At 36.1% G+C, this 59,641-nt stretch overlaps 2 protein-coding genes across 2 annotated transcripts; both read right to left on the reverse strand.

Moving 5' to 3' along the window:
- Positions 1 to 937: 937 nt before the first annotated feature.
- LOC140160025 (neuronal acetylcholine receptor subunit alpha-7-like) lies at positions 938 to 4,258 on the reverse strand. Its single transcript, XM_072183294.1, has 4 exons — positions 4,109 to 4,258; positions 2,673 to 2,717; positions 2,383 to 2,489; positions 938 to 1,234 (listed from the first exon to the last, which is right to left on the reverse strand). Exons 1-4 carry the CDS (start codon positions 4,256 to 4,258, stop codon positions 943 to 945), a joined length of 594 nt encoding a protein of 197 aa, XP_072039395.1. The 3' UTR covers positions 938 to 942.
- Positions 4,259 to 13,776: 9,518 nt separating this feature from the next.
- LOC140160794 (guanylate cyclase soluble subunit beta-1-like) lies at positions 13,777 to 57,173 on the reverse strand. The gene is made up of 8 exons (XM_072184100.1): positions 57,045 to 57,173; positions 56,761 to 56,834; positions 42,115 to 42,215; positions 26,686 to 27,682; positions 25,993 to 26,218; positions 20,239 to 20,379; positions 18,056 to 18,210; positions 13,777 to 17,152 (listed from the first exon to the last, which is right to left on the reverse strand). The coding sequence occupies exons 1-8, from the start codon at positions 57,045 to 57,047 to the stop codon at positions 17,008 to 17,010; spliced, it is 1,842 nt and encodes a 613-aa protein (XP_072040201.1). The 5' UTR covers positions 57,048 to 57,173; the 3' UTR covers positions 13,777 to 17,007.
- Between the last annotated feature and the right edge of the window lie 2,468 nt (positions 57,174 to 59,641).

Here is a 59,641-nt window from a genome sequence, read left to right on the forward strand (position 1 = left end):
CATCACATATGAGAACCTTCATCTAGCCAATATTTTCAGATTGTTATCCATTAGAAATGTGGTAACGTATCTGTGAACAATATTGGCGACATAGTCTCAAAGACCTGTTGGAAAAATTTAATAACCTGTGTTGTGATGTTTTATACTTTATAATTTAGGGCATGATACCAGCTGATGAAAAGTACCTACAATCCATTATATTATATGCGCGCATGTTTAGCGAGCAGGGACACATTATACGGAACGCACCTTGGCTGGCGACATGGAGGAAAACAATGGATATGCATAATCAGCTTCATTGTTTTATACTTTCTAGGCACGTTACAACTTCAAACCCCACACATTTTAGAAAGCAACTCCTAAGTATAAGTTATATTAATAAAAGCCATTTCTTTCTGACGAAACAAGTCTGAATACGACTTGAAACTATATGGGCGACACAGATTTAGCATTTTGAACACTTTATCGGAGAATGTGCATGGGATGTTCCCGCGCTCGTCGCGATTGATTAAGCGGAATAAACAGCATATTTAAAGTTGTTTTCTTTAAACTTCCGTGGTCGTGCCTGTGCGTATCGCGTACACGAGCGTAAACACAAAAGCAATAAGCAATCACGCTGATTGGCTAATCAATGCACTTGACAACAAGCCGGCTGACCCATTGGTCTTCGGCGCGGCGCGTAGTAGGCGACCTTGTCACTTCTACGCGATCGCAATTCACCAGCGCGTACCCGGACCACGGAAGTTTAAAGAAAACAACTTTATATATTTAGATTTATTCTGTTGTCATTACAAACTCCACTAAAATTAATGGTTCATATGATTATCTAAACTGATTTATACTTTATTGAACTTTATTCCGTTAAAAATCGCCAATGAGTAACCCTACTCTAACTTCATGTGGGTATTGTTCTGCCAAACAAAACATCGCCCTTTTCTGTACTTACCCTAGATAAGCATAATCAAGAACCTCACGAAGACTGACCACGGCTTCCAATTCCCATATTCCAGTTCCTATAAAATCTGTCTCAATATGCGAGGGAAAAAGATTCACCTGCTTCAAATTATAAGACCAGGATCTAAATTTTAAATGGCAACGTTGAGTATCAAAAGGAAGGAGTCGAGCATCAATAACGCAATATGTTTTCAGTATGTTCGATGTAGCCCACTCCACCCTACCATCGGGAAATATAAGCGCATCATTGTCTCGAAAGTCTTCAAATTTTCCATCAACACTGTGAATAGTATCAAATATTATACTTGTAAATAAATAATATGTGATGTGATCAAGCAAAATAAGTCTGAAGTCGGAAATATTGCTTTTGAGATATAACCAAAAAAAGGAAATAATTTCTTCTCTTTCCTATTGTTTTGGAAACACTACAACTGCTCATATCGTTGGAACAATGTGTCCAATGGGGTTTATGCAAAATGTAGCTTTGCAAATGCTATATACAACCTCACGTTGACTGACCACGCTGTGACAGATAGTACTATCATGGCACTAAACTAATTCATATGATCTTTTGAAGACCACTTGTAGAATGATTAATATAATCATTTTAGTGGGGATACTGGGTTGTATTTTAGGCCTGTTCCTTTAGATGATATGAACAAAAACGTGACAGCCTCATCCCTAAAGGTCGTATGGTATACCACCTGTTCTATTCTGTGGTCCGTTTTGATACACGTTTTTACTTCTAACATCCAACCGCTGCTCTACATATGGAAAGGTTTTTATACAAAAACGATTCTCTTATAAACCATCATGCGCACAGTTTCCACCTCGATACACCTGAGCACACAATTTCGTCCCAAGAGCTTCCAAGCAGAGACCAAGAAGCAGTGTATGTCTCCACCACAGTCTTTGATTACACTACACGGTTGAGTGCATAGCAATGTAAAAGCTGTGAAGCTTCTAGCTAAAAATGGGCCTCTTTGATTGTTTTTTGTCGAAACCTCAAGTGTTCCCTTCATCCAATAAGAATTTTTTTTAAATATCAAACGAAAGCTAACACTTCCCCTAAAACACTGGAAAATCTGTTGAAAACTACCACTCCAAGCACATTTTTGACCAAAATGTAGGTTTTAAAAGTCAAAACCCCAAGTGTTCCTTACAATATTTTTCAAATTTTATGTCATTAAATGAAAAAGCACACTTATATTGTCCATATACTAGAGTTACTATTTTTGCCTGTTTTGTCATACGGTTGTAAATTCAATGAACTATGACTTTTTAAAAAGAACGCTTACGAATTGATATGAGTAAATTCAAAACTTCCTCAGATTGTTATAGGGTTAGAGTCAATGTAAGGTAGAGATCTGCATTTGTAAAAAGGAAGAGAACTACACATGACCACCCACCTGTAAGAGTAATACTAACTTGTCATATATGCGAAGATCTGGACGCCAAATCGACGAGGGTGGAACACCTAAGTATGGAATGGGATATTTACTTGTATTCCAAGTTAGAAACTCATCATGCCACACCTTTGCGAGATAAAAGCAAACAAATAAAACTATTAAATAAATTATTAATCAATATTGATTAATTAATTGAATTAATTTATACTAATTAGTGCTGCAGAAGAGTTTGAAGTTGTTATTGAGAAATTTGAGGAAGTCGAAGTCATTGCAGAATATTCATTTAGAATACACGTATAATTAGCTTACCATTGTGATAAGTGCACTTACTGTCAACGTTTGCATTTTTTCATTCTGTAACAGAGTATATAATGGCAGTTGTAATAAAGCAATATTTTAAGGTTTTTGAAAACAAAATTGAAGGACACAAAGGGTTTATCTATAGATGAGTTGACTTCTGACATCAATGCCTGGCAGTATGCGCACGCATCATCACAATTTCCATTGTTTTTTGCCATGCGCGCGCGCATGGGTTCACTCAAGCATATCGATATACCAGTCCCCTGCCTTTGTTGATAAACATTGAGGTCAACTCATCTATAAACATGATAAAATTCATCACAATTTAGATTGTTGCATTTTGGAATCTGTAATTTCCCTACTTAAGGGATCTGGAATAAGCGTTTTGAGCGTTTCGACAGTATTTTTTGTGGAACATGAGAGCACATCAGACATATCGAATTGCATTCTGAATACGAAGAATGTCTTTCTGATATCAAATAATTTTCATTTTTGAAATTCACGATATAATACAAATTTTATGACAAATTATTAAAATTTATATTTTTCACATTTTTGATATATAACAGTCCCCGAAGTAAATTTCATAAATCTAATGATATATTCTTAAAGTGTATGTAGCTGGGAGGAAAAGCCGACGATCAATTGAAAATTTTGACCTTTCATATTGACGATATGGATTTTTTTCCCAAAAAGTGGTGTTTTTGGGGAAAAAATCCATATCTTCAATACGAAAGGTCAAAATTTTCAATTGATCGTCGGCTTTTCATCCCAGCTACATACACTTTAAGTACATATCATCAGATTTATAAAATTTACTTCGAGTACTGTTAAATATCAAAAATATAAATTTTTAATAATTTGCCATAAAATGTGTATTATTGCGAATTTCAAAAAATCAAAATTATTTGATATCAGAAGGACATTCTTCGTATTCAGAATGCAATTCGATATGTCCGATGTGCTCTAATGTCCCACAATAAATACTCTCCAAACGTTCATACCCCATCTCTTAAGTAGAGAAGTTAGCTACATGTATTTTAATGAGGCTGTTTTCTTCGTTTTTTGTCAAAATTATCATTTCAAAAATACCTAATGACAATTTGTATGACTCACCCTTCACTTGCAGGCATTTTATTAACAATTTTAATTTTGTTACACTTACGCCGGGATCACTGAGGATCACAAAATATTCCATTTAGTGGCCTTAAACATATTGATACAAAATCCAAACAACACATTTTCAGCCCTACTATTTCACATGTTAAATTAGCAAAATACACATGCATTCCATTAATAGGGCTACTAAATAGTGAGAAGTAGGGATATAACATGATAAATATTATTGAGAATACTAGTATTCACAAATTTTGAAGTAGGCATAATTTGGGCATAAACTTGGTGAAATGTTTATATATGTATTATGTTCATTATGTTTTCCTTACCAATTCAATGAGTCTGTAAATATCCAGGGTGATAACAACTTCTATTTGAGTGCTGGAATTTACTACAGGTCGTGGTAATGTTGAACCATAATTTGACAAAAGCTCCGTGGTTAGATTATAATGGTGTCCTCTTGGGTGACTGGCGTCCATTGCTTTAGGGAACAAACAAATTGAATTTATTTATTTGAAATTTATTGGCTATCTAAAAGTTTTTCATATAGTCATGGTCACGTGATGCCGGATAATGAGTAATTGTTGAAAAATTATTATATATATTAAATGTCATGGTATAAGAAAGTTTGACTTAATATCTCACAACTATTATTGTTCAGAGTTGTGGCAGCCTGCGTCTTGCATAAATATGGCGTACATGTATATAGACATATCTATACAAAAATAGCGAATCGACAATCTATCGAACAGTTGTTTATTTATTTTTTCACTGTTACTTTATTTTAAGGTAACTAACTGTTAAATTAAAAGCCTAGATTATCTCGACAAATACAAAAGGATAATAAGTTTAATGAATGTAAATGAAGATTTGAGGTCATACGCTGACAAAAATCTGCCAAAATGGCCATGGGCTGAAACAATCTGGAATTGTTTTTGCGCGCGTTTTGCGTGAAAATATCCATCTACAAGAGGCACACAATTATGCCTCGCCCCCATAAAGTTTAATGCTGATAAAATAATTTTCTCGAATGCATGTCATAATGATGTTCTTTTTCCTATCACTTTAAGTACAACCATTGTCAGTGCGTAATTCTATTCAATAAACTGTAGATTATATTGTAGAGATTCATCAGGTTTGTTATTGTTCAAATAATTACTTTTGTAATTAGATTGTTTTTACAAAACCAAAATATTTGTGGTGAAATGATGGTAAAACCTCACTAAACTGTAGTGCAATGATGGTAAAAACGCACCAAAAGCCGGTAGTGAAAGTACTAAAACAAAATATCGGCAAATCAAGAAGTTTGAAATACTTCAAGAAAAAAGGCTTACTAAATCGGTCTTAGTGCAGAACCACACCGGAGCCGATTTAAGCGGCAGCCAATTAAAGAAGTGGGTTGTGAATCTATCAAAGTATAAACTGGATAAAAATCAGGAGCGTGTTTTGGCAAAAGGTTTAAACTTCGTGGTTAGCCCAAATAAAATACCCCATGATGATTTCATACTCATAGTAGCCACGGAAAGAGCGTGCTGGGATTTACCATCGGACAAAGCGGAGCAATTGCGGGCTGAAATTGCAGGGACGCTGCGTAGTGCCAAGCCTCCCAGTTCAAATTTAACGCGTGATGAGAGAAATGCACTCAGAAATTTACAGAAAGAAAAATCTATTTTGATTCTGCCAGCAGACAAGGGCAAGGCAACTGTTGTGGTTGACACGGATGATTACGAATCAAGAGTTAATCATCTGTTGCAAGATGAAAAGACTTATGAAAAACTGGAATCAGATCCAACACCTAAATACAAAAGACAGCTCATTGGTATACTATCAAGACTGAAGAAAGAAAAGAAAATCGCAATACAAAAAGCTATACACCAATCCGAGAAGCGTTTACTGTATTTGGCCCTCTATTGACGGCAACACAGATGTACCAGAGCGGGAGATTTAATTCGTAATTCAATACTCATGATTGTGTATTGAATATCACTATTGTGTACAATTCCCGGGTACAATTCTGTATAGCACACAATAAATAATGGATGGAACCCCCGACCTCGGGACACCGCAGTTTTACATCGGGGACACCGCAGTAATGGCGAAGTCGGATAGGTGTATACCTAACTGCTAATAATGTTCCGCGATTGTATCGTATATACGAACAAAATACACAAAGAGGGCAATCCCGTTCGCCCAATTGTAGATTATACCGGTATAATCGGCTATGAAACATCTAGAGAGTTGGCCGATATCCTTGGTCCGCTGGTTGGAAATAGCGTCCATCATGTAAAGAATTCTAAACAGCTCGCGGAGGATATGGCACATGATGCAGTCATGTCTACAGTAGAATTCATCTCGACCTTTGCAGGACTTAACCCCATTAAAAGCTATTAAACCAAGATAACACTCATTGAAACAGCTCAACTGATTAAATCGGATCTTCTCTGGCTGTGCACATGTGATTGTTTTCATGTGCGATATCGCACATGAAAGTTTGTATTATAGCTTCAGTTGGGTAACCGATTATAAAGGAAACGAAAGGAAACAATGGTATGTGTACTTTTGTTCACGAAATGAGACAATGGCGTGCTTTTTGTAAACCAGCATTCTTGAAAATGAGCAACATAATGATTGTTGACTTAACACTGTTTGGAAATAATTTCTTCATATTTTGGTGTTATCTGTCGTTTACATATCCTTCCTAAAACACAAAAGTACGACCCTCTCCAAACACCTAAATTAGCTAAAAATTTAGGACATGTTACAAAACTATATTGTCTAGAATTTTAGAAGAGTACTTTTAATATTGGCCGGTTATTTTTCACACAGCGACGTTAACTAGGCAATGTACTATTACCTATAACATTAACTAAAACACCAAAGTACGAATATTTCCAAACATCTAAATTAGCTAAAAATTTAGGACATGTTACAAAACTATATTTTCTAGAACTTTAGAAGAGTACTTTTAATATTGGCCGGTTATTTTTCACACAGCGACGTTAACTAGTCATATCCCCATACTTTTAACGTAGGGCTATTTGTAGAGGTCACGCGTCAATGGGAAAGAGCACTGTGTATTGTGTATAGGAAAACGGACAGTAACTGCAGTATGAAGTGTATTTATTGAGGAGGATGAAATCTTTAATAGCCACGACGTTGTGAGTCTGTTTACCAACACACCCATTGATCAAACCATCGGCATCATTGAGGACAGACTCAAATAAGACACGGAATTAAAGAACAGGACAAACTTAGATGTGACAGACATTGTTGAATTACTCAAGTTCATTCTCACAACTACTTATTTCTTATTCCGAGGTGACGTGTACCGGCAAAAATTCGGGGCTGCTATGGGTTCTCCAGTGTCAAGTCCACTGACGGCAAATCTGTTCATGGAATGGCTTGAAGAGAAAGCAATTGCATCGGCCCCCCTTAATTGCAAGCCGCGCCTATGGAAAAGGTATGTTGATGACGTTTTAGAGATAATCAACAAAGATGGTGTTGAAGACTTGACAAATCATCTCAACCAGATCGACCCAACAAAAAGTATAAAATTCACCTATGACCAAGAAGAGCAAGGTCAGATCTAGACTGCGGAACTCAGTCTTCAATGATAGTCAGTAATTAAACTTTTGGTCGTTACATGACTATCATTTGAAGACTGAGTTCTTATGATACATCTTCCGAGGAGCAGTTTCAGACAATAGCTCGAGATTATAGGGGCAGAGGTTATCTTTTGAATTCTTTCATGACCACTGAAGCATAGTCATGCCTGTCAAGGACACTCGGCGTGAATTGAAAGACCATGTCACTCGCCACAAAAGAATGTCAAAGGTCATAAGACACCAATTTGGTGTACTTCCGCGCCTCGGAATATGATGCTTAAAGTCTATGACTGGGTCAGATCCCCTTTCTTGATACCCTAATTGTGCGTAAGGAGGATGGCTCAGTTAAGTTATTAGTATACAGGAAAAAATCACATACGGACCAATATCTCAATTTCACTTCACATCACCCTGTCCACCAAAAGCTGGTGGTGGTTCGCACTCTACTGGACAGAAAGGATAAGATAGTAACAGAAGAGAAAGACAGAGAACAGGAAGAAAATAAAATTAAGACAGTTCTGAACAATTGTGGTTATCCGGATTGGGCAATCGAAAAGGTCAAAGATCAGATGGAAAAGAAACCAACAATCAAGAAACCAACTAAGGGAACAAACCAAAAGATCGATGACGTCCTATAAACGTAATTAGTTTCGTTTCTCAGCCGACCCCCTCCCTCCCTGCCAGAAACGTAATAATGAAATGTTGAAAATTTTGACATAATAATAATAATGACACATTTTTCAGACCGATGTTTTTCTACAAACGTAATCGAATATTTGTACCCCTTCCCCCTAAACGAAACTAGTTTCGTTTATAGACGAATCCAAATACACGCATTCCTACACCTGACTAGCAGCCTTTAGTTGGGTCCCCGTCGGCTACAATGCATCCAAAATGTGAAATGATTCGGCCTTGGCGGAAATTTTAAACTGCATTCCATCACCCGTTTTACACCTTCCGCGAAAACACAGGTAGACAAAAGAATGATTTAAGTTTACAACACAATACAGTTCCAACAGTTGTGCAAATAAAAGCCGCCTTACACCAAGGTCGAAGAGGGTTAATAGAATAATACAATACAGATAATTCCGCAGGTAATCCCGTCGCATATATTCATAGATGTACAAATGGATGAACAAAAGGACTATGTATGAATAGATGCGACAGGATTACCTCTATTGTATATATTATTCTATTATGGATTAGTAGAGAACAATATACAGTGCATTGATTAGACTGACGTCATAGCAATAGTTTAATTGCTGTGTCCGTTTCACTCAATAATGTTTAGGTTTGCAAAAATTAAGAATATTTACGAAAGGATACTTACCAAGCAGTAATGGCAATATAAGCCAAATGACCAAGACATTGCAAATGCATTTTCTCATTGCAACACAGATAGGTTTGTGGTGTGAATGTTGCACTTAGATATTTACTCCTACACTGATACTGAGCTAACATCATGATGAATTACATCAAGCATAAAGTGAAGTCCGCATGCCCCACTTGGTCTACGTGACTCTAAAGCGCCACTAAACATTGATTTTTATCTCTACATAAGACGTAATTATGAGTTTATTTGATTATTGGATCTTAGACATGGCACATTAACATTGAGCGTAATTTACTCAAATATCACGTCTTGTACTTTTCAAAGATCATAAAAATAATGTGAATATCAAGGCCTATAAATGGAAATATTTTGTCGATAATTTAAGGTAACGCAGGTTTAAAAAAAAATTATAACCAAAGATTACATACATTTTTTTTAAAGGACATCAGTGATAGGTAAGGCTACGCCTTGCTTTCTTATCAGGCGGGGCCATTATATCTATCTATTAATTGCAAGTCATATCAATTTGTAAGCGCTCTTTAGCAAAGTCACAGTTCATTGAATTTACAACCGTATGACTAAAACAACCTTTTTGCACAAGATTTGCAATTTAGAGAGAATTGTCAATTGCTGATTGCTCATTCTAATGACGCTAGTATATGGACACTATGAGTGTGCCTTTTCATTTAATGACATAAAATTTGAACAATATTGTAAGGAACACTTGAGGTTTTGACTTTTAAAACCTACATTTTGGTCAAAAAATGTGCTTGGATAGGTAGTTTTCAACATATTTACGCCTTGCTATAACATTGAATTGCGTTATCTGTAGACCCAATGACGAAAAGTGTTTTTAGGGGGAAGTATTAGCTTTCGTTTGATATAACAAAAATCTGAGTGGATGAAGGGAACACTTAAGGTTTCGACAAAAACCAATCACAGAGGACCAATTTCCAGCTAGAAGCTCCATAGCTCTTACGATGCTATGCACTCAATCGTGTAGTGTAATCAAAGACTGTGTGGAGACAATTCACTGCTTGCTTGATAGCTCTTGGACGAAAACGTGTGCTCAGGTGTATCGAGTTGGAAACTGTGCGTAGATGGTTTATAAGAGAATCGTTTTTGTATAGAAACCTTTCCATATGCTTCAATATGGGAGTTTTCTGGCCATCAGTGCTTAACAACATCAAGGCCGCAAGCCCAGCAGGGCTGAGGCCGGAAACTACCATAGTGAGGACTTGCAACTAATGAAGTTCTAATATATAATGACCCCGCCGGCAAGCAATGCATGAGCGCTAATTGTTTCTTTGTAGCCCTGCGGGGCAACCTTGAACAATATTGTTTTGAGCGCTTTTGTTTTTTACGGCCGATACCTCACGACGACAGATGGCGGTATAACTGCACTAAAATGATTCATATGATCATTTCAAGACCAGTTGTAGAATGATTAATATGATAATTTTAATATGGAGACTAGGTTCACGTGAATACCACATGATTCTCAAAATGGATGCCTAAATTTAGCCTCAGAAATGTGAGCTATAACCTGACCTATAACCTTAGAAGTCTCTTTTCCAAACACATGCTAGAACCTATAATTTTGTAGTAACAGTAAACCAAAAATGCATAGGGCAAAACTTTTATTATATACTAAAATGGTTTAAAAGCACTTTGTAGGTAGAAATATTATATATTTTGAATATAGGAGTGACGAACATATATGTACTTTTTAAATTTGCAAGAAATAAAAGAAGAGAATTGTTAATGAAAATCATGTCATCGTAACCTCAATAATTATTATAAAAGATTACTAAAAAATATGAAATCGTCTCAAGGTCCTGTCAAATCTATTCAATGAATTGTGTACCATAATATTCAGAGGTCATGTTATGCTTGATCTGATAGTGACGGAGGATTTTAATTAATTGGTGTGCTTTTGTTTTATTGATGAAAGTAGCTAATGACAAATAAATTGACATTTGTTTTGCTTTGAAGATGACGACATTATTGTAGAAACTCCTTTTGTATACTATGTTTTTGAGACAAGTATTGAAATTGAAAAATAGTGTATTAAAATGCATAGATTTGAATGTGTGCTCTGTGTGGTAGCATGTAGGGACAGTAGGGTGGTGTAACATAACATGGTAATGGGTGTGTGTGGTGGGGTTCAACCCACCCGTGGTCTCTGTCTAAGACCTGACCTGGTCTAAAAGGCTGTGCAATAATTATGAGCCCCCCCCTCGGGAATAAAATTTCAAACGGCTCGGCAAAAATCGCTTGCCCCCCCCCCCTCTCGGCCCGCCAAAAATGGCTTGCACATGCCAAATGTTTTTGATCCCAATTTGAAAACTTTAAATGGTCTATGTACCTGATGCGAGCGCAGCGAGCACGAAAATTTGCATAAGCATTTCCGTGCGGTTTTACTAAGCCTTTTTAGAGCGTTTTATTTAAAAGGCGCCCCAAGAATGTGCCAAAAATCGCTTGCCCCCCCCCCTCGGCTTGCCAAAATTGCTTGCCCCCCCCCTTCGGCTGGCCAAATATTTCTTGCCCCCCCCCCCTAATTTTACCTTCCCCCAGGGCTCATAATTATTGCACATTATGGTGACAGGGACTAGTAATGTTTAATTTGTCTGGCTTGTCCTTTGGACACACAAGAATTGATCGGGGTGTGCGTGTTGGCCTAAATTGCACACTCCTTACACACGTAATACACTCCGTATGTGCTACAGAGGGAGCTGTTTGGGGTTTTTTAGGTGGCTGTGTTGCTTTTGCTATCGCCCCTGGGGATAGCCACAATTAGCGAGGGCGCTGTTCACTTCGAATGTTAATTTCAACTGTGAGTTTTGTTAATTTGAGCAATACCCCAAGATTTTGTATAATGCACTCACATTTACATTTGCTCGTATTTTCCAACATTTTAGTGACAATTTTGTTGTAAAAATAACAAAAATCACAGGATTTTTTTCTCGTGTATGAAATAGGTTAATAAATGCGTATCATTTTTGTCCCAAAATAAGAGAACCCTCATTGCGCCCTCTTTTCGCCTATTTCTGAAATGCTGATCAAATATATAATGGTAGGTAAAGAAACCTTTAATCGGTAGCTTTAATAAACCAACCATTATTTCAATCGGCTCACAACTTTTGAAGATATGCTTTTAAAAGAAAAGTACCCGTTTTTTACTCTGTCCACGGATAGCAAACAGAGTGGTTGGGATGGGTCATGCTGTGGAGTGGCCAGCAAGATCACCAGACCTCACACCACTTGATTTCTTCCTTTGGGGGCAAAATCCAAGATCTTCTCAAACGTATTACTGCTGCATTCGCAAGTATTCGGCGCACAAGGATGTTACGCAACGCAGTTGATGCAACTGAAACCTGTATTCGCCAAGGAGGCTAGGTAGAGAACAGAACAGCATTGTAAACTTACTTCAGAAGAACCAAAGACAAAGCAAGCAGCCCTTTTCAGGGCTACCTTCTATCCCAATAAAAACAAATGACTTTGTTGTAAATAAAAAGAAAGCAAGAAACAACAAAGTAAGAAACATAATAAAACAAAAAGGCAAAATAACCAAGAAAAAATAGTAATTGCAAGTATAGCAAAAGAAGTCCCATCCCACACCCCTTTTACTCACAAATTAATAACAATTAGCAAAATCCATAGCCCATAAGCCCACCGGTATAAAGGCCCATCCAAGTAAGCATTTAAGAATATTTGATATTCATGCATGGTACGTGTACTCCTTTTCAATTTTGAAGTAGCCAAACCTCCTCCCGTGGACAGAGTGAAAAATTGGTACTTTTCTTAAAAAGTACATATCTCCAAAAATTATGTGCCGATCGAAATAATTGTTTTGGTTTATTAAAGCTAACCATTAAAGGTTTCTTTACATACCAAAATATATTTGATCACTTTTTCAGAAATAGGAGAAAAAGAAGGCGCAATGAGGGTTCTCTTTTTTGGGGGACACCCTGTACAAAATAATGCACTTGTACCGTGATGTTGATGCGTCTAATGCACTCCCCCTGCGGAGCTTGACATCTCAAAACGCGTGCATTATTCTGTACAACTTCACTCCCAACAAGTGACGCACTTATATTAACCTATTTCAGTGACGTTGCATCATTACACTAGTGGTTTCATTACACCAGTGGTTTCATCAGACTAGCAACCCATCACATCTGACAGTTTCTTTTTATAGGCAACAAGAACCGCCGTAGAGGGCATGATTATATAAAAGTGTCGTGTCCTTTTCTGCGAATCCAAATGGCTTCTATGTTTCACTGATCCGTCAGGCTTTCTGGTTATGAAGGTATTGAGGAAGTAATGTAATTCAAGTGTTCCGTTAGGCAGTCAACAACATCTTTGACCAACTCATCGCGCCCTCTACGGTGCTTCCTGTTTTCCACCACAAAGGACGCGGTCAGATGTTTTGGATTGCCAGTCTGATAGTGGAAATGTAGTTGTGAAACGTTACTGAAATGTGAGTTAAACATCTTAATTTTTTTTTAATTGTTCAAAATGATCAAATTCACACCAAACCTTTATATAAATAATGACCTACATTCCTCAGTCTGTTTTTTGTTGTGTTGAGTTCCTAGGCTCTCTCGTCCTTTTTTCTGTGTATCCAAATGGCTTCTTTGAGCCGTCTTGTAGTTTATTATGATTCATTCACAGTGGCGGCGCCAGGAATTCTTTTCGGGGAGGAGGGCATTGGGGGTAAAGTGAATTTCAGGGGGCAAAATCAACAAATTTTGCCCATAATTGCCCCCCAAAAGCGAAATTTTCGTAATTTTGGGTTTTTACTGAGGCAACGGGGGGCGGGGGCGGGGGCAAGAGTTATAACTGGAGCATGCCCCCGTTGCGCCGCCACTATTCATTTAGTTTCAACTACAGCATGCTTCAACTGCAGTATTATTATATCCATTACCCGAGGACCGTCAACAATTCTATGCAGTTCAGTTCAAGTTTACGTCCGTTTCTACTGGTCTTGTGTGCAATAAAACCACTGGGCATGGTTGAGGGCACTCAGTTGTAAATTACACAATTTGAAACAAAATAAAAATATATGTGCTAACTGTTTATTAATTCCGTTATATTTGCAGTAAAAACATCACTTTAATTCTGCTGAATTTACAGAAAGTATTGCACAACATCATACAGGGTGTCCCAAAACTCGTGATACCATTTTGAATTCTTATAACTTTCGTATTTCGCATCAGAAATAATTAACCCTGTCTAACTGAGGCATAATGGAAGTAAAGGTAGTTGCCCCTATCCCTGGATTTTCGCTCTAAAATGGAGCTGTTTGGCGGCGGCTTGCTTGAGCATTTTACGGCGACAGCTAAAAATCTGGAGGAGGTAGCATCAACCCCCTCCTTTTGTTAGACTAGGGTTACAGTATTTGTAGACAGAAAATATTTGACACCAAATTTGACATATAAAACCTACATAATTAGGGACCGTTCATAAACACTTGTTTGGGGGGGGGGACTGATGCAAAAAAAATTCATCGCGAACATTTTGTGGCATTAGATCTCAAAAATTTCAGCCCCCCCCCTTTTTTTGACATGAGGTCAATTATGGGTCAACCCCATAGAAAAGCATATAAACTCAATTTTCCCGGGAAAAATTGTGGTCATTTTGTTTCAAGGTTCCCTTAGGAGGGTCAAAACTTTGTAAACGGTCCCGTAATAAATAAAGTACAGTGAAAGATTTGTACATATTATGCACAAACCCATATCTTCATTTTGCATCGCCATGACCCGATCCCAAGTATCCACTACCTCCACTCATATAGATTTTGGACCAATTACCCACACTCAATTTAATTCAATTTCAATATTAAACAGTGGTCATAATTTACTTGAGTCAAAGCATTGAAAATAATATAGCGTTACTTTTTGGGACACTCTGTACATGTATAATCAATAATAAAGCATGTAACAAATTGTTTATTGTTAAATAAACACAATAATTTTCTTGACCCTGAGTCTTTTCGAGATGTTTGGCCAATTGACGATTAAACTTTCTTTGGTCGCATTAATGATTGAAAAAGAGTTTGTCATCGTCGAGAAGTTAGAGTTTGCATTTGAACCGAAGGCAATAGTCTACATAAAAGCTATTCACTGTCGTAGACCGACGTCATTTCCTGCCGAGGTCACAACTGCTTACGTAGTGATGGGTCACACTGTACACGTCGATGTTCTCCTGTTTGAAAATCAAGTTTTAGCCATTTCTTATGGGTCACTGCCTAGTAAGCTTTTGCAAGATGTTTTCCTTCTGAAATCATGAGGTTGCAGGTTTTAAATATGACTGGTAATTTAAAAATTTGATCTATAAATTATTTACATTGATACCGCCATTGTGATTCTCATGAAAGTGTGATCCAGTCGCTATATGGTAATGCTCCGGGGTCACAGGTGTGACGTCACGTCTAAGACAGCGAATACCATTAGTCCCATTGTTATCCAAGGTTTTTCTTAAATTACAATTATTGCCATGTCAGATTACGGACTGAAGACAATGTTGCAATTTCATATGATTTTTTTAATAGAAAAATGGACTCATTTACTTTGGTGTTAGCATTTTGAATCGTAACAAAAATACACTTGCTGACGGAAATCACTGAAAGTCATCGATGATGTGTATCCGCCCATTTCGACGTATTTTCGTCGTGTCCCAGATTAGCATCTTTCTACCCACAAACTATGGAAAAACAACAGGACAACTATAATGAAAGAAAAAAATAAAAATACTAGTTCTCGTCTGAAATTCCGACAACTAGACAGAAAATGCCATACTGCACAGGGCGGCAACCAATCACGGCGCACCTTTGCCCTGACGTCAGATGCGATCTAGTATTTTTATATCTGTCTAGTGCACACAAGATTGTCACATGTTTAGCATGTTTGGTGCTCATGGAAGCTTAGCTTGTGTACTAATGCTTTAATGGAAAAGAGAGAAAAAAAGGTTTAAAAAATGAACATTTTGTACTGTTGCATATGAATCTGATAATACAAGTATTTACAATAATTTAATCAATATAAATAGAATCTATATTTTTTATATCGTACCTGTACAATTCATATATACATTACGTCACATCACACATTAATTTGCGAGTCCATAATATTATCTGGACATAATACTTTATATGTTTCAAAATGTTCATCCTAAATATTTCAATTATATACTTGCTTCTCTAATTTAAACGTTTTTATTTTACAAACCAGAAACGTTTGGTGTATGATGAACAAAATAATAAGTGGGTTTTTTCTTACTGTTATTCTGTTAAATAACCTTGAATTGTGTGACACACATCTTCATCAGAAGAAGTCCTGATGTTTTGACGGACCCGCCCTTTTGGTTGAGCATCAAGAAGAAATCGCTTGAATTAAATCGCGACCAAGGACTGGAATTGCCAACCTTATACAACGCTCTCATTCGACCAAAAAATCGCCAATGGTCAACAAAAGGGCAAGTCCATTATAACATCATAAAACTTCTTCTGATGAAGATGTGTGACAGTGTCATACATCGAAATTACAAGGTAAGTTAAATTTGTTGTGCAGAAATTCAGTTTAAACTTTTAGAAATTGTTTATCACCAGCACGTATGAACTTACATTCGAGATGTAAGGAATTGTTTCAAAATTCTTGGTGCGCTATAAATTCAACACAGACGAAAGGTTATATTTTACTGTATCGGCCAAGATATCGTTATAATTTTTACAAAATGTCGAATAAAAGTTAACTACAAACCGTCTGTATGATTATGTAACGCGTGAAGTGCATGATGACATGCGATTCGCCGAGCGCGAGTAATGAACGAGGCAAACACGTCACCATAATTCAATACAGACGGTTCATACGTTGATGCTATTCGTCAATATGCAAGATACCGATACGATTTTTGCAGAATGCCGAATAACATCAACCATCTGTATGAATATGTAACGAGTGACGTGCTTGATGTGCGATTCGCCGATCGCGAGTAATGAACGAGGCAAACACGTCACCATAAATCAATACAGACGGTTCATACGTTGATGCTATTCGTCAATATGTAAGATACCGATACGATTTTTGCAGAATGCCGAATAACAATAACAGATTACTATAAACCGTCTGTATGAGTATCGAACGCGTGACATGTTTGATAATTATGCGACTCGCCGAGCGCGAGTAGCGAACGAGGCAAACACGTTACCACAAATCAATACAGATGGTTCATACGTTGATGATATTCGACACTATGCAATATGCCGTGATGATTATCATGATACATTTCAGTTTATGTTAGCCGTTGCTCCTTGGACCATCTTGTCGGAGAGAAACCAGCACTGCATAGGTTCTTTCTTTCCCTTCATGGTAACAGGACCACGATGCTCAAAGTGGAAGGACTCATCTTCATTTTCTGCTTGCATTAAACACCTGTAGCAATTAATCAAACACAAAACATGGTGTAAACACATTATACTGTTTATGAAAATTATACTGATAACTGGTTACATGTCATTTGATAAGTCCAAAATCTTGAAACCATGCGATAGAATCTGTGGGTTCTAATCTGAATTTAATTTAAACCTTGGAGAATATACACGCAGGTATAAAATTGTGTGGCCTTAAAATTGCTTTGTTAGTAAAGCTAAATAATGCAATAAAAAGAGCAGAAAATTGAAATGCAGACAGATCCTTAACCAGCGTCTTGTTATTGTTATTAAAATATAATACCGTAAAACCTCGTCTACAAGCATATAGAGTACTTTTGATGAAAGCTAAATTAATCCAGATGCCACCCGTCGACAAAATTATAATATTATGGAATTTGAGCAAAGTACTCTTGTAAGGCCAATCTATTGTATTGCCATATTTACGGCTGTCTCGTTTTAATTTAGCTTTCATCAAAAACACACTTTATGCTTGTAGACATGGTTTTACGGTATGTCTAGAAAATGTTTGTAATCAGATAAAGCTACCTTTGATATTTTTAATAAATTATTTTACAGGATTACAGGGTTAAAGTTATATTTAGTAAGGGTGAGCGCCGTGTTTGGCTTATTTGCCATTGCACTGTGTTGGAGAATAGAGTTCATAATCCGGAACTTTATTGCAAAATCGTGAATTTTTACATAAAAGACGCTGGATTATTTCAGGTCCTGATTTGTATCGTACATGTTGAAAACTGGACTTTGACCAAAACTGAAGGCGCAATTTTTGTCAAATCTCACAATGCCCCTTTAAGGTTGTTTATATGTTCGCTATGTTTTCCTCATACTGGCAAACCATCCCATAGGTATTCGTCAGTATGTAGAGATCACAACATATCATAATTACCTGTGTGCATCTTGCGATACATTGATACGTCCTTGCTTCCCTGTGGTCATTGTTCGACTGGTCAAGTTGACAGTGTTACCGAACAAACAATAGCGGGGCATGCGATGTCCGACAACACCTGTCACTACTTCGCCACTGTGGATTCCAACTGTAGTCTGAAATAACGATTATTTTTGAAAAATTTGAAAATATGTAACGATAACCCAAAAAACAGTAATTTATTATAACTACATTATAATGTTCTTTAAATGCATTTTTATAACTTGAAAACACCATTTCTATTTTCCGTTGTATATAAACTTGTCTGATTTTGCCAATGTTAAGAATTTAAGTTGCTGAAATTCAACACTTAAGAGAATAACTTAGTGGGCGCAACTCACTAATAACATAGCGCCCACGTTGTTCCACGTTATTTGAAACCCAACTTAACATCTTTCGAACTATTTGATGATAGATTCGTACGCAGAGGGGGGACATACCCTATCAAAACATTTCCTCCGGTTTTTGCTATTTTTTCAATAAAACGTCCACTTTTTGGAAGTCCCACCCCCAATAAATCCTGCGTATGAGCATATTTGCTACAAGTAAACAATTCAACTAAGAACTGCTAATCAAATGAATATGATCTTGAGTTTATAGCATTACTTAAAGCAAAGGTTGATGCAGCGTGTCACCTCAAATCTCAAAGTAAATACCCAAAAAATAAACTCTACCCAGAAAGTATCGAAACGATTATAGATGGCCAGATATATCGGGAACTTAAATATATAGCAAAAACGTATTTAATGTATATCAAGCACAGCTTTCGCCTGCGCATTTTGATACCTCTTTTGTTGCTCTACGATATCATTTGGTCGAGTTATGGGCGCTTGAGTGGCTTCAAGTCGGATTTTGAAAGTTGCACTTAGCTCCTATTCAAGCCAAATGCGTTGAACTGTGACCAATAAATGACCATTGCTTTTGATAGACAGTTATGGTGGGCTTCATGAAGAGTTCATGAGATAAGTCGGAGATAAGTAAAGGGTAGCAAGTATTGAAGTTGGAAGTCGAAGGAGTAAAATAAAGTAAAGTTCATGGTTAAATAAACAGAGCACATCGGTGTCATTTGTATTGATTTGGGGTGGGGGTGGGGTGTGTGTGTACACGACGAACGCATTTGGCTTGAAGAGGAGCTAAGTGCAACTTTCAAAATCCGACTTGAAGCCACTCAAGCGCCCATAACTCGACCAAATGATATCGTAGAGCAACAAAAGAGGTATCAAAATGCGCAGGAGAAAGCTGCGCTTTACATACATTAAATAAGTTTTTGCTATATATTTCAGTTCCCGATATACCCAGCAAACACAAAACGTTTTCGACATCATTCGCAAAAGGTTATAAAAGGTTGTCAGAAAACGTTTAAATGTCGGGTTATATAAAGGGTATATTAAGAGTATAAAACGTTTTCATAACCTTAAAAAACATTTTTTTTTAATTTACTGCTCAGCAAACAAAAATGTTTTACAGAAAACGTTTACATGTCGGGTTATATAAAGGGTATAAAAACGTGTTAATAACATTCTAAAAACATTCTTGAAAACTTGATACAAAACATTCTAAACAGAATGTTATTTTGGGGTTGAAAAAATATTTTGCGAAAAATGTTTGCCCAAAATATTTTCAATAACATTTTAAAAACGTTTCCATGACCTTTATATAACCCGACATTTAAATGTTATTAAAAGGTTTTGAAAAAACATTTTAAGAACATTTCTGTGTTTGCTGGGTTCAAATATTTTAACATAATGTTATTTAAGTATTGACGCAATATTTGGCAAAAATGTTTGCAAAAATAGTTTACAATAACATTTCTTGAAAACATTTTAAAATATTGTTGTAGTGTGTTTTCATACAAAACGTTTTAAAACGTTATCATGACCTTTATATAACCCGACATTTAAATGTTATTAAAAGTTTTTACCTTTTAAGCCAAAATATAACTTATTTAAAACGTTTTAAAAACGTTTTTGTGTTTGCTGGGTATCTGACCATCTATAATCGTTTCGATACTTTCTGGGTTGAGTTTAGTTTATTTGTGTGCATATGCAATCGCTGTGGATGCTCATTCCCAACTCTAACAACAACTAATTATTTTAAAAAGCTGTTTGGGCGTGCGTTAAATAGAAAAATCTTGTCAACCTTACCACTATTGGAACATTTTCCACCTTGACAGTTTTGCTAAGTTTGATCATTTCCAATGCCATACGTGCGACACACCGCGCATGATCAGGACATTGGTCCGGCAGACCACTCACAGCCATGTAAGTGTCACCAACTGTTTCGACCTGTTCACAAAAGATGAATAAAGGAAATGTAAAAAATAAGAACATTAAGCAATTCCTAGTCGTTAATGAGTTTCACTTTTTTATCCACGCTGGCTCGACCAACTGATCGCGTACAATTTAATTACGCAGAAGCATAAATATGACAGAAAATACTTTTATTTTGTTAAAAATTATTAAAGCGACATTCAGAGATATTTTTAGTGTAACTGTTTCATGAATAATATTGATCAATAAAGCAACTAGCTCTTTCAATTATTAGATAACTGTTTCTAATGAAAAAAAGGTCAACGACGTATGCTAGGGTACACGTACACATGGTTTTAGTATTGGTCCAGACTACTCGCGATCGAGCGGCGTACCGAGAGAGGGCGAGCGGAGTGCCGAAGGCGCAACAGAGCGGCGACGCTGCGTCATCGAGCTGCGTAACCACTTTCGTTACTGTGTGTGTGGGTGTGTGTGGGGGTGTGTGGGGGGGGGTGGGTGTGGGGTGTGTGTGTGGTACCCAGTAATTTCTACCTCTATGGATAATATAGGTCATGGTCTGTAATCAATAATATAGGTCATGGTCGACTAACTACGCTCAACTACTGGAACCAAGTTTTGATATGTGTCTCTCTTGACACTTCATCTGACCATTTCATTTCGGGTTCGGTTAGTAATGGTTGTTAAGGAGATTGTGGTCCTGCCATCACTAGCATCTACAACATGCTCATCTATTAACCCCAATACATTTGTACATTCATTGAATGACCTTTGAAATTATGAGTACAAAAACTCATACTCTGCAACTTGAGGTCAAATGTTGCACTACGAGTGTTTAATGGAGGTTATTGAACTATGTCATTGGGATGAGGCCATTGTGGTCCCTAGTGCATGATGGATCGCTGAATGTATCTTTAAAGTACCTTGAAGTAATGGGCGCATCCAGATATTTTGGCTCTCCCCCTAAAGAAGACATGGGAAAATCTTAATCTTTTTTAAGATCTGACCTCGTAAACAATGAGGTCAGATCATAGCCAGCAGTAGTGCATAGAGTATCATGCCTACGGATTTCATCACAGTCTTACCTTAGCACGCTGGTAAGCAGCGTTTGAGATGGTGTTAATCGATAGTCGATAACCGATAATCAATGATCAATTAGCTATGAATATTTAATTGGATTCTAAAAATAATGATCACGGACTCTCATGTTCAAAGGTGTGTGTGTGTGGGGGGGGGGGGTGTATACCCCCCTCGCATGTTGGTGCTCGCAATTGCTGAGGACGGCTTTTTACCCCTAAAGAAGACATGGGAAAACTCAAACTTATTGGGAATCCCATGTCTTCTTTAGGGTAGGTGCCGTTAATTTCTGGAATAGCCCACGGTTTGCCCCCCCACTTCAAAATCAGAAGCTTTTCCCCACCACGCTAGTAGATGCAATTGTTCAGTAGTGCTTGAGTTGGTGAGGTGGGGGAGAAGATATAATTACAGATAGTCGATAACCGATAATCAATGATCAAGCAGTTATAAACGTTCAGTTAAACCCAAACACGCAAATGATGATCAAGGAATCGCTAAGGATGATCTCCTTCTGTGCAGGGGGGGGGGTTGGTTGAAGGGGAATTGATAATCGATAATTGATTATTGATATTCAATGATCGATAATCAATTATCATTTATCGATAATCAATCATTAATTTATCCATATTCATTGTTGAAAAATGTATAGGCCTCCGCAACCGACAAAACTAGGAATCGCCAAGGATGATCTCCTTCTGTGCATGGGGGGGGGTTGAAGGAATTGATAATCGATAATTGATTATTGATTATCAATGATCGATAATCAATTATCATTTATCGATAATCAATCATTAATTTATCCATATTCATTGTTGAAAAATGTACAGGCCTCCGCAACCGACAAAACTAGGAATCGCCAAGGATGATCTCCTTCTGTGCATGGGGGGGTTGAAGGGGAATTGATAATCGATAATTGATTATTGATTATCAATGATCGATAATCAATTATCATTTATCGATAATCAATCATTAATTTATCCATATTCATTGTTGAAAAATTTATAGGCCTCCGCAACCGACAAAACTAGGAATCGCTAAGGATGATCTCCTTCTGGGTATTGGGGGGTGTTGGGTGATGGGGAATTGATAATCGATAATTGATTATTGATTATCGATTATCGATAATCAATTATCGATTATTGATAATCAATCATTAGTTTATCCATATTCAATGTTTGAATATGTATAGGCCTACACAACCGCCAAAACGGGATATCTGAATTAATTTGAAAAAATGATTTTCTCCAAAGTGCTAGAAAAGCACACTCTTTGATCATTTCTATGCACATCGTATCTCTTGCAACCTGAATGAACGAAATTTGTTTCCGTTTTGAATTCAAAAGGCTTAAAATTGACATTTTTCGTAAATTGAGGCTCAAATATTTTGTTCTGAATTGAAAAATCTCTCTTGGTATAAAATGAAAAATATTACGGATTTTGATGGTAAATTTCAAACTTTTTTATATCGATCATCATATCCATGGGCACGTGGTACTGTATTTTGAAAGCCATCCGAGTTTCCATTTTGACAAACGGATAGCAGCAAAAATAGTTTTAACATTGTCATCTATGGAAGAAAAATCACAAAACTGCCTTTTTCTCAAGAAAAAAAAAATGGGACTCGAAAATAAATTTTCTTCAAAATCGTTTTTTAAAATCTTTATATATGCTTAATAACTTAAAAAACAAAAAAAAATTCTAAGCTAATACTCCATGTAAATGATTTCCCCAAACCCAAACCCTAACCCTAACCCTAATGCTACTCATAACCCTAATCCTAACCCTGACCCTAATTTCGTGTACAAGTAGGCCTACATGATAAAGAAATAAACAAACTATGTTGCAATATCGGAAACTTAGACAATAATAGCCTCATACACCTAAGTCCGCCTGCTGCTTTCACTTCACTCTTTAATCCCTGTTATGGAACTGTGACAGAAGATTGATATGCAGCCTCATACACCTAACTCCGCCTGCTGCTTTCACTTCACTCTTTAATCCCTGTTATGGAACTGTGACAGAAGATTGATATGCAGCCTGTCAGAGCGTCCGAACTTTTGTGTCACGTGACCCTGCCTTATATGGGCGCATCCAGATATTTTTGGCTCTCCCCCTAAAGAATAGCCCAATGACGTAGTCTTTACTCAATGAAATCAGTGACTTCAAATAATGTATTTTCTTTTATGACTTAACCAACAAACAGAACTTGGAAATTGTTTTGATAGTTTGGACAGCGCACACTGGTGTAGCTAGTCCTGCAAGCGAAAAAACAAAACAGACTTCGGCAAGGAGGACTTTGCCCCGAATACGGCGGGTTCATTTGATGTCGTTGTTTTCTTTTCTCTTTTCGTCCGTGATAACTATTACGCCAAAGCCTTGGGCTACTAAAACCGGCCGAGCATTTGCAAGTCTGAAAAGGTTAGTCAGTCTATCAATTTTAAGGAGGTTTTATTATCGAGGTGTCTGTATGTAGCATTTAAAGATGCCGACATCTTTCAAACATGATTAAGGTAGGTTTGAATTGCTGGAAAAATGGAATACAAGAGCAGAAAAACTAAAAGCTTCACTTGGCTATGGTGTTATTTTTTTCTAAATAAGTACTGGATGTAACAAATGTGTTGCGCATTCGATATTATTTTTTATATTTCAGTTTGACCAATTCGGTGCAATGTCAAATACAAGATGCCGCTGTGATTGCGATCGTAATGGCTAGTTTAAAGGGGGGTAACCCTATTGGTTTTGGATATGGATTGTCTTTAAAATTACATAATAATATCAAATATCGCCTCCTTTATGCTGCTTTGTGAAAAAACGAGAGCATTTTCAGCGTAAATGTGAATAAATAGCCAAATTTGCAATCCAATACCTTGGTATACGTGAATTGCATTCTGGGCAGGCAATGACGAATGCTGACATGCTGTAGGCCTACAATGCCCGGCCCGTATTGAACGGAAAATGTGTTGTTTTTTCGTACCTTTTCAGAAAAAAAGGAAACAAAATATATTTCCCCTTGCAATATGTACATTTCAAATGAATATAAAAAAGTTTGGGTAAAATGGAGAGGAAAAAAAACCTTCCGAGACCTGGTTTTGAACCGGGTACCTCTCGGGTAAAAAACAAACGCGCTAGTCAATTGAGCTATTCAGCACACCACGCTTGCTGTTGCCGTTTTCATAACTATATACGGCGCTCCGTCTCCTCAGCAGTTAGTGTGGTTCGCTTTTTTCACAGAATGTGTATGACGCGAAACCAAAGTAGCTGTTGCGGTGACTGATATTTCGTTCATAACTCCCACCCAGAAATCCAAAGTATTTACCATTGTTTACAAACTGGTATACCTGTAAAAACCGCTGTGATTCATGATTTCTCCGGAAATACATCGACTTGGAGCGTCAAATTTCAGGATAGTAATGAGAAAAATAGTATCTATTATGTGATACCAAAACCTCATCAACAATGAAAAAAATCAGGGGGTTGATGCTGTCGATCGGGTTACGGACCTTTAAGCGGTAAATAATTTCTTCTTTTTTTTACTTCTGATAAAATCTGGAATGTTTAAAAATATCTATAAAAAAGGAAAAGAAAGTTTATTTATATCTGTAAAGAGGCCTTCTTTTTACCTTTTCACAAAAACATTCTTAAAAGAGTGGGCATTTGCCGGGTTGAAAAATGAAATGGCGCGTGTCGTCTGCATCAAGCTATATACGATCGTATTTGCTTTTGATCGAATGTAGAACTGTAATAAACACATTCTTTGACGCACGTGTGTAAATTAACACACTGATATTTAACATGACCCGACTGGTCAATAGTCACAAGGTAATTGCTTCAATTTTGAACTCAAGAGGCTACAATTCTATCGAGTGTTGCCAAACTTTATACCAACAATGCTTAGAATTAAACAATGACAACGTCAACTTTAACCCTTAACCTCAGGTACCTTTGACCCCTTGAGCACCTCGTCCACGAATAATAATAAGATCGATTTTCACATTAACAATTGGCTCTATGATACAAAATCAATTGTTAAGGTGCAATTAAAGAACCAAAGGTAGCGTAATTTATCAACATATGAGAGACATTGGCAACACTGATTGTGTCCATAAAATATCCAGCAATACAATGGAGAGTGGACGGAAATAGCAACAGCAAATGAACAAACTAGCGGAGTGTATTTGCAAAACGACTCCGGATATGGATTGTCAGGAAGAAGGTTTTCACCTAGTTAATTGTCCTGTCACTGTTGGTATATGTCATGCTTCGGGGACTGATATGAGTAAAGAATTTCATTTGATTCATATATCAGTTTTGTGGTTGTATGCCAGCTCTTTATACAAGTCGTATTGTGGTGAGACTTGATGTTAATGAAAATGAATGCAGTTTGTTGGTGATGGGTGGGTGGGTGGGTATTTCGATTGGTCACTTGGTCGGCTGATCTGTTGGTCTATTTGTCGGTTGGTCGATCGGGCGGTTGGTCAGTCGCCTGGATGTCGGTAGGTTGGCTAGTTGGTTCATTTTAGGTGATCTAACGATTCATTACACCATTACACTAACCTTATAAACCTTTGGGTTGTGTTCACTGAGAACATCAAAGGTAGTATAGATGTCATTAAGAAGATCCACAATAACCATCGGGTCGGAGGAATTCTTTTTGCAAAACTCACTGAACCCTGCAATACCGCTGAACATCAGGGTCACGCAATCAAACTTCTTGGCGGGAACCGGTCTCTTATGACGTAATTCGTTAGCTACAGGTGGCGGTAAAACTGAGTAGAGAAGACTGTCAAAATAATATTAGAAATTCATCATTTAAATTACAGGCGAAGCAGGTAAGACAATAGGTAAGACTGGTTTACCTGTGCACCCTGTGTTTCAGGGTTAGGGTTAGGTTAGGGTTATGGTTATATAATGGTGGTTTAGGTTTAGGGTTATAATTATGGTGGTTTAGAATTAGGGTTCAGTTTATAGTTGTGCGCAGGTTATTCCAGAATTATTCCGACAAAACTATTTACGCACATTACTGAAACCCAGCATCAAAACAACTGTTAGTATCACGTGGTTAAAACATGATACTGGTTGTTCTGTCTTCAGGAGTACATCCCATGTTAATAATATTGTTTATTATACAACTCATCACCACAACCAGCGCCATTGGTGCTGATGACCACGTACACATACAAGAACAAGAAAGGAAACGAAAAATAAATAGCGACTACCGATAAAACTAGACGATTTCCAAATGCATACCTATCTGTTTTTCCTTTTTCCAATTCTACATCTCTGTACGTTTGCTGCAGTTTATCAGTCAGAACTTCCAGTTTTTGAGTCAACTTATACTCGGCTTCAAACTTCTCTGATACCAGTACCAAATCTCTTGTGGCGTCATGCAATGGGATATCACTAAGATACAGGTGACGCCGACGAAGCTCGTCCAGATTCATTACACTGGGAGAGCAGAGGTACAGAATCTCATCCGATTCTGCAACATAGAACATCTGACCTTTCATCTTTATTGTTGCAGGTTTGACATTGGTCTCGTCGTCATATGCTTGTACTGCCATTCCCGGTTTACTTCCTAGCACAAACATAGTGTTCAGATGACTAAGAATTGATTTGAACGTAAAGTCCATGTGAGGTCTCATCATGAGAAACACATCTGTTACTTTGCATCTGTCTGTTCCCAACTGCGGTAAGACGCGCAGAACAGATGTTCCCGTCTGTTTTATGTACATATCTCTGTCAAACATAACATGAAACGGGAAAATACGACAAAATGTGGCTGGACTGATTTTGGGTTCTTTCGATAAACTGTCCAGATGCCGAGACGACACTCCACCCGAGCAAGTATCGGTCTCTTCTGAAGTGCGGCTTTTTTCAACAACGATAAACTGTACATGATCGCAATCTTCACCCTTATTTTTGTAGATGGTAACTACAATTTCTGAATTATGTAAAGCCTTCGCAACTTCACGTACCAGGCCAATAACTACATGCTCGAGTCCATCGCGCTCGGAGTAGTAGTGAAGGATCATAGCGCCATCGCTTTCACGCTTGCTGCATCTGAAAGATGGCGCACGCATGCCTGGATAGATTGAGGCCAAATGATCGTGGAGAGCATCGAGATTTTCCAAGAACGCTTGTGTAGTTGAACCAAGTACACTCAGGATCTTGTCGTAGCCGGATTCAACGCAGAAGTCGAAGAACATCTTTCCAAAGGCTTCTAGAATATCATTTGGGCTCATATCTGAAAAGATGTTATAAAAGAAATAAAAAAGAATTTATAAGAATTATTTTGTATACATACTTGCTAAAATAATACATTTCATTTGGTTTCATCTGCTCATGGAGGTATGAAACGAGGGCACCTTTAGGAGCCAAATGTGACAAATTGGTTTATCTTCATCTCCAGACATCTATGAGTTGAAATTAGATTAACTTTGTGCAAGTAAATTTAATATGTCTGGGATATCTAGGATATGAAAACATATTAACCTTTTAGCCTTTATTAACAAAGGAGAATTGGGTAACGAAAAAATTCTTATTATGGTAAGGATCAAATAATACGGTTGGTCAGTTTCACATCATTCTTGAAAAATGTGTGTTCATTATTTTCTAAGATAACAACATAGAAAATTTGTACCTGGTAAAATAATCATATTATCATTGATACATAATTATTATTATAAAAGGAGGTGTAAATAAATTCTGGAATATCCAAATAACCCCAATGAAAGGTATGAAGGCGCTATCCAAAACAATATGGCGTACGTATAATTCTGTAAATAATTCTTTGCACATTTGCACATAAAGTTATAAAGTGTAAGTAATTCCTGGAAGAGCCAAATAACCCTAATGTAGTCCGACGAGTAGGACCTGACTTTTTTCTTAGTTACCAACTATACTCTAACTCTGATCGCTCAAGAAAGATTAACCACAAAAATACACTAACCGCGCCTCCCGAACACTGGACTTTCGCGATTCGTCTTTCTTGCACCATGTCAGATAGTGATCATAGTGTGAAATGAGTATAGTCTGGTAACTTAGAAAAAACGGTCCTACTCGTCGGACTACCCTAATGAAAGGTATGAAGGCGCTATCCAAAACACACAACAACAACAACAATTATGGCATACGTACAATTCTGTAAATAAATATTCTTTGCACATTTGCACATAAACCTGTAAATTGTAAGTAATTCCTGGAAGAGCCAAATAACCCTAATGACAGGTCTGGGGGCGCTATCCAAAAACGCCACAACAACAATATGGCGTACGTATAATTCTGTAGATAAATATTCTTTGCACATTCTTCGTTGTCCTCCAGGTATCTTATCTACTTAAAATGCATGAGTGTGTATGGATGTCTTGAAATAGAACACACAGCCTACTAATCAGATAGATACGTGTATTAGAAGTAGCACAAATCTCGGCCACATTGAATGCCAACATCTCATGTAGAACAGAGACTAAATGGTATTGGTAGGCAGTAACACATTTTAATCTTTACCCAGAACACCAAGCGCACATAAAAGTTGAAAAAAAAAACCCTTGTGCATCTGTCTGGATTCGAACCGGCAACGTTTGTAATACTAACACGACGCGACGCGTTTACCAACTGAGCCATGGAGGAGAAGAAAGATTGAAATCTATCTGAAGTTATTAATACCCACAGGCTAATATCTGTGTCTGTGGCTCAGTTGGTTAGAGCGTCGTGCTAGTATTACAAAGGTTGCCGGTTCAAATCCAGCCTGATGCACTAGCTGCTCTGGGTAAAGTTGAAGTTTGTCCATTCTATTAGCTCAGAGCTAAAGTATTATACTCTGCAACTATCTGTCACTTCGTCAGTCATATCACCTTTGTTGTTGCTTATAATGAGTTTTTATTAAAGATGTGTGAGCCCCATCTCCCATTTTTCCTCTTCAAAAACTGTGATTTTGGTATCAGAAGAAAATTCATAATTTTCTCATTACTCCAATTTAACGCGAGAGATATGTTTCATATAGATGGTGTGAAAAAAAAAGTGATAACCCTCTGTACATGTCCTGCCCTGTACTGTACTGTCCTATGAGGTTTCTCATCTTGAAATTCAAAATTTGGAAACATAATAGTACATTAGATCTGCAGCGAAATCTCTCAAATTAAATTAAATTAAATTTGCCATTTCTTGGTGGTGTGGGTCATATTTCTTTGTAGAAATAAATTTGCCAAACCTAATTGTTTATGAAACCTATTCACAATCCTGCAACACATTGATCATCTACGGAACTAGCTCCGTCCTAGTAGTGTCACTTACAACATAGATTTAATAAAAATCGGTACAGTTTGCACTCGTATTTCCATATACCGAAAGGCAGGCGACGGTCAATAACAATCGTACAGAACATTTTTTTATTGCAAAGGTCAATCAACCACTTTAGTTAGTTAGCGACCTACATTCACATCAATGTCTCAAATAGTTATGAAAATGGCATGTGCTAAACAACTTGCTTTTAATAGATTTAAAAGTTGAGAGTTAATGGTGAATTTCTTTAATTCGGATTCAGATTCAGCATTTATAAACAGAATTGAACCCGGGAATTGAACGTTTATCGAACTGTTTAATTTTAAGTCTAAGATTGAAAAGCTGACTTCTTTCAATTTGTAAAGCAACTTGTCTTTGTTACTTACATTAAGTGCTTTAAAACCAGTCTTAAAGGAATCGAAGCCATTTCCGCACAAAATAAATTCTATTTTCGTAAATTGTAAGTTTCCTAATGCTATCAGATTTGTGGATCAGAAATGCACAACAACAAATCTATGGAAGTGTCAGTCACATCGTCCTTATTTCTTGGAGGTACAATTTTCTAATTATTTCACCCAAATGTTTTCTTTACCCGGTAGATATTGACAATATACCGCAGGATGGTGACATGTATGCCAAAAATATCATTGTGACAGAAAGGTTCGTGGTGGTTCACTGTACCTTGGGCATATCCTATTAAAGAGCGAATATGTTGTAAACCAGTGGATTTTGTATGCAATAGGAGTTTAATCAAGTGCCTTGATTTCAAACGAGGTATTGTTAACATACGTTACATATGGGGTTTTTTCTGCTCAACTTTAGTGAGGATGTTATAAAATTTGATTTGTAGCTAATTTCCTGCTGGTTTTTATAAATATAAGTATAAATAAAGTCTAGAAAACGTCAGTATGCCATTACATTTTTTAAACATATGTCAATAATATCCCCAAATACTCCGTCCTAGTAGTGTCACTTACAACATAGATTTAATAAAAATCGGTACAGTTTACACTCTTATTTCCATATACCAAAAGGCAGGCGACGGTCAATAACAATAGTACAGAACATTTTTATTCCACAGGTCAATCAACCACTTTAGTTAGTTAGCGACCTACATTCACATCAATGCCTCAAATAATAATGAAAAAAACTGCAACTGCGTTAAACAACTTGCTTTTAATAGATTTAAAAGTTGGCAGTTCATGGTGAATTGTTTTTAAATTTGGATTCAAATTCAACATTTATAAAAGAAAAACATTTATCGAACTGCTTATTTTAAGTCTAAGATTGATAAGCTGACTTTAAATGTGTAAAGCAACTTGCTTTTGTTAATTACATTACGTGCTTTAAAACCAGCCTTAAAGGAATCCAGGGCGGCGCCACAGGGGGGCAATTGCCCCCCCTATGATTTGCAAAAAAAAAGTTAAAAGGAAGGAAAAGAAAGAGAAGAAGGAGAGAAAAAAGGAGGGAGAGAAAGAGAGCAATGGGCAAATTTTGACATTTTCTGACTAAAAAAGCATAAAAAACTTTTTTTTTCGCTCCAGACACCCCCCCCCCATTCATATCATTTTATCGTGCCTATATTAATATAAAAAACGTCATATCATAATACAATGCAACTTAACATAGGCTTATACCACGTTGCGATCATAAAGGCGTAGATCGCGGGGTGTGGGTTTTGGTGCCGGGTAAAATCCAACCAATATTTTGATAGGGTAGATGGTTCATACACTCATTCCCCAATGTTGACGCTTGTATGTGGGTACGGGTTTCTGACCAAAATAACCTCATATTTGGTAATTTTAGCCTACAAAGTGCCAATTTTTGCGCGCTCCGCGCGACTTTATTTAACTTTTCCACCATCACCAGTTTAGCTTCAATATCGCAAATTTTCGCGCACTTCGTGCACATTGTACCATGAACTTATTCTGTTGCCAAAAGGTGCTAGATTTACTACGTAATTGAGTAGATCAATGCCTAAAACCAGCGGGCCGAAAGTCGGGCCCATGAATGAAATCCATAAAAATATGCGGTTGGAGAATAAATAAATAACCCAAAAAAGGGTGAAAATGGTGCATCAAATGGCTTCATTTGTGCTTTCATTTTGAAAATTTTCCAAATTCTCAGGGGGGCACATCCCCCCTCAGACACCCCCCTGCGTCGCGCAATCGCGCGACTGAGGGCGCGACACGCGCCCCATAACAAATTTCAAAAATTGTATTGCCCCCCTATCAAAATACCCTGGCGCCGCCCCTGAAGGAATCGAAGCCATTCCCGCGCAAAATAAATTCTATTTTCGTAAATTGTAAGTCTCCTAATGCTATCAGATTTGTGGATCAGAAATGCACAAAAACAAATCTATGGAAGTGTCAGTCACATCGTCCTTATTTCTTGGAGGTACAATTTTCTAATTATTTCACCCAAATGTTATCTTTACCCGGTAGATATTGACAATATACCGCAGGATGGTGACATGTATATGCCAAAAATATCATTGTGACAGAAAGGTTCGTGGTGGTTCACTGTACCTTGGGCATATCCTATTAAAGAGCGAATATGTTGTAAACCAGTGGATATATTGTGTATGCAATAAGTATAAGAGGAGTTCATTTTAGATTACATTTAATAATGACAGTATGGGATTAAATGGGACTTTGTATTGTCAATATGTCATACAAACATTCGTGCTTTATCTGGGTCTTGTGAATTTACATCATATACGACAATTACAATCATATTGTTTGATTGTCTGGCGCACTATTACGTGAATGTTTTTCAATGCTTTTTGCAAATCAAAAATTAAAGGGGCATTTGCTGCAATTATGTTACATAATACAAAATTTTATTTTTGTGTAGTCTGCTGCCTGCTAATATTATTCAATTATTAAAATTCCCCGTGATTTAGAAAATAAACTAAGGGGTGGTGCAATAATTATGTGTACCCCCGGTGTGGTGAATTATAGGGGGGCAAAGATTTTTGGCAGGCCAAAAGGGGCAGGGCAAGCATTTTTGGCAGGTCGAAAGGGGGGGGCAAGCAATTTTGGCACAGATATTTTGGGCACTGTTTCTATATCACACCCTATTTCTATATTACGCCCTAAAAAGGCGTAGGAAAACGTTAGGAACATGTTCAAATATGCAAAATTTCCTGCTCGTTGCGCTCGCTTTATATGGTAAGACAATTTAAGGTTTTAAATTCGGGTTCCCCAAAATCTTGCATGTGTAAGGGAGGGGGGGTGGTAAAGATTTTTGGCACGCCAAAAGGGGGCAAAGGTTATTTGGCACGTCGAAGGGGGGGGCAAAGATTTTTGGCACGGCCAAAGGGGTGGAAGCGATTTTTAGCAGACCATTTTGAGAATTCATCACACATAATTATTGCACCACCCCTAAATAAAACTAAGAACAGCTAGCGATATAAACATGTATATCGGTTTTGTCGACATGGTGTATCTTGTCGACATTACAGACAGCCCGTCCCTTTAATACTATGTGCAAGTCCCTAGCATACTTAGACGAACAAACCCATCAGACGTCAGAATAATGGAAATAGTATACACATACCAGACGCTTTTACATCAAGCATCTGTCTCATTTAATTTTGTTCCTGCGTTAAACGAGATCCAACTTAAAGCTAACGACGATTTGATGTAACAAACATTTCTCAGAAGAAAATGATAAGAATAAACAAGAGAATACATATGTTGTCCCAAGTTTGTGCCTTGATTTCAAACGAGGCATTGTTAACATACGTTACATGGTGTGTTTCTGTAGCTCAACTAGTAAGGATGTTATCAAATTAGATTTTAGCTAATTTCCTGCTTGTTTTACAAAATAAGTATAAATATGTGAATTGTCTAGAAATCTATAATATAACACGTCAGTATGCTATTACATTTTTTAAACATATGTCAATAATATTCCCAAATACTCCGTTCTAGTAGAGTCACTTACAACATAGATTTAATAAAAATCGGTGCAATTTGCACTCTTATTTCCATATACCAAAAGGCAGGCGACGGTCATTAACATTCGTACAGAACATTTTTTATTGCAAAGGTCAATCAACCACTTTAGTTAGTAGCGACCTACATTCACATCAATGTCTCAAATAGTTATGAAAATTGCAACTGCGTTAAACAACTTGCTTTTAATAGATTTAAAAGTTGAGAGTTCATATAGTGAATTTCGTTAATTCGGATTCAGATTCAGCATTTATAAACAGAATTTAACCCGGGAATTGAACGTTTATCGAACTGTTTAATTCTAAGTCTAAGATTGAAAAGCTGACTTCTGACTTCTTTCAATTTGTAAAACAACTTGCCTTTGTTACTTACATTACGTGCTTTAAACCAGTCTTAAAGGGATCGAAGCCATTCCCGCCCAAAATGAATTATATTTTCTCAATATTTAAAGTCGCCTTGTGTGCTATCAGATTTGTGGATCAGAAATGCACAACAACAAATCTATGGAAGTGTCAGTCACATCGTCCTTATTTCTTGGAGGTATAATTTTCTAATTATTTCACCCAAATGTTTTCTTTACCCGGTAGATATTGACAATATACCGCAGGATGGTAACATGTATATGCCAAAAATATCATTGTGACAGAAAGGTTCGTGGTGGTTCATTATACCTTGGGCATGTCCTATTAAAGAGCGAATATGTTGTAAACCAGTGGATATATTTTGTATGCAATAAGTATAAAAGGAGTTCATTTTAGATTACATTTAATAATGACAGTATGGGATTAAATGAGACTTTGTATTGTCAATATGTCATACAAACATTCGTGCTTTATCTGGGTCTTGTGACTTTACATCATATGCGACAATTACAATCATATTGTTTGATTGTCTGGCGCACTTTACGTGAATGTGTTTAATGTTTTTTGCAAATGAAAAATTAAAGGGACATTTGCTGCAATTATGTTACATAATACGAAATTTTACTTTTGTGTAGTCTGCTGTCTGCTAATATAATTCAATTATTATAATTCCCCGAGCTTTAGAAAATAAACTAAATACAACTAAAAACAGCCAGCGATATAAACATGTATTTCAGTTTTGTCGACATGGTGTATCTTGTCGATATTACAGACAGCCCGTCCCTTTAATACTATGTGCCAGTCCCTAGCATACTTAGACGAACAAACACATCAGACGTCAGAATAATGGAAATAGTATACACATACCAGACGCTTTTATATCAAGCATCTGTCTCATTTAATTTTGTTCCTGCGTTAAACGAGAACCAACTTAAAGCTAGCGGAGATTTGAAGTAACAAACATTTCTCAGAAGAAAATGATAAGAATAAACAAGAGAATACATATGTTGTCCCAAGTTTGTGCCTTGATTTCAAACGAGGCATTGTTAACATACGTTACATGGTGTCTTACTGCAACTCAACTTCAGAGAGCTAATGTTATAAAATTTGATTTTAGCTAGCAACTTCCTGCTTGTTTAATAAACTTTTAAAAGTATACACATACCAATACCAATAGTGACCATGGTGACGCTTTGGAGTGGGAAGAAGAAGCTATGAAATCCACTTTATGGAATATTTAATACTAAATTTGTTTAAAGATCGAAATCTAATTACAATACCGATTAAATTTAACATCTTGTTTGAGGAATTATTAACATCATGTTTTATTTTGTGGCAAATTAATTGTTTAAGAGAACTAACATTTGATACGATGAATTTGAGCTACCGTATTATAGCCAAGGTATACCATCAACATCACGAGTCGAAATAATCAGCCAAACAACAACTAAACGTGGGACACATATTTTTTTAAATCAGTCTGCTCAGAAAGTCAAAATGATGATTATCATTAACATGGCAGAAAATATTTTGAATTGGTATAGGGTATGAGCCCCTAAAGAAAAAGGTAATATACTAGCACTAGGCAGATCAGATACGCTTAATGACTTCCGCGTGTGCGCCCTATATGTTCTGGAACAGTTCGCGCAAACTGTTACGAAGGGCGTATGCCCTCCAAACAACTGATGCACAGCTATATATTAACCTCTAACTAGCAATATAGACGTCATTGACACAAGATCTCCTATATTATACTGTAATCTTTCTTGTTAACTGCACTAGTATATGATGATCAAATTTGAAACTAAAACTAAAACTATCTATTATGATCAAAATGTGAGATTTTGTGATCATTTCCGTAACAGCGTTGAAAATGTATAGGAATAAATAGTACCGCTAATATCTCTTTCAAACTTGTCAAATGATCTTCATTTCAGATTCAAATTGTAAATTACATAACATAAGCTTCAGTTATCAACGGATTTCACTTTTGGTTGAAGACTAACGATGAAGTTCATATGATATGTATCACATCGACAATATAACCACTTTGATATAACTATGAAACAACTCAAATAGCAACATACTAGAAAACGAGATTCATTCGTTCAGGAAAAGTCACGATATAGCTTAACAAGTTCGTACCACCACGAGCAAAATTGAATCACAATAATACAATATCAAACCTTCGCATCAAATGTATTTATGCAAAGCCACGATTCCTGTAACTTCTACACTAATGTGACTATAACATTTCCGCGGGCTTATTTTATTTCATAAATAAAAAGCAAAAATGTTCGCACTCAACTTGCTTGTAAGAATGTCATAAAATCGATGCTGACAGTATGTTTAACTGCAGCAACTTATTTTTTTTATACAGGATGAAGTTGTCACCATAGGTTACATGCGTTCATAAATACGTTGCACTTAACGTTGGTGTATAACATCAAATAATAAAAAGATTGAAAGTGAAAATATGATGGCTTTTAACGCTTCATTTCAACAAAATCACCAAATATTATGATTATAATACTATTCGACTAATGAACACTGACAATCAATAACATATTATATTCTTCAAAGTTCAAATATATTTCAGCAAAGGTAGTTGTATAATTAACCATTCTACAGTGCGCAAAATAATTAAGGTACAATATGTACAATATGTTCACCCCAGACAAAGACAAATGTTCAAAAACGTAGTTTGTGCAAGTTTTTTTGACAATTCTGTAGTTAGATATTTGGCCTTGATCTATATATCTTTGATGGTTCCTAGATGTATACATATATTTTAAGTCATGATTTATGTAATATTATAAGGTACCTTCACTATTTCTTGCAACCATGTTTTCGTATTCTTTTATTTCTTCTAATATACGACCATCAAATTGTGCGTATGTACGCAGTGAACCCTTGTGCATTTGTTTTATCACACATCTGCTTGCCTTTTATCATAATCTGATTTTATGGAAATACCATCAATAAATTCAATAGCCAAAAAAGAATAGCCCCAGGGATAGTTATTGCTCGGCAAACATTCATGCCGAAAACAATATTATGCGATGTTCCACGGTAACTAGCACAGTCAATTGAAATAACACGCACCTAGTGTGAGATCTCGTTCGCGGGCTGCCCAGCCTTAGGCTACTCTATTCTCACGAACTGGGACACCATGCATGCATTTAAATTGTCGTTTCATTACGTTTGTATTATACCATAGCTTTGGTTTGACTGGATTTGATGGTTTCTTGACCGTGCTCTTGAGGTCATCTACTATGTTAGTGTCTGTAAAGATATCTGATAAACTTAGACTATAGAGGGCCTGCTTTTACAACCGATGAAACAAAAACGTTGGAGCTTTTTAAATCACGGTGAATCGGTAAACTGGGTTCAACCTTGATATGCAACAGATTTGTAAATTGTGTTCAACCTTCTTATGCAACAGGTGTTGTCTCTAGGATCCATAACATGCTCATCTATCAGGGGAACAGTTCTTAAACTCCAATACATTTGTACATTCATTGAAATGACCTTTGAAGATTTGGGTGCAAAAAACTCATACTCTGCAACTTGAGGTAAAATTTTGCACTATGATTATGTAATTGAGGATATTAGACTATGCCATTGGGATGAGGCTCTTGTGGTCCATAGTGTGTACGACTAATGCCACAGATGTTGTACGACTAATTTTGACTTTGAGTTCTTGGCCGTTATCATGAGTTGTCTTCCATGTTACTTTGTGAAAACAAAAACCTGATAACATTTAAGCTAAGAAACAAAAGTTCAGTAAATTGTTGAATCGAAAGCTAGAAGTGCAAAACTAAATGCAGTGACGTTATTTTGTGTTTTCCTGTAGATTGTTTATGCATTTCAGATACAAGCATGCATTTTCTATCAGCTCTCTATTGATATTCTGTTCATGTTCCTGATCCCAGGTTACACTCACAATGAACGATTAAGGTTCAGTTCAACTATACTAATCAGATTAAAGACCGTGTTTGTAAATTAGCTGATCTTACTCCCGATCTTACTATTCATTCTTCTTACATACATGAAATGTATGTTAAGAAATGTTTACAAAGGGAATTATTACAAAGGCATTTATTAAGCGCCATTTCAAGCGATCACAGCGCATATACATAATACAAGCATTATACATATTAATACATTTTTAAAAACACAAGAATATGAACCGCATAGTTATTAAAAAACAAAATTAAGACACATTAAAATAGGCAATTAAAAAGCCTATACATAAAATACACATCATAATTTTAAAAGCACGTGGGCAGTGGTGTCATACACAAACTAAAAACGTGGGAAGAGATGGGTTTTTAATTTCCCTTTAAAACTTGACACAGAAATTGATTCACGGAGGGTGATCGGCAGCTTATTCCATTCCCTTGGAGCAAACGCCTGGAATGACCGATCACCCGCTGTTACTAAGTTGGTTCGCGGCTCGTACAGTCGTGTAGAATCATGTCCAGATCTCATACCTTCCCTTCCAGGTAAGCGTTTGCACAGACAGTCAGAAAGGTATGACGGAGCTTCATGGTTAAGACACTTGTACACATAGAGCATGGTTTTAAACAAAATCCTGTCATTCACCGGCAGGCAGTGCAGATCAGACAATAGAACTTCCGCATTCTGGTCTCGGGGAACACGAAACACCAAACGAGCCGCTCTGTTTTGAAGCGACTGGAGACGTTTAAGGTCTCTGCTTTTGACCCCATACAACAAAGCATTGGCATAGTCCAAACGAGAGGTGATCAGCGACCTAGCAAGATGGTTACAACAGTCAAAATCAATGTACCGACGTATTCTAAACATGTTCCTGAGATGGAAGTTAATAGAGCGACACATATCACTGACATGCTTGGACATGGACATAGTTGTGTCAAAAGTAACACCAAGGTTCTTTACAGTGGGTGAAGCGGCAATTTCTGCATCTCCAATCTTGAGTTTAAGCTCAGGTAAATTGCTTAATTTGTAGGAAGTTGATGTGACGAAAAACTCAGTTTTCTGTTCATTTACTTGCAATTTATTGCTTGTCATCCAACATTCTACGTCGTCAATACACTTAGACAGTCTAGAAAGAGCACGTTCATCATCACCAGGTACACGCGGGTCAAAAGAAACGTACATCTGTGTGTCATCAGCATATATATGGTATCTGATGCCATGCTTTCTTATGATGTGTCCCAAGGTATATGTATACATGCTAAATAATTGCGGGCCCAACACGGATCCTTGAGGAACACCAAACTCGACGGGCTGAGGAGCAGAAAAATCATTTTCCACAGTCACGCGAAAAGTGCGATTTTGGAGGTAACTTTGAATCCAATGTAAAACGGTTTCAGAAATGTGAAAAGTGTCTTGAAGCCGGTGAAATAAAATGTCATAGTCAACAGTGTCGAACGCTGAAGAAAGATCTAATAAAACCAACAATACAACCCGGTGATTATCAATTTCAGCTAAAATGTCGTTCTTTACACGAAGTAATGCCGTTTCTGTGCTGTGTTGCGGCTTATATGCCGACTGAAACTGCTCATATAGTTGGTTAGCACTCAGGTGTTGGTTAGCACTCAGGGAATACGTAGATATGTACTCTAAACAAACATACGCTTACGTAAGAATTAACTAACAGGCAATGGTATCTGTAATGTTTATGCGTAAATGTTACAATCAAGGAAATTAATGTTGGCACACTCTGGCATAATAAATGTAAATCGCCACCGCTCTCCCCCAGTTCAATGTTGATAAAAGCACTTTTTCCATTGGGCTCTCCAGTCTCCCCAACATTGATTGAGAGGTAAATGGGGGAGGGAAGGGGAAAGGAGAAGGTTTGCGCCTTTGAACTGTATTTGATAAATTATCTTACTGTATATAATAGTTACAGAAAGCTAAGAAACCAAAATTATTAAAAAACAAACCTCAAAAGCATACATCATTGCACAGTAGGGCACAGCTGGGCATAAAAGATCGAAGGTTCAAGGTTGTCTTACATTACATGATTTGCAGTTTCGCTCAGCTTAAGCGTAGCGTATAAATTTGAACGTATACAATGATACCTTGGTAGCTTAATTAAGTTAGAGGCATCCTTGCTCAATTTGAGTAATGTGTCAGAATTACCCAATTTGAATTGGCAGAATGGCGTTCATGCAAAATGAGCTCATATTGATCATTAGCAGGCTGCTGCCTCCTTAGATCGACCTTATGAACTTTATTTTTATCCAAGTTCTACGAACAATAAACATGATATTGACTGAGGTACATACAAATCGATCCTTGTATACAGTCAAATACATTTTCAGAAATCATTCCAGATACCGCTAAATTATATGCAAAAGTTCAATGAAACGCCGTATACGCGTGAAATTGTGGTAACACTGCGTACAAAATAATAGTTGTGAAACAACAGAACCGGTTAAGGGATTAAATCATTGTTCAGAACAGTAGAAACCGTCTCCAACCAGACGAAACAGCCCGGAACCGGCGGTCGAACGCTTGTCGAACTTTGCATTCATCCTTAATTAAAGGAAATCTCCGGCAATCACAACATTATTCCTTATATGTTAGAAAATAATTATCAAGCACGAATCACATGGTTTTATTTAAAACAAACTCATAGTGACCATAAAAACGAATAAAAACATCCGTTCCTCAACACGCGATATTCAAAATTCCCAGGCGCCGAGTGCAATGACGTCCCAGTAATACAATGAAGGCTGACGACAATTGAACACAAATAACCATTACGTCATTGCACTTAGACAATTTCGGCGCGGGAATTGTGAATATCGCGTGTTGAGAGCCGACTGTTTTTATATTCGTTTTTATGGTCAATATGAGTTTGTTTTAAATAAAGCAATGTGATTCGGGCATGATAATTATTTTTCTAACATATAAGGCATAATGTTATGATTGCCGGATTGACACTGAAATACAAAGTTGCACCACATGACAAAATATGAGGGTTACTCCTCCTTTTTCATACCAGTAGCAGCTTTAGCCACCGTTTGGTATGCTGCTCAGCAGACTATACACTATACAGCTCATTAACTGCAGGCTTGATTGATAGATCACGTGATAACCGACATAAAACAATAATTCAATCTGGTATAAACCAAATAATACTATTTATATCCTCAAATGTGCATGATGAATTTTGATAACCTCACATGGTAAATCCATATTAATTACATTACTGTCACGCTGTTGGTTTAATCTTATTTTTCTATTACCTTAAATAGTTAACCTATATATTACGATAAGTAAAGCAAATTTAGAGAACTAGTCCATGAATATTGATTTAGTCCTAGTTTGAGAGTAATAAGTGTATTACGCGAAACACTGTCAGCGATAGCATAATATTGGTGTTTTACGACCAAATATTATCGGCGATATCTCTGATGTGTTCTTTAATAACACGGTGGTAATGTTGGATTATCATCACATATCCCGTGGTAGTTTGTTATGTTTGGTGTAGAAACGTCTTAAAGAGGTCCAATAGGAATATTCTCGCATGACGTAAAAACATTTATGTGCTAATATATTCAAGGACAAAGTGGGTAATGGTGTCTCCAACGGACGAGGTATAAAACACACCAAGGATCAAAGGATGACATAAGAGGATGCCTAGGTAATGGTGTCTCCAACGGACGAGGTACAAAAACACCCAAGAATCATAGGATGATACAAGAGGATACCTAGACTATATAAACAACAGAAAGATTCGAGCTTGATACCAACTTGATGTGGGGAACAAGATAAAAACTAATGCAGTATGTAAACCATGGTGGTGTATACCACCATGGTTTACATACTGCATTAGTTTTTATCTTGTCTTTGTTTTGTTCCCCACATCAAGTTAGTATACGGCTCGAATCATTCTAATATTCAAGGACGTTAGTTGTAAAATTACCTAAACTGCATTATTAATTACATTCCAGGTTTATATTACATTCTTAACACTACCTGGATTTTAAAACTAAACCGCTGGATTTTAAAACTAAACCTCGGTATATTATTCAGCAAAATTGGTTTTGCTACTTTTGCATGCAGATACTTACCCAAAACTTTGACGGCTGCTCCTATTAAGTCATATGAAAGCATATCATTGTACACTTGACGTGTAAGGAAGTGACCATCGACCTCCACTGCGGCCTCTTTCCTAAAAATGAACACAAAAAAAACAAACGATACAGATATTACATTTGAGAAGTTTGTTCCAGGCCCGTAGCCAGGGTGTGCGGAGGTGGGGTGGTGAGCGACGCACCCCCCAAATGGCAAAGGCCCCAAAAGTCCCCTTTCTTACCCAAAACGTCCCATTTGCGTGCGTAGCGAGCGAAAAATAGAGGTTTTTTTTGCCTTTTGGTACAAAATGTCCACATCCGCCCCAGTCCAAAAAGGTCCAAATTTTGGGGAAAAAAAGGTCCACTTTTTCAAAATCAGCACCCCTCCCCCAAATAAATCCTGGCTACGGGCCTGGTTTGTTCCATTAAACCTGTATAACATTTGGATGAGTATACTCTGGGATTAATAATAATATAACTACGTTATTATTTTTATATCGCTATTATCAAGAGTATCAATACGTGATGTGTATAACGCATACTGCAGTTACTGTCCGTTTTCCTATACACAATACACAGTGCTCTCACCATTGACGCGCGACCTTTACAAATAGTGTATGTTAGAAGTATAGGCATTTGCCTAGTTAACATCACTGTGTGAAAAATAACCGGCCAATATTTAAAGTGTTCTCCAAAATATATTTCTCTAACATGACCTAAAATTACAGCTAGGTTAGGTGTTCAGAAATATTCGCACTTTGGTAAAATTGCTAGCTCATAGCTCATAGCTAGCCAACTCCCCGTGTTCATTGAATGGAGATTTGACCGAAAATATTGGTAACGGACCGCTGACTTCTGAAGGATGCCACAAAAAAACGGTACAAGCTACATTGAAAGTATTCTCTGAAATTCTAGAAAATATAGTTTTGTCCTAAAATTTTAGCTAATTTAGGTGTTTGGAAGTATTCGCACTTTTGTGTTTTAGGAAGGATATGTAAATGACAGATAACACCAAAAATATGAAGAAATTATTTCCAAACCGTGTTAAGTCAACAATCATTATGTTGCTCATTTTCAAGAATGCTGGTTAACAATAAGCAGACCATTGTCTCATTTCGTGAACACGTACCATTGTTACCTTGCGTTTCCTTTATAATCGGTTACCCAACTGAAACTAGGCCTATAATACCAGCTCATTGCGATTCCGCACAGGTAAAACAGACATGTGCACAACCAGAGAAGATCTGATTTAATCAGTTGAGCTGTTTGCAATGAGTGTTATCTTGGTTTAATAGCTTTTAATGGGGTTTAAGTCCTGCAAAGGTCGTGGTGAATTCTACTGTAGACATGACTGCATCATGGAGGTGTGTTGAAGGTTTGGTGTATTGGGGGATAGGGGATAGCTCGTTGCTATGCATGGGTGTTGGGGGAGGAATGTATGTTTTTAAAGGTATACGATGCATTGTTGGTCGAAGCAGCAGAAAAAAGTAGTTCACAGCATCTTGCGAATGGTAGTGAGCTTTAGCAAAATTGCATTGCTCAATTCATAGCGAGCGTGTAGAAGAATTCAAATATCACAGATACTTTTGTAGGTCCTGTGGTTCTTGAGTTATATTGTAAAGAGGGCTGAAACAACAACACGTTTGTAAAACGTACATAACTCATTAACAACATTAAATTAAGCAAGTTTTCAAAGTATATGATTTGTAGAATGCAAAACAACAAAGTGTTATTTTTCAATAATATATTGATTCAGATAATGAAAATCAATTTTGTTGGCTGCTTCGACCAACAATACCTCGTATACCCTTAAACATACATTTAAACATTGTACGCTTTAAAAAGCGTACAATAGACTAGATTTGTAACATTTGAGAATTATTCAAACAATATATTTTACTGGGAAATTTGAAGGGGTGAGCGGTTTTGCAGGGTGTGGGTTTATGGGATGGTATAACAACATAATATATACTTCCAAATAAGAAATGTCAAAACTCTAAAAAATAATGGCTTGCCCAGATCTGCTAAATTATACACTCAAAGTTAGTATACAGTCAACGTGCTTTTTAATCAAATATAAACAACTAAGACAGTACTAACGGAGAATTCGAATTACTTAATACAATTATTTACTCTATTTTGACAGTGGTGAGAGGGTTGCATTGATTAAATAGCTGAAGCAGTGAATGTATCTATCGGTTGTCTTTAACAAGCACATAACAGGAGTTTGAATAAATATCAAAGTGCATTATCTTAAATTATCAACTCAAGAACTGTTAAGCCATGCATAGTAATGTAATGTAGAATATATGTCTATTTCAAGGCTTCAATTGAAGAAAAAGCAATAATGTGACATCGCATATGTCGTAGAATTTAACACTACACTTGAATGAAAATGCGTCCTTCCTTCTTTTATTTATGTTATTAAGCATTTCATCTGGAGGTCTCACAACATTTACGAAGGTATCATAACCTTTAAGAAGGTATCACAACCTTTAAGAAGGTATCACAACCTTTATGAAGGTATCACAACCTTTAAGAAGGTATCACAACATTTACGAAGGTATCACAACCTTTAAGAAGGTATCACAACCTTTATGAAGGTATCACAACCTTTAAGAAGGTATCACAACCTTTAAGAAGGTATCACAGCCTTTATGAAGGTATCACAACCTTTAAGAAGGTATCACAACCTTTAAGAAGGTATCACAACTTTAAGAAGGTATCATAACCTTTAAAAAGGTATCACAAAATTTAAGAATATATCGCAACCTTTAAGGAGGTATCACAAACTTTAAAACGTATCTTTATTAGCATAAATTTTGTAATTATTCACGAGACACAATTTCATCCAAACTTGCACCCACAAACCTTCCGGAGAAACCCAATGATAAATGCCACGACATTACAATTTTGAAACCAACTCTGATTTTTTTCATTGTTTAAGAAATGAAACTTTAACAGTTCAAAGTTAGTCTGCGCTATAATACCAATCAAAAACTTGAGCTTTAAAGTTTGATTATCATTACATTTAAACATCGAATTTGAAAATAAACAAGAACAAATGTTACTGCGCGCATTTGGCACATAATATCATCAAATTTTCTTCACGGGATTATCGGGTTGTTCAAAACCCCAGCTGTTTGCGTGCGCTTGCATACTAAATTGGTATATCTAAAGGAAATTTTAAATTCAAGCTCATTTTAAAAGGATTATTCCATAAAATGGAGGAATGCTTTAAGAATTAAGAAACCTGAGGATAGGATGTAGAGTATTTATTTCTTTACTTGTTATATAGATTTAGTAACACGTGTCCCAAATGTTAATCGAGTGTGGGGAATTCCTAGACACGATGTCGTCAAAGGGAGTGAAAATTACATGGCACAAGTTCTTCATATGAAATTTCCCATTAAAATGTGCATATTCTGAGATTCATCTCACTAGGGGTGACGCGCACCACATGCATCTGATTGTTATTTTAGCAGACAAGATGTGTTTGCTGAAATCTAAGTGAATGTTGAAAGTTTATCTCCAATATTTTTACGCCTGAAGTGTACCTGTCTCTTTGATCGGCATTATTTTCAAAAAATACATACTCATAAAACATTAGGTTAAGAGGTTTTAACATCTGTAACAATTGCACAATATTTCCATGGCCGGAAAGTAAATATTCTACCTTATTTCCTAAATCAAATTCGTAATTCGAGGATTCCCTTGTGCCATTTCGAAATTGCGATATAGTCGTTGTTGTCACCTGCATCTTCAAATCTCGACTATTTCGCTCGCGGTTGTTTGATGTGATCATTTATTAATGTTTCTAACAAAACATTACATAATTTTCAATTCTAGACCTTTCCAATACCAACAGCTATCACACTAATATACATACATATTTTTTAGCTATTTTAAACTTAGATTTTCTTTCCCTCATCAAATTGTTCATCCTTTTCTGCCCTTTTGAGGTTATTTTTATTCTATAAGTTGTATATTTGTGTGCAGATTGAGGGCGCTATTTACTTACATTTTAAATATAATTTAGCCCAATAATATGAGCTATTCCATTCATTTCATGACAAAAAATATACACATGAGCTATATGTTACTCATTTTTAATGCCATTTTACAAGTATCTGCCCCTTGTAAAGATCCAAACACGCAGATGATGGTGGATGCGATATCGCCATTTTTGACGTCGCCATTGGATTAACACACAATCATGAAATCTTCACAAACAATTCTAAATTTGTTATGTGGTGTCAAAGAAAAATTATGTTATTCTAAAACCGTTGGGGTTCGACAAAGTATCTCACTCTAAGTATGTTGTTTTTCAATTTGTAACTGCTAACCGTGTATTTTGAATGGGGCTGTCAGCCTTGTTTTCTTCGTCAGTCTCGTACGTCACGTATCGCATGACCTATGCTACCTGCAAACACGATTTAAGATAAATAGCGCCCTCAGTGTTCAACATTGCTTAAAAAATTAATACAGTTCCATATGCCTTCAAACAACCGTGCGCTATTTACTGGACCTCAGTGAACATGGTATGGTAGTAACAAAAATATTTCTCGCTGGACTGCGCGGAATTAACATTTCATTCTCAAAACAACTTCCACGTCAAATTAAAGTGGCTATAGTGGACTTCAAATCTACTGTGAGAATAACGGTGGTCCTTTAAGTCAAACACTATGGACCACAATGGCCTCAATCCAATTGCATAGTTCAATAACCTCAATTAAACAATCATAATACAAAATTTGACCTCACGTTGCAGGGTATGAGTTTTTGTACTCAAATTGTCGAAGGTCATTCAATGAATGAACAAATGTAATGGGGTTAAACAACTGCGCCCTGATAGATGACCATGTTGTGGATCCTAGTGAAAGGAGAGTTTTAATTAATATGTAGATTAAATATTTTAAAAATGTTGGTGTGACAAAATAATATCCCGTTCCTAAAAAGGAAGAGTATCAGTTGATGGTAAAACCTGATTCTTCTGTCATCTGCGACAATGGTTACTAGACATTGCACGTGACCTTGAAATATCACTGGCGTCTCAACTGTAGATTGAATTTCACCATGTACACATTCCTTTATTTATGCCTTAATGATAACATAAGGTAATGTTTAGTTTAAGGCAATAACATTTAACGTTTGGTAAATGTCAAGCGTTACGAGTAAGGTACGCTCAGGAAACTAATTTTAGCTTTATAATGTTTTTAACTTAACATGGTTTCATGAAGGGTACGGCAACAGAGTGTCTTGGCAGGACTATTTTCCTTTGTTCTGCAAATTGTTAAAGTATATCAAGTATTTGAAAAACATTACATTAGCAAATAATTATGATGGTATTTTGAGCATTCTAGTGTTAAGTCATGTGTTTGATGAACAATCATTAACCGAATGACATCTATGTTGACAGCTTTGTTTTTGATTCGTTATGCGCAATTCTCATATGTGACACAGTCAATCACGAAAGGTCGTTTGTAGAAAAAAGTATGAAAAATCAATTTATTTCATTATGTTATGTTTTCTGACACAAATATATCTCAGGAAGTCACATTCACAAAGAATATAAAATACTAAAAGTATTCAGCATATTGTGCTATGCCCGTTGAAACCCATACACCCCCTGTGCGTTAGCGCTAATCCGGCTTGAAATGTGTGTGTATATGGGGGGGGTGACAATCGGCCTTAATTGGCAAAAAGTGGCTGAAAAGAACAAAAATGGGCCATTTTGCCGAACGATGCTGGCACGTCCCACCTGTCCCCCCGGGATGGACGCCCATGACCCTGTGGAAGACATGACCTTATTAACTGAAGTGTGGAATTCAAATGTAAACATTCTTCCCGCCCAAGAAGAAAGCATCTGCTAATAGATTATTTATTTTACTTTGGTATCAGATTGAAGTTCAAACTATTAAAAATAATATTTGCGTTTTTTATGAAAAAACCCCATAGTACTCGTTGTGTTATCATATTATGTTATACTACATTTTCCCTTGGTATTAAACGCTATTCCCCAAATCAAAAGAGGGTATCTGCCCTGTCGCTATTTACAGATATTACGTTTAGGTGAGCACTCAAATAAAATATTAAAGAAACTGACAAACTATTTCAAAACTGTAATGTAGCAACTCAGATATATCTGTAATTACGGTATAATATTTAATACTTGAATGCCAGATTTATTCACTTCACTGCATGTCGCCGTAAGTGGAGAAAAATTGAGAACTGTAAAGCAATAAATCATAGGAGATGTGAAGGCGATATGACATAAATCGGAGGAATTCATACAGTAATAAAACAATCGTATTCCCGTGGATTGGTTAGTCATGCTGAAAATGTCGTAGTGCGGTGAAACTGTGTTGCTTTTGAAATCATTATAAGCTGTGAGTTATTACTCGACGACGGAACTCTGACGTACAAAAGAGTTCAAAGATTTATTTCATGACGTTTGAAAACATATTACCAAGTTAGAGAGAAATCACTATTCATGTGAAATGCTTTTCCTCAACTGAAAATAGGAACTAAGAATATTTTAATATGAATATGAAAGAAGTAAGACTGGTATAGAAGAGACATGAAGGATACCATGTATTTCTAGAACAGAGAGGAATTCAGCTAGTAGTGTAGTGGAAGATGTGTTCATATGCTCAGAAATAATTAGATGAATAAAATGGCCCATTCCCTTAAATATATTAAATTCATACATTAGTTTCTGACCCACAGGTTTTAATTGAGAATATGACCTGAATTTGTCGTAGAATTAGTGATATCAATACGAATATGATGTGAAAACGGACTGACCGACGTACATGATTAGATAATAATATAACCTGATATCGGTAGAGGTCAATCAATATTTGCCGTTTCAATATAAAGTTTAGATCTTGGTTTTTAATCAGGTCAAAAAGCCAAAGAAAGTAAATCACGTTGAAAGGAATCTAATTAGATGACTGTAGATCGAGAAGAGTCTTGATTTTTTTAATTTACTTGTTCAAGATATAAGTAATTAGTTTTTGCACTTAAACTGATGAGGAAGTTCTGACATCGTTCACTTTTAGCCCCATTCTGACATTTTACAGGTTTTAGTACTTTACTGGCACAATTATGTCAATTAAATTGAATTAGAAGACTACACTATGACTCATTCTTTTCGCAAGCTATGATCAGTAAAGTGATCTTTGTAAGCCATTTAATACTCGTATTCAGTTTTGATTTGTTTTTATATTTTGTAAACATGAAGTTGACCCTTACGACTGTATCGAAAAGAACAAATCAGTATAATTAGTTTTTGCATATTTTGTAAAACAAACCATGTTTTTGAGAAATTCCAATATTTTGATACCGTGAATGAAAAAAAAACATGTCTCATGGATATCTCACCACATACCTACCCAAGGTCACACCATTTGGTATAACCTAATATGAATATAAAGCCCTTACCTATTCTTATATTTATATTTTGATTACTTTTTGGCGGGAAAAGAATGACGTATTTCATCAAGCAGCCATACGAGATTTTAGTTATTTTGATAAATCAATCATTGCAGCTGTCAGGTGTCTGACATTAAATGAGTGAATATGTTTGCTGCAGTACAATAATGTTGGGTTACATTACACTTTCTTAAACTCGACCTTGCAAATTTGTTTTCCTTCTGTGCCTAAGAATATTGGCACTCTTGCAACATCTAACCTAAGTGCAATAGAGCTGAGAGTTATTAGGGGACGAGAGGCATGAGGCACATTATAGTGTTATCATATGGCTCATCATTAATAATGACATTATTATTATGTAAACGCATTCGAGCAGTGACATTTATGCTGAGAATTATGTAAACCTCAGTGTAAGATACATTTTTTGTTTCTTAAATTATTGAAACACACGTATGTTGTCTTTTCTTACATTATTTTTATTAGGAGTCAATATTTGTGCAGGTCTATAGCAAAGTAGGTGTATGGTAAAAAGAATCAAGGAAAGATGATATTATTTTGTGATTTAACATGTGGGGCATGCTATGCATGGCACTCCTACTGACACAGAAGCATCCCCTAATCTGAATTTACACTTGAACATCCATAGCCCCGCCACAATGCACAACCATACAAACAATCCTTTAACTATAGCCACTCATCCACCTTACACCCACACCGCACACACCCCCGCCATACACAATTTACACGCACAGGTGGGGGTGGGGGTGTATGTTTGTTGACGCGTTTTGTATAGCATTCAAAGCTGTCGTAAATAATGTTTGTATTTATTTTAATGAACCCACACCTCTATCAGTTCCATCATTATATATCCATGACAACAGCAATTATTGAAAAAAATACATTACTATAACACCTTAAATACTAATAACAACGTGCCAGAATTTAGCAATTATGCAGTCAAAGTTCTTTTAATTGAATTTATACTATTAAAGCAATACAAACGGAAAATTCAATTATTACTCAATATATTTATTTACTGTGTTTTGACAGTGTTGAGAGGGTTGCATTGATTGAATAGGTGAAGCAGTGAATGTATCTATCGGTTGTCTGTAAGCACTGAAGATTGGATAAATATCAAAGTGCAATTAAGCATCAACTCAAGAACTATATATGGGTGACTCCATTCAATTATCTGCACCCCTGTATTGGAGATTAAGTCATGTCTTCCAACGGGGGTGTACGGGTTTTAACTGGAATAACTCATAATTGCAGAATGTGAAATGGTCAAGAATATTCATGGAAAAATAAAGAAAAAAGCATCAGCTAACACATAATTTATTTTACTTTGGTATCAGATTGAAATTCAAACTATTAAAAATAATATTTGCGTTTTTTATGAAAAACACCATAGTACTCGCTGCGTAATCATACTATGTTAAACTACATTTTCCCTTGGTATTAAACGCTACTTTCCAAATCAAAAGAGGGTGTCTGCCCTGTCGCTATTTACAGATATTACGTTTAGGTGAGCACTCAAATAAAAGATTCAAGAAACTGACAAACAATTTCAAATCTGTAATGTAACAACCCAGGAATCTGTAATTACGGTATAATATTTAATACTTGAATGCCAGATTTATTCACTCCACTGCATGTTGCCGTAAGTGGAGAAAAATTGAGAACTGTAAAGCAATAAATCATAGGAGATGTGAAGGTGGTATGACATTAATCGGAGGAATTCATACAGTAATAAAACAATCGCATTCCCGTGGATTGGTTAGTCATGCTGAAAATGCCCGAGTGCGGTGAAACTGTGTTGCTTTTGAAATCATTATAAGCTGTGAGTTATTACTCGACGACGGAACTCTGACGTATAAAAGAGTTCAAAGATTTATTTCATGACGTTTGAAAACATATTACCAAGTTAGAGAGAAATCACTATTCATGTGAAATGCTTTTCCTCAACTGAAAATAGGAACTAAGAATATTTTAAATAGGAATATGAGAGAAGTAAGACTGGTTAACCATAGAAGAGACAGGAAGGATGCCATTTATTTCTAGAACAGAGAGGAATTCAATAGTCTAGTGGAAGATGTGTTCATATGCTCAGAAATAATTAGATGAATAAAATGACCTATTCCATTTAATAGTTTTAATTCATATATTACGTTTTCAAGCATGCTCAAAAATGACAAAACATGAAGTTTCTGACCCACAGGTATTAATTGAGAATATGACCTGAATTTGAAGTAGAATTAGTGATATCAATACGAATATGATAGGAAAACGGACTGACCGACGTACATGATTAGATAATAATATAACCTGATATCGGTAGAGGTCAATCAATATTTGCCGTTTCAATATAAAGTTTAGATCTTGGTTTTTAATCAGGTCAAAACGCCAAAGAAAGTAAATCACGTTGAAAGGAATCTAATTAGATGACTATATATCAAGAAGAGTCTTGATTATTCTTATTCACTTTTTCAAGATATAAGTAATTAGTTTTTGCACTTAAAATGATGAGGAAGTTCTGACATCGTTCACTTTTAGCCCCATTCTGACATTTTACAGGTTTTAGTACTTTACTGGCACAATTATGTCAATTAAATTGAATTAGAAGACTACATTATGACTCATTCTTTTCGCAAGCTGTGATCAGTAAAGTGATCTTTGTAAGCCATTACTCGTATTCAGTTTTGATTTGTTTATATTTTGTGAACTTGATGTTGACCCCTACGACTGTATTGAAAAGAACAAATCACTACAATATATATCTTTTTGAGAATTTCACAATTTTGACAACATATCTCACGGATATCTGCGTTTCATTTCACTACATACCTACCCAAGGTCACACCATTTGGTATAACCTAATATGAATATAAAGCCTTTACCTATTCTTATATTTATATTTTGATTACTTTTGGCGGGAAAAGAATGACGTATTCCATCAAGCAGCCATTTATTTTAATAAATCAATCATTGCAGCTGCCAGGTGTGTGACATTAAACGAATTAATATGTACGCTGCAGTACATTAATGTTAGGTTGCATTTCACTTTCTTAAACTCGACCTGGCAAATTTGTTTTCCTTCTGTACCTAAGAATATCAAACCTACGTGCAACTGTATACAATAGAGCTGAGAGTAAGGGGACAAGAGGAATGAGGCACATTGCAATGTTATTATATGGCTTGTCATTGTCATGTATATTATAAACGCATGCTAGCAGTGACATTGTATATGATCGAGACTGTAAGTCTCAATGTAAGATATACACAATCAGTTTCATTTTAAAAATAAACTTCTGTGATAAAGAAAAATACAAATGAAGATTAGAAAAGAACGACAGTTTTTCAGTTGAGGAAAAGCATTTCACACGAATAGTGATTTCTCTCTTACTTGGTAATATGTTTTCAAACGTGATGAAGTAAATCTTTGAACTCTTTTGTACGTCAGAGTTCCGTCGTCGAGTAATAACTCACAGCCCTTCAAAAGCAACACAGTTTCACCGCACTACGGCATTTTCAGCATGACTAACCAATCCACGGGAACGCGATTGTTTTATTACTGTATGAATTCCTCCGATTAATGGTATATATCTCCCCTACATCTCCTATGATTTATTGCTTTACAGTTCTCAATTTTTCTCCACTTACGGCGACATGCAGTGGAGTGAATAAATCTGGCATTCAAGTATTAAATATTATACCGTAATTACAGATAATTGGGTTGTTACATTACAGTTTTGAAATAGTTTGTCAGTTTCATTAATCTTTTATATGAGTGCTATCTAAACGTAATATCTATATATAGCGACAGGGCAGATACCCTCTTTTGATTTGGGAAGTAGTGTTTAATACCAAGGAAAATGTAGTATAACATAAATAAAATAATATAGCGAATACTATCGATTTTAATAAAATAAAAACGGCATATTTTGTATATTTAAAATAAATTTAGTTTGAAGTTATAAAAAAAGAAGTATCTATTGGTAGATGCTTTGTTCTTGGGAGGGGAGAATGTTAACGCAATGAAGATAATTTATCGAATAAACATTTTTCATTGAATATTCATATCCATTTCACAGGCTGCAATATGCTGAATATTTTATATTCCTTGACTGTGACTTCCTGAGATATATTTGTTTCTGAAAACATTACACAATAACATAAATTGATTTTTCATGCTAATTTTGTTCATTGTTTTTGACAAACGACCTTCTGTGATTGACTGTGTCGCATATGAGAATTGAGATAATGAATCCAAAAACAATAGACAAAAGAATGACGTATTTCATCAAGCAACCATACGAGATTTGAGTTATTTTAATAAACCAATCATTACAGCTGCCAGGTGTATGACATTAAACGAATGAATATGTACGCTGCAGTACATTAATGTTGGGTTGCATTTCACTTTCTTAATCTTGATCCTGCAACATGTCTCCTGTATCTAAGAATATTGGCACTGTAGCAACATCTAACTTAAGTGCAAATGTATTCAATGAAACTGAAATTTATTAGGGGACGAGAGGCATGAGGTACAAGTATTGTTATTATATGGCTCGTCATTTATCATGTATATGTAAACGCATGCTAGCAGCACTTTTTGTGACTTAGCTCAATGTAAGATTCAATGTAAGATATACGCAGTGTCATTTTTAAAATAAACTTCTGTGATAATGAAAAATATAAAAGAAGAGTAGAAAAAGAACGGAACGAAGCTTATAATGAAGAAATGATGATGACATGCTGTTGATAATGATGCTTATAATGACGATGTTGATGCTGAAGATGCTGTTGTTGCGTTGCTGCTATTGCTGCTGCTGACGATGATGATGATGCTTATAATGATGGTGATGGTGTCGATGATGTTGATGGTGTCGATGATGCTGATAGTGATGATGATGGTGGTGGCATCGGTAACGATGATGATAGTGATGATGATGATGATGATGATGATGATGATGGTGATGGTGATGATGATGATGATGATGATGTTGATGTAGATGATGAGGATGATGATGATGCTGATGTTGATGCTGTTGCTGCTGCTGCTGCTGCTGCTGATGATGATGATGTCGATAGAATTGATGTGTACTTATTCGTCTATGTACTAATATAGACCATTTCCCCCTCTTCTCTGTCATTAAAATCCTATGACGCGCCAAGTTACACAGGTCAGTCCATGGCCAGATCAGCAATTTAAAAAATGATCTATAAATATCCCTGGAATCAATTAATAAATTGGACTTTATAGACGCCCCAGCGTTAAGCTATTTTACTAGTAATCATAAACTTAATATCAGATTGCACAATATACAAATACGATACCTCTACTTCACTATACCTTCCCTATAGATCATTGAACCTTCGGCCGTCCTATCATAATTGCTTATAGCTTACATCTTAAATTACTTAGTGCTTGGCTACCATAAGATAAACGCTATGGTGAACAACATAGTGCTTTTGTGTGAGTGGCGCTGTTGATCGTTTGCTACTGTTGAAACAGAACTGGAAGCTTAGAAATCGAACTGAAACGTTCTGAAATAGTATTCTCACGGACTGTTATTTAGATACGTTAGTTGTACAGACAGATTACATTTGCAATTTAACTTAATTAATAGAATAGTGTAGATTGTTGTTACATCGGTAGTGTCGCCAGTTTTGACATTTTGTCGTAAGTAGTTGTCTCAATAGTGTTGTTTAGGTATTAATCAAAAACTACTCTGTCCCGTCTCTTAATTTAATGAAAATGTTATTTTCGGGAAATCTATCTGTGACAATGTTGACTTTCAGCGATTCTCTTGAATAATCCAACAAACAAGTAATTAATCATGATTAAAATTATTGAAACTCGCGGGATTTTATTGCAGACGACACTACGTACGAACGGAGCGACCATTATTCACGCGGGGTGAAAATAAACCAATTGAAAATATTCTGGCAAGAAAAAAACGCCCAATCACGCGTTCGCGTTGAAATTAATGTTGCCAGGTTTGTTTACCTCACATACTAATATCAGTGTAAATCTATCAAAATTTCGTCTTTCTTGCTCTAACGTAAATACTGAACCGTCCCTTTTGTGAGCTAGAGCATTTCATATGTTGAGGGCGCTTTAACTGATGTTTATTTAAATTCGTTTCATTTTGTGTCATTCTCTGGCATATTAAATGAACATTACATTGGGCAGTTATTAAACTTTTGGGTCTCGCAATTAGATGAGCTGTCTTATAAAAACTGAACTGATTTTATTCCCGATAATTTTCATTCTTGATATTGATGATAACAGTATAATGCAGTTCATTCCTTGATATTAGTATAATGCATACTTTACATTCCATTAAATAATAACGTTCATCAATATATTCCTGAATCCTCTAGTATAATTTATGTATTAATTTCTACTCGAATATAACGTCCGTCCCGGTACAGATGCGCTCTTTATCAAATACTACCAATTCTCAATTGTTGATTTATATTGCGTTTACATAATATAATATATTATAATGTATATTTATACAGCTTACATTTATTTTATTAAAAAGGTCATTTAAAAAAAAATGTGTTTACCTATCATTATCACTACAATATGTAATATATCAAACGTGTACATGTGTAAAATTAGATTCATGCAATATCCGATGTAAAAAGTTGCTTTCATAATTATGCTAATTCACTCGCTTGGTTTAATGTCCGTTTGCCTCACACAGGTGCGACGTTTATCAAGTACACACTCATCTCGTACAATACCATAGTGTGTGTGTGCCCTAACCACCTCATACACTTGTAAATCACTCGTTCGTGCAGAAGGTTACATTTTATAATGCAATTATCTTAAAATGTTTACCCAACAAATCAACTTGTTTTATTTGATATATTAATCCATAACCAGGAGATGTACAACAAAGTGTCTATAGATTTTCATTTGAGGATGTAGTCCCTGTTGGCCACACCAAGCAATTTGTAGCGCACTAGTTTACCGGTGCCGAAGGCGCTCATAAAAGCTTGGTCACTAGCGTGCCCACCACGCTTGTGCTGCAACTCACTTTAACATCAAGTCATGCATTACACAAGCGCCGTAATATGTGTTTATATGGAGCTTCTAGCTCGTATTTTATCGTATATAAATTAAATAGTTACGCTAGCGATGTATGTGGGCATTAGTTTGACAGAAATATATAAACGTTATATAGTACTCACTTGATTTCTTCCCATTTTTCTTCTCCGAAATTTCGTAACACCAACAGCTCCAAGGCGTGGTTAACAAAACCATACTGAAATTAAATCGATAATGAAAGAAACAAATCAATATAAATTAAAAAGTTTGCAAGATTTAAGCAACAAATTAATTTAAATAATCACATATTTGCGTCGCATGCAAATGTTACATAATACACCGCTAAACTTAATAAGATGAAAGCATTCATCAAAATAACCGCTAAAACATACACCAATAAACTATACAATAAAACATTTTTACCTACCATTTTCAGTCCTGGTTAGTTTTAATTACTGAAGAAATACCTTCATATACACGGATAACGCATATCTTCAATGAACAAAGTGCTTGTTTCGCCTGAGTTCGAATGCAATATCCAACTACCTTTAGATGCATGGTGACTATGCAGCGCTCAGAAACAAGCAAATCTCGACGTAAGAGGCGCTGTTGGGTAAGATCGTATTTTGCTACAAACAAGGCGTGAATCTTTTTCAACCAAGCTGCAATGTTTAGAACAAAATTGTGACGTCTGTGAAAGGCGCAAAACGACAGGACATTAAATGGTGGAAATACAAGTAGTGGCAATAGCGCTTGAGTTCCGTCACTCTAGCTCAATCGTTAGCTTGTATGCGCTGCCTGCACTCAGTAAAAGTAGTTACTGAAGACATGATTGAATTGAAAGAGACCAGCGAAAGACTCAGTGAGCTGCGAGATTTTTTGTACTAATCCATCTCCCCTCAAGTAATGGCATGCACTAAATGAAATCCCATTAGAAGCGATTCAATCAGATAAATAATGGTGCTTGGAATAGGCAGAGATTACCCATGTCTAAAAAGAGTTCGAGACCCAGACCTTTACCGTTAAGCCGATTGGGAATTTAATTTTAATATACAACTGAAATGGGAGGAGATTTTAAGGATTGAAACGTTTCGGATATGTGACAGTTAAAATATTGAGGTTATTGACTTGAACAGCTGATAATTAGAAGGAAAGGTGGATACGTTAATATCTACGTTAATGCACAGTTTTGATAGAACATTTGAACAATTATACAACCTTTATTCTGAAGAAGTATGGAATAAAAACGGACAATTTTACTTTGACATATGACTATATCTGGTTAAACTGAGGTGTAGAATGATATCTTCCTTTGAAATATAATATACAAAAGTCTTTGGTCTGTAATGTATTGTAATGCCAAGTATTTATTTGACAAGCGCGAGTCGTTAGCCAAAGTTATCGTATTGCTAAGATAAATGTTTACGCCCGCAACAAACTGCCATGTAGCTTTCGTCTTAAAGGAATACAAATTTACAAGAGAAATTTTGTTGTTGTCCATTTACTAAATTTCAAAATTATTTTGCTCAATGTACTTCACTTCGGCGCGTAGCCATCCTGGTCGATTTGAGAGAGAAAGTCAGGTTTGTTTCCTGGATAGAGCGGTAAAGGGATCCGAGGTCCAACAACTGCCGATTAACTTTACTAATATCTTTTTATAACCGATTTTACCCGATAATATTTGTCTGCGTCTGCTGCCAGTCATCTAGATCTAGTAACTCACTTGCCCCATTCAACTCCATCCACATATAAAAAACAGCGCATCGCTTGGTTCAAGATAATGAAACACCAAATTGTAATCAACTACTGACCTGAACATCTTTGATAAGACCAGGGATATGAGACACTACGTAGATCGCAGATGTAGTAAATGTAGTATTTGCGTAACCTTCACGTCGTGAATTATATTGTCAAATAGGCAAATTTACGTCAGTATTTAAAAGTAGCAAAATGTTATTACTAAAGAGTAACATATTATTGTCTAGAGCATGTAGAGTATAAACAAATATTCCAGTTTATAATCTTAAATTCTTGACAATTTTATCATTTATTAGTTACTGCATTGCGTGACATCACGCAATCTACGTAGTAATAAAGTCAGCCAATTACGCTGATTATGTTGTACAATACCATGAATACGTGCGGCTTTTGTTATGTAAACAAGATGAGTATATGTCATACGTGCTTGAAAAGCTGCTCATATACTATTTCTAGACATGGCGGTACGTTTTAACCAGAAATAAGCAGGTCATGGTTTGTGAGATATAACTCTAAAAATGTCTTCACCTCATCATTATCACGCTACAAAATTCCAAATAGCTCAGCAACATCGTTTGATCACGTTTTAAAAGTACAAAAGCAGTGCAGTTAATTTTAGAATAATAATGTAAAGGGAAATAATTATATTTGTGAAGCTGTCTGAAGTTTTGTTGGAATTCTAAATATGTCAAAACAAATTAGATATAGACTGGAATTAAAATATTAATATGGCAATTTATAACATAATTTATTCGGTATTTATCTAAACACATTTGTCTGAAAATACAAGACTTAGACTCTGGTGACCAAATGATATTCGAAATATGTGCTAACAAATGTGTTTACCGTACGTAGCGCTACCGAGTAGTAGTTAAGGGCATTCCGTGATCCACAGTCTCATCCCCCCACTTTTCTAACAAAAAAGTTGAGATTTTTATACCACTGGATACCTCTGGCTACATAATGTTTATGTACCAAATATTTCTTGCAGATGAATTCGTTTAGCAAAAATATCGCTAAATTTGAATTTCTGGTATACCAGAACGAAATTACAACAGTGTTCTATGGAGCAGTGTAATACACATAACCATGCATAACTCGCAAACGCAAAATCGGAATCAACTGAAATTTTGGGAATAAGTTTTTTCGTGGATATCTACTGAAAAATTTCATAACAAGAATTTGTCTTTAAAAAGACAAGTTCACGGATCAGGTGTATAGTACATGTACTTTGAGCTACTTTGGTCTAACATTCAATACCGGTAT

This window comes from Amphiura filiformis, chromosome 9, assembly GCF_039555335.1.
Source record: "Amphiura filiformis chromosome 9, Afil_fr2py, whole genome shotgun sequence".
In the NCBI taxonomy this organism is placed as follows: Eukaryota; Metazoa; Echinodermata; class Ophiuroidea; order Amphilepidida; family Amphiuridae; genus Amphiura; species Amphiura filiformis.

Coding starts and splice junctions, on each gene's coding strand:
- LOC140160794 (XM_072184100.1), bottom strand. Junction 27,683..42,114: donor AGCAGCCGTCAAAGTTTTGG/GTAAGTATCTGC, acceptor ACATCTTTTCAG/ATATGAGCCCAAATGATATT. Junction 26,219..26,685: donor GAAAAAGGAAAAACAGATAG/GTATGCATTTGG, acceptor TTATTTTGACAG/TCTTCTCTACTCAGTTTTAC.
- LOC140160025 (XM_072183294.1), bottom strand. CDS start 4,258: ATGGACGCCAGTCACCCAAGAGGACACCATTATAATCTAACCACGGAG. Junction 2,718..4,108: donor TTTACAGACTCATTGAATTG/GTAAGGAAAACA, acceptor ACTCTGTTACAG/AATGAAAAAATGCAAACGTT. Junction 2,490..2,672: donor TAAGTGCACTTATCACAATG/GTAAGCTAATTA, acceptor TATCTCGCAAAG/GTGTGGCATGATGAGTTTCT.